The sequence below is a fragment of the Lactuca virosa genome, chromosome 2 (genome assembly GCF_052849685.1).
Source record: "Lactuca virosa cultivar CGN04683 chromosome 2, Lactuca_virosa_CGN04683_v6, whole genome shotgun sequence".
Classification (NCBI taxonomy): domain Eukaryota; kingdom Viridiplantae; phylum Streptophyta; class Magnoliopsida; order Asterales; family Asteraceae; genus Lactuca; species Lactuca virosa.
The window spans coordinates 276,832,431-276,884,602 of NC_136427.1; the positions used below are offsets into that span (position 1 = coordinate 276,832,431).

The 52,172-nt window shown below is 38.0% G+C and overlaps 2 protein-coding genes, 1 long non-coding RNA gene and 1 pseudogene across 6 annotated transcripts; all 4 read right to left on the reverse strand.

Annotated features, from left to right (window-relative positions):
- Nucleotides 1-28,029: 28,029 nt before the first annotated feature.
- Nucleotides 28,030-37,207, reverse strand: LOC145161150 (G-type lectin S-receptor-like serine/threonine-protein kinase At4g27290). 3 transcript variants are annotated; one of them, XM_079080601.1, is made up of 7 exons: nt 35,677-37,207; nt 35,389-35,546; nt 35,073-35,283; nt 34,766-35,018; nt 34,528-34,678; nt 34,398-34,436; nt 28,030-28,094 (listed from the first exon to the last, which is right to left on the reverse strand). In XM_079080601.1, exons 1-7 carry the CDS (start codon nt 37,061-37,063, stop codon nt 28,077-28,079), a joined length of 2,217 nt encoding a protein of 738 aa, XP_078936727.1. In that variant the 5' UTR covers nt 37,064-37,207; the 3' UTR covers nt 28,030-28,076. The 3 variants fall into 3 exon arrangements, with proteins under 3 accessions (XP_078936727.1, XP_078936726.1, XP_078936725.1); XM_079080600.1 differs by lacking the exon at nt 28,030-28,094 and having other exon boundaries at nt 33,825-34,436; nt 34,766-35,003; XM_079080599.1 differs by lacking the exon at nt 28,030-28,094 and having other exon boundaries at nt 33,825-34,436.
- Nucleotides 37,208-37,924: 717 nt separating this feature from the next.
- Nucleotides 37,925-38,469, reverse strand: LOC145161151 (uncharacterized). Its single transcript, XR_013738401.1, has 2 exons — nt 38,407-38,469; nt 37,925-38,338 (listed from the first exon to the last, which is right to left on the reverse strand). It is a non-coding gene; the product is annotated as an uncharacterized LOC145161151 (long non-coding RNA).
- A 4,219-nt stretch (nt 38,470-42,688) lies between these two features.
- LOC145158539 (G-type lectin S-receptor-like serine/threonine-protein kinase At4g27290 pseudogene) lies at nt 42,689-44,227 on the reverse strand (annotated as a pseudogene).
- Nucleotides 44,228-44,944: 717 nt separating this feature from the next.
- Nucleotides 44,945-49,077, reverse strand: LOC145161153 (G-type lectin S-receptor-like serine/threonine-protein kinase At4g27290). 2 transcript variants are annotated; one of them, XM_079080603.1, is made up of 7 exons: nt 47,504-48,910; nt 46,544-46,687; nt 46,275-46,429; nt 45,983-46,193; nt 45,646-45,883; nt 45,427-45,577; nt 44,945-45,358 (listed from the first exon to the last, which is right to left on the reverse strand). In XM_079080603.1, the coding sequence occupies exons 1-7, from the start codon at nt 48,786-48,788 to the stop codon at nt 45,071-45,073; spliced, it is 2,472 nt and encodes an 823-aa protein (XP_078936729.1). In that variant the 5' UTR covers nt 48,789-48,910; the 3' UTR covers nt 44,945-45,070. The 2 variants fall into 2 exon arrangements, with proteins under 2 accessions (XP_078936729.1, XP_078936730.1); XM_079080604.1 differs by lacking the exons at nt 44,945-45,358; nt 45,427-45,577 and adding an exon at nt 49,000-49,077 and having other exon boundaries at nt 45,645-45,883.
- Nucleotides 49,078-52,172: the final 3,095 nt, after the last annotated feature.

Consider the following 52,172-nt stretch of genomic DNA (forward strand, 5'->3'; position numbering starts at 1 on the left):
TCAGACTCTTAAGGACATGCTGCGAGCATGTGTTTTGGATTTCGGTGGAAGTTGGGATACGTATCTTCCGTTGGCGGAATTTTCGTACAACAATAGTTATCACGCCAACATTGATCGAACTCCTTTTGAGATGCTCTACGAGAGGAAATGAAGGACCCCGATTTCTTAGGTTGATGTCGGTCAGCGAGTCATGGGGAGTACTGATGTGGTACTTAAGACCACAGAGTTGATTCAGCAGGTTTGGAGCAGGCTCCAGACAGCTTAGAATCGGAAAAAGAGTTATGTCGACCGACACTGATCAGAACTGGAATTCCAAGTGGGGGATATGGTCCTGCTGAAGGTTTCACTTTGGAAAGGTGTCATCCGGTTCAGGAAGCGGGGGAAGCTGGGCCCCAGATATATTGGTCCCTTCAGGGTTTTGGCTCGGGTAGGTCGGGTAGCTTATCGTCTTGATCTTCCAGACGAGCTCAGTCATATTCATAGCACTTTCCATGTCTCTTAGCTGTGGAAGTGTTTAGTAGATGATTCCGCAGTTGTACCTTTGGAGGATATTCAGGTGGATGACTGCCTGAATTACATTGAGAGACCGGTGACAATTTTAGATCGGAGAACGAAAACCTTGAGGAACAAAGTTGTGGTGTTGGTTAAGGTGTAGTGTTTGCACCGCAAGGGGTCTGAGTGGAGGTGGGAGCCGGAGGAAGAGATGAGGGAGCATTATCCCGAGTTGTTCGAAGCGGCAGACTTCGAGAATGAAGTCTGATCCAAGTAGGGGAGAACTGTAACGCTCGATTTTCAAGGTATTTATTTTAATTGTTGATTGCTTAAATAATTTTTGTTGGGCTTTGGAATCTTTGGAGTTTTATCATTTTGGGCCTTGAGAGGGTGTCGTACGCTGGGCGTACCACCCTACGTACGCTGGGCGTACTGATTGAAGTTGGACGCGGATGTCGTGCACGTACGTGCTGCGTACTGAGGAGTACGCGCAACGTACGTGTCCAGATCCAAAACCCTACATTTTAGGGTTTGAGCACTATTTAAAGAACATTATGCCTTAAGGACCAGCCTCCCTCTCATCTCTAATCAGCCCCCACGAAACCCTATTGTGTGTTCTTGTGCTTGGAAGGTCCCTTGAGTGCATTTTTGGTGTTTTGATCCTTTTTCCAAAGAAGTGAAGGTTGAAGCAAGGTGGTGGTTCAAGGAGAAGTTTGTAGATCTGATTTGTTTGCTTCATTTCAAGCTCTTGCAAGGTATAAAGTCTTGAACTTGATACTTCATAGCCGAGATCTATTTTAGTTAAGTTTTTGGACCCTTTTGGTCCCATTATTGAGATCTTATGAGTCCATGCTGTTTCTAAAACTTTGATTTTCCACTATTGGTATTATTTGGGTCCTAGAATCATAAAGTTGCTATATTTGAGGCCATAGATCATCCATGCATGAGTATTGGTCACTTTTATGGAAGTAGATTGTCATATTTCGAATTTGGGTTCTTTTGGGGGCATGCAAGCCACCAAGTTGTCGACTTTATGGATTAAGAGATTAGAAGTGACCCAGATTTGTGATTGGGACCTCTGGACTTAAGTGAATAAGAGCTTAGTGGAAGAAGGGCTTAATGAGTAAGTACGCTCGATGTACGAGCTCGTACGCACAACGTACAAGCCATGCAGCGTGTACGCTCAGCGTACAGCTGAGTACGCCCCGCGTACTCAGGCAGTGGGCTTGACGTCGTTTTGGGCCAATTGTTGGACTTAGTAGCCGTGGGCCTTAATGGGCCATCTGAAAGCAAGTTTTGGGCCTAAGGGATGCTTGGACTTTAGGGTAAGGCCCATTGGAGGGTTTGGGCCCAATTTGGAAAATTGGGCCATAAGTGGACCTTGAGTGGTTAGTTGGGCTTGGGCCTTTTTAAATTGTGGATTTGGACCCTAGTCTTGGATCAATTTAGGTTGGGGGTAAAATGGTCACTTTACCCCAAGTATGGAATATTGGATTTTGTTTTGGAATCCAAATATTGATTGTGTGTTATTTTCGTACTGATAGCTCGGGGAGTCGTCAGGGCAGCATTTTGGAATTTCTTTCTGTGAGATAAGCATTTGAGGTGAGTTTCCTCACTGGGTGTATCGGGTCTAAGGCACCAAGGTCGACCCTTGATTGGTTATGTTAGTATACTTGTTGTCTGCGTGATACTTGTATGTATTTGGATTTATATGTTATTAGGTAGGGCCCATTATGCGAGTGTGGGCGGGGCCAGTATCTCATGTGGGCGGGTTCCGTTATGCAAGGGTGAGCGAGGCCCGTATCTCATATGGGCGGGGCCCATTATATTCTATGTATGGTATGCGGTAGATTGGGGAACTCACTAAGATTTGTGCTTATAGTTTTCAGTTTATGTTTCAGGTACTTCCAGTTGCAAAGGGAAGAGTCCGGGCTGACTGCATCGCACACACCATAGGGATTTTGTTATGGGACAAACTCTGATTTTCATGATGTTTGACATTGTTGTTTTATGGGTTGTATGAACTACGTATTAGAATAGCGTTTTTACTTGGTTTAAAATTAATATTTTTGGGTCATGATTTTTGGATGTTACATTTACCTTGGATTTTCAGGACGTTACAAAAAGGCAACCATACCCAACCATATCGGGTCCAAAGTCTGCGACTATCAGTAGAAAATCTGTCAATCTCACCTCTGATCCTCTCTTGCTTCCATATCTCCCTCTTGACTCCCTCAGCCCTATCCTCCCTGATCAGATCCAGAAGTGGGGAGTCGATGGTCATCCTCAAACAGTGCTCTCGGGCAGGAGTACTATCCGCCTTGCGGCTGAAAGCGTCGGCGACCACATTGTCCTTCCTTGGATGATAGAGAATCTCACAATCATAATCCCTGACCACGTCAAGCCATCTGTGTTGCCTCATGTTCATATTCGGCTGATCCATAAGATATCTCAAACTCTTATGATCCGTGTAGATGGTACAACGGACCCTATAGAGATAATGCCGCCAAATCTTGAGGGCAAAAACCACTGTCCCCAACTCCAAATCATGATTCAGATGCCTAACCTCATGAGGCTTCAACTGCTTGGATGCATAAGCAATGACTCTACCTCTCTACAAGATAACTACCCCTAAACTTGTAATCGACACATCAAAAAATACCACAAAATCCTCAACACACTTAGGGATGGTCAATACTTAGGCCTCCCATAACTCCTTAGAGTCTCAAATGCAGTTTGTTGCTCAGGCCCCCAATGGAAATCCAAACCGTTCTTCGTCAGGCGGGTCAGAGGAACAACAATCTTGGAGAAATCCTGAATGAATCTCCAATAGTAACCAACCAACCCCAGAAAACTCCTAATATAAGACGGAGACTTCAGGACCTCCCACTGTATCGTTGCCTCGATCTTGGCCAGATTAAACAGAAACCCGTTCTGATTGACGAGGTGTCCCAAAAACTGGACCTCTCGTAACCAGAACTCACACTTGGAGAACTTGGCATAAAGCCTCTCTTGTCTCAGCACCCAAGTAACTCTCTAAGATGTTCCTCATGCTGTTTCATGGCCTTGGAGTAGACCAGAATGTCATCAATGAAAAAAAAATGACTGACCGATCGAGCATTAGTCTATACACCCGGTTCATCAAATCCATGAACATTTCCGGTGCGTTAGTGAGCGCAAACGGAATCACCATGAACTCAAAATGACCATAACGATCCTGTAACGCTGTCTTCTCCACGTCCTCCTCGTAAACTCTCGTCTAGTGGTAACCCGATCTCAAATCAATCTTGGAGAATCAAGATGCACCCTGCAACTGGTCGAAGAGATCATCAATCCTAGGGAGTGGGTAACGATTCTTCACCGTCAATTTGTTCAAATCCCGATACTCAATGAACATACGATGAGACTCATCATTCTTCTTCATAAAAAGAATCGGTGCTCCCCAGGGTGAACTTCTCGGTCTGATAAATGCTTTCCCAACAGCTCCTGAAGATGAGATGACAAATCCTGCATCTCTGATGGTGCAAGGCGATACGTCACATTAGCAATCGGGGCCACACCAAGGATCAGATCGATCCTGAACTCCACATGCCTCATGGGAGGCACACCAAGTAAATCCTCCGAAAATACATCTGGAAACTCTCTGACCACTGGAACATCTGAAACCGAAACTCTCCCTTCATCCTGAGTGTCAACCACATAAGTGAGATAACCCAAATATCCATACTGAAGATACTGTAGAGCCCTAGAAGCTGAACAAAAGGCCGAACCAACCCTGGTACCCTCCCCATAAATAATCAGTTCCCCCTACTTGGGGTTCGAACTACCACTCATTATCTCTCACAGTCGACCATGGCTCCTAATATGCTCAACCAGTCCATCTTTACAATCACACACACATCCCCCATAGGGATGGGAATCAAATCGACCGGATAACACACCCCAAATATCACCAAGGTACAATCCTAAAAAACTCTCAATGCAGAAACCTCGTGTTCATTGGCGATGGAAACTCGCAACGGACACTCCAACTCCCCAAGAGTCATATCAAAACCCCTACTGAAGGATTGAGACAAAAAGGATCGACTCGCACCTGAGTCAAAAAGCACGAGAGCCGGCAATGAATTCACTACGAAGGTACCTAGCAGAAATACAATCATAAGCATACAATAAAATAACTTGGAAGAATTAATAAATGAGAACATACCAATAATGAAGTCAGGCGCCACCCTGGCCTCCTCTGATATGAGCTGAAAATCACAACCTCTGGCCTTCAGGGCCTCACCTCTCCCCTGGCATCCATACATAATCCTCAAAGTAGTCGAGGTTGGTGCCTGCACGAGCCTAGCAGCAAGAAAAGGACACTAGGACTTTACATGGCCTACCTGATCACAATGATAACAAATCCTAGTACTCAATAGAGAAGCCTGTTGAAGATAATCCCTCGCAAAATGCCCCTCCTTGCCATATTTGGGGCACCCAACAGCTGATCGACATGCGCCTTCCCGCACTTGCCACAAGTGCGGCCCCTCTCACCTCCAAATTGTAAATCAGCGGGCTTGAACCACTTCATTTTCGGTTGTGACTGAGCTGGGGTCTACCTCTTCTCTCTCATTTGGGTCTCAATCTCAATCTCTCTCCTCTGAGCAAAATATTACAGCTCGGAGAGAGAACTATATTGTTGGGTCGATACAAACTCACAGATCTCTGCTTGAGCATGCTCAAGTAACGGGACATTTGGACCTGTTCCGAAGCGGCATACTCAGGGCAGAAAAGGGCTCTCTCTATAAACATCTTGGTGATCTCTTTCACCGACTCTGTCATCTGCCTCAGTGACAGATACTCCTGGGTTAATCTCTACCTCTCCACCAGCGGCACATACTCATTACGGAACATCTCTGAAAATTGATCCCACGTCACTTCCGCTTTCTACGAAGGAGAATAATGTGACAACCGTAAATTTCTGGTCAAGTCAAAGTCAAATAAAGTCAACAAGTCGAACCGGTCAACTCAATTAACCTTTCGTATATTAGGGTTTACATTATGCTTACTATTGTACAACTCGCTATCTTAATATAAAGTATCGCTTAGAGTTTTCAATGATCAGAAAATCTAAAATTCTAAAAGGAGTAAGTGATGTAATAACTCAATAAGACACCTTTAAGTACCCTTCGGGGGCGTATAACACTCATAACAAGGCTTAACGAAGCCTACGGTCCTTGCACTACGAAGAAAAACACTAATAAAGCCCCCTGCAAAATCTCTCTAAATCTCTCCCACTCTATCTCTCTCTCTCTCCCAAATCTCTCCTAAATATCTCCCTCTATCTCAAATCTCTCCCAAATCTATCTCATATCTCTCTCAAACTTTTATAAACATCCGTACCAACCCAATCCTTTCCGTTGTTAAAAACAACTCAAAACCAAAGGAGAAAAACCAAAAGGACCCTCTTGGTCCGGAACCCTTTCTAAGAACCGGACAATTTCGCATCTTCGGACCTCCCTCAGCTCCGGAACTCCTTCACTCCGGAATGTAGCTCTGGAACACTCTGCTTCGGACCATCTCGCAGGAAGACTTCGCCCGGACAGCCTCGCATCTCGGAAGCCACGAATCCACTTCGGAAGCTGTAGATCCACTCCGGAAACTCAGAGATGACTTCGGAATCCCCACTTTTGGCTCCGGAATTGGCATATTGACTCCGAAACCCTCGTATGACAACCTCTAGTCATTATTCCTCCCTACCTAGTCAACTATTTGTCCTCTCACACTCCCCTCCAGCAAGAGATCTTGATCAAAAGTTGGAAAAACCCTCATCTCTCCTTCCACTTTACTCACTCTCTCACCAAAAAGCAAACACCTCTCTCTCACTTTCTTTCTCTAATAACTCGAGACTCCAAGGCTGATATTGAGCTTTTCACTCACATTTAGTATGTATTATCATCCTACATTTGAACATTCTTCACACCTTCACTCAAATTATGAATCTCTTGTTGGATTAATGTCTAAGTCCATAACTATAATTGGTAAGACTTGACCCGACCCGGCATGGTCCATTTGGGTTGCATGGCATCATGCATTTGGATAGACTATAATGAGAGAAATAACACTTAAGGTTAGTTAATATATTATAAGTTCTAATATATTAATAAGGTTATTTAATTAGTATTGATCAAGAATTAATTTGGAATTAATTAAGTGATCAAAAGGAGACTAATTAAATATATGGGTTGATTGTGTAAATCATTCATTCTTATATATGTGGGCTTGTGATCCAAGATTCCTTATGTTGGACTAAGTCGATGGGGTGACCCATGGATACTCCATGGAGGTTAAAATCCATGGAGCATAAGGAATGGGTAAAGTTATGAGTTACATGGTGTAACCCTAATAACCACCATATAAAAGAATCCCATGGCTCAAGAAATCGTGCACTAATGTGTGAGTGTGAGGGCTAGACGATTTTAAGGAGTGTTCAAGTTTCTCTCAAGTTATTCCAAGTGTATTTGGTGTTGTGTGAACCATTTGAGGTGTCACACTTGGGGCACTAGGCACTCAAGCTTCATGAAGACATTCTACATCAAAGAGGTATGTATTCTATCTTGTTATATTTATTATTTTGTATGTTAGATTAGGATAATACCTTGGATGTTCATAATTGTATGTATAATAGAGAAAACATAGATCCAAGGTATTTAGGGTTGCATGTACACTTAGGAGTGTTAGAATGCTCATAACCCAACAGTGGTATCAGAGCCTAGGCTTGTTTTCTTGTTATACTTGCAAAAGTAGCTGAAAAATCGAGTTGGATGCATATATTCGATTGTTTTGGCTGGAATTGGACTAGGAACATTACCCTAAGATGTTTTTGGACTTATAAACTTGTTTTTGATGTGATAATGTTCATGCTAATCTAATTTCTAAGATAATTGTCATAATTTCAAGATTTGTATTAGTTTGTATGTTCATGCTAATTTCTTGAAGATTGATGATTTGAATTATCTTGTTCTTATGAGGTTCTTAGATTAATAGAAAAGTTGTGTGAAATAGTTGTTTTCAATCCATTTTAATCTAAGAGTTGATTCCAAAGTGTGTTTTTGTAACTTGTCCTCAAGTTATATGAAAAGTCACATTTAAGAATAATAAAACTCATAAAAGTTGGCAAAGGTTACAAAATGAAGAGTCTAGTTCTAATTAAATGGTTTTATGACTCCATAACTTGTCCTCAAGTTATGGAGGTTCAAGAGTCTCTTCATTAAATTAAAAAAAAAAGTGTAACCTTAATTAGTTCCATAAGTTACAATAAAAAAAAGTTATTTTTTTTATTAATTAGTTTAAAGTCTTCCATAACTTGTCCTCAAGATATGGAACTTGAAGAGTTTTTTTTTAATTAAAACTACTTTAAACTCATAAGTTATGGAATTAATTAGTTTTGAATAGTTTCAAAACTTGCCCTCAAGTTTTGGAATTTGAAAAGTTTTCACTTATGAATACTTTAATTCCAAGTTAGCCCTTAGAATTTTAAAAGTTAAAATTCAACCCTTATACTTTATAATATTATAAGTTAATAATATTTATATATATGTATAAGAGTAAAGTCAGTCTTACCGTTAGTAGGCCTCATTCACGAAGCCGGTCTATAAGGGGGGGTATAAGGTTACTGCCTATAAAATGGCAGTTTAATGGGTGTCCACTCTCACCCACCGCTTCCTTGACTGGTGGAGGGTCGTTAGCCGAACGGGTAGGACAAGGACTATAATTCTCCTTTCATTAAAAGTATTAATGATAAATACTAAGTAACTAAACTCTTATTAATACCCAATCTTAGTTACTTAGGAAAATGTGAATTTGGTGCTAACCCATGAAATTACACTTTGCACTTTGCTTAAGTCGTTAGTGGAGCGTGTGTGGTTAACCGGCACACTAACCTGGACTTAACAAGGTAGGCAAAGGGTAACTTAATATTTATCATAGTATCGGTGGAGCGTGTGTGGTTAACCGGCACACTGATTAAGGGGTAAATATTAAGGGTACCAAGTATATTTGCATGGTTATTCACACCTTGTTTTGTGATCCTCGGCATCCCAGTCACAAAACCTGAAGGGCACACTCGAGATTGAAACATGCCTTTGAACAGTTCAATGAATCTCAAAGATCTAGGACTTTCAAATCCAATTAAAACCTAATAAATTATTTTGTTTTTCATGGTGGAAATTGGTGAATCATCATTCACCTACCTTCAAATATTTTATAGCTTGGATTACGGCATCCCTCTTCTAAGTTATAAAATAGTTTGTTGGGTCCTAGCCTTAATATTTCATATTGGGTGTCATATTAAGGACTTTAAATCAACTATCTTGAATATCTCCCAAAAAGATGTTTGGTCTAGACATTTATGATCTTCCCAAATCTCTTGAAACAAGCTTTCCTAAATGAAGATGATGTCCCATGGATATCATACTTCTTTCACCTCCTCCAATTATGCTCCCTAACCCATAAGTTCCTAAAAAGTTTAAGGTCACTCAAGCCCTATTGGCAAGGCAAGGTCTAGGTGTGATCACATCTTGGAGATGTAGTCACATATTGACAAGCCGGGAGAGTTGGGTGTCAAAGTCTTGAGAAAGTTGGTGGCTCAACTACTTTCTAAGTCACATAGTGAGTTCTTTTGGGAATCCTATGAAACAGACTAAGACAAGACCCTTAATGATCTTATCTATTTGCTAAGATCAACTTCCTAAAACGCTATGGACATTGACAATGATGACATTGGATATCCAGTAAAGCTCTCTCTTCCCAATGGAAAGGGGTCGGCCATAGTCAACTTGGTTGACCCAATGGTAAAGAGAGAGGCGAAGTCTGAGATAGTCCCATTATCAAGGGTCCATAGGTAACTATTGCCAAAGGAAGGGGCATTGGTTACGAAGCTGCCAAATTTACCTAAGGATGTTAAAGTCAATAAGTTTGGCTCTACTTCAGGTAAAGTCCATTGTCTAACTCCATTAAGTACATGTTGATTCTGATCGCGAAGATGGATTTCAATCGCATGGTTCGGTGATCAGAATTTTGGGCTATTACTTAAGAGTGTTGGGTTTTATACAAACAATCCTATGTGTGCATGCAACCCTAATTGGATCTATGTTTTCACTATTAGACATACAACTTTATGAACACAAAAAGAAACCTGGCATGCTACTATTATTTTCGAAATCCATATAGAATAATAGAATACATACCTTTTGTTGTTATATAGTAATAACAACTAGTTCCTTGAATCACCTTAGCTCTTGGAAGCAAGTACCACAAGTGTAGTACCTCTAATGGCTCACAAACACACTAGGTGAAATGATAAATATGGGAGAGAGGAGAGAAGGGTATCTTGCCCTAAAATTCGTCCCTTTTAGGGTTTCCCAAGGCTTGGACGAATTCTAGTGCCTTAGGGTGCTATTTATACTTGAGGCTAGCCAGGGTTTCAAGGTGGAAACCCTAATCCCTTAGCTTAGGGCCTAAGCAAGTCCATGGACTCCTTTCCTTAAGCCCTTGGACGAAAACTCCTAGATCCTTCTAGGATTTTCATTCAAGCCTTAATAAAGGTGATCCAATAGCCCAAAGTCTCAACTATCAAATAATTACAAAACAGCCCCTGTACTTTTAATTAATTCCTTTAATCCCAAAATTAATTCCTGATTAATTTCTGATTAAATACTAATTAATAATATGATTCCAAATTAATATATTATTCATATAATATAATAAATAAATCATATTTATGCCCTAATCAACCTCTCTCCTCAATTGTCATCCTGTCTAGTCACCCGTGTGAAGGCAACCCAAAAGGACCATGCTCACAATCGGGTCAAGTACATACCAAAATAGTTATGGACTTAGACACTAATCCAACAGTCTCCCACTTGGATAAGTCTAATAACTATTCTGCGTATGACTTCAGAACCTGATCAGCAATCGTAGCTTCCAAAAGCCGCTGTCAACTCTGATCTTATCAGATACGCGTGTCCTTTAGATAAGGGATCATATATTCCTCCATTCTAGAAGATATCGTATAGACATGAGACATGGATTGAAATCATTCTCTCAGTCTATGTGTCGTTTCACGATTTCCGATTTATGACGACTGACTAATTGAACAAATCAAATCAGTCCTGGCCCGGCCGAGCACTTTCTTTTGTCATCACTAAATCATCGAGGGGCCCACAGATATCGCTTTTATCCCACCTTGGGTAAAAGGAATGGATAAACTTTGACTCAAATGCTTGCTTGCACCTACTAATCGAATCACACACAACAATAAGTTTTATAACACCAAGTTACTGGTGTGTTTACTTATCATCAATGTGCAACCGACTAGCAAATAACAACTCACACGTCTCGGTTTCAAGAATATACAATGTTATCGTCTCACCAATCACTCGTGATAAAACCATGAAGTGATTCAAGTGAGCGTGGGTTTAATCCAATACTTTAATCTTATCAAAGCACTCATGAACTCTGCAGCAAACTTGTGCTATGTCTAAACACTTTAGACAATCTACAGACAGATTCATGACAGTCTTCCTTCATACCTACTTCCAACGTATGGCCGACTGTGGAGCTTCGAATAACTTAGTTATTCTGGAAGTCAAAACATGAAAAATGAAACGCAATAAGAATATTAATCCTATATGGTCCCAAAACTTTTTGAGCGTAAATAAAAACACTTTTAAACACCATATTGATTACTCATTATTCATTGCTTACTGTTTCAGAAAATCAACTTATTACTCGAATTATAACCACAATTGTCCCATGCTCCAAGCATGCACACTTTGGTTACCTATGGTCCATACTCTGTGAAATACAACAATTGAAAAACTTTTCCAATGAAACTCATTTCACAATCCCCAATTTTATTATTAGTATAAGAATACCAAATTCTTGCCACTTTTAGAATATGTCAGATTCTAACACTTTATGCAATGATTCTTTCGTAATGTCATAGCACAAAAGTCACCAAGACCCGGCTAATGAAATTACTAAGTTCTCTATCAGAAATTGTTACAAAACAATTTTATAGATGTGATGTCTCTCACTCAAAGTACATTCCTTTGAACATCCTTTTGCATAAAAGTTTCTAATCTACATAGAGTCTTAATATCCAACTCCCATTAATGGAAACATTTCCATATTTGCTATATGACAACTTATTCTTAATAGAATCTTATCTATTCATAATAATGTCAATATAGTCCATCCAGTACTATACTTCCAACTACTCACAAGCGACAAATCCTCAGTGAACCTCAGACCGTCCTTTGATGGTTGTTTAATTATTTTAGTCAAAACCGATTCTAGTCCTTTTTCCCTCTTAATGCCCTAGGCATTTGGAAAATTTAGAATGGTGAAATATTATAACATATGCAATCGGTCCCATACCCGAAGCGTATTAGACACGATGCATAATGTCTCACATAAGGATGTGATACTTTATCATCCTTCTGCCATAATATTTTATGTGCCCTGTTTCCACAATTCGAACTATGAAGAGGGATGCCGTAATCATAATCGAATTTTGAGAATGCACTATGTATCCTTGACTAAATTTATTAACATTTCTCAATCTAAGCTTTAGAATTTTGAAATGAAGTATAATATTCTCTCCCTTAATTATAGCAAAACAAATTTTTTTTAACCCTTGCAACTTTGAAAAAATGAATCTTTGTTTTCTATAATTAATATTGCTAACTTGCAATACTTACTATAATAATCATGCTCCCACTAACATGACGATTATTTTCTTACCAGCATAACACTTATGCTCCCACTAGCTTTGACATGTATTCAGAAAACAATTGAACTTCTAGAAAACAATGCTTATTGAATTCCTTAAGTTCATATTTCTAATACCTAATGCTTTCATAAGAATTTATCTAAGATTTTTAAGCTCATACACCTTTGCCTTAGATAGCTCACATGTGTGTCTAAACAATTCAAAATTTATGTTACTAAGTCCCAAATGTTCAGATCAATTGCCAAATCTCACAATTCGAACTATGAAAAGGGATGCCGTAATCATAATCGAATTTGTGAATACAATTTTCACAATTGCTATCTTCTTAAAATCTCTCTTAGTGAAAGCATTTCCTCACAATCATTTTCATAAAGGAGGAAAACCTTATGACACTTAGATTTTATGATGTATGTGTTCCTATCCATGTGAATTTGTCAAAACGAAAGTTTGCGACAAATCCAAAAACATATGGACTGAACTTGTTCAATCTTGATTTCTTGCCTCATGGTAACATGAATGCCCACCATGTCTTCCAAGCAACTCACCCTTTCATATCAATGTACTTTCCATTGATCAAGGTGCTTTGTCTTTATGCATTCAAATGAGAACTCATAGAACTCACACGCATAATTAACTCAATTGGAATGGCACAGAAAAAGAGTATGTCATCCACGATAGGCTTTAAACCTCAAGTCGTGTGCTAGTGATGATCAACTAGGTTTACTCTTGATTTGTTCTTGAAACTTTTCAAGACCATTAAGACTCCCACTGACTCCTTGACATATAAGATTCTCTTGTCAAGAAACATTTCTTGACAAACAAATATTCAAGAGTTAGTGTAGCCTTTTGTCAAGTTTAACACTTCACACAATTGGTCCTGGTTGGTCTTTGTCTTATCCAAGACATCACAACTTACCAATTTCAAATGTGCAAGAATAAGAAAACTTTTCCAAATTCCACATTTGTCGAGTGTTATAAACCTACTTAAGACTTGTCACTCATGTCAAAATCTTGACTCTAAGACTTGATATTGGAACGAAGTATGATTGACTTCTTGATTTAACCATTTCTACAATTCTCGATTCCTCTTTTTAGACATGCAATTGCACTAAGACTCACTTAGAGGATCAATTGAGATATGGTTCTTAATCATTAAGACTTATCATAAAACACAATAAAAGGTACTCTCCCTTCTTCTTAGAATAGAGAAACTTTTATCTTTCTGCCTACTTGATTCTTCTTATTCGTTCTGCTATTGATTGAAACTCTTTCAATCAACTCAGAATTATACTTAATCTTATAAGTATAATCATATTTACTAACCTTTAGTAAATCATGACGAATATCTTTATCACTCTTGTGGTGGACTTGATCAACGCACAACCTAGTGTACTCGATCTCCTGGTCCTTCTCTTGACACTTTGCCAAAGAATTAGTCTAATTTCCAAAATATGAAGTTTCTCATTCATCACGCAACCAAGTTGTATGATTTCAAGTTTTTGTCCAATTGAAACTTGGGCGATGAGAATCTTCCTTTATTTGGCAAATCCTCGACATTTCACAAATAACATAATCAAGAATCACATCCAATTCAACATTGCTAAAATTAGAAATACATAAACATCCATTTTCACATATGCCATTGCAAGGATAAATAAATAGGACGAAATCAAAATTCATTTTATTGCGGAAAAACTTGTCCTTACAATGCAATTCAAATGAAAACTATGTTATTTCAATTTCTAAGCAATCTATTCTAACTCTAAAGTAGTAGCTCAAAAATCCGATCTTCAAGCAATGCGATCGAAATCCATTTATTCACGATCAGATTCAGCTTACTTCTTCCTTTAAGCTTCCTCTCTTTTCTTCGATCCTACAAAACATCAAAATGTAATCTTATCACATCATGTATTGAAAATCAAAGAATAGGAACTTATAGAGTTAGTTATTGGATTTTACCTGAAGTAGAGCCATACGTCTTGACTCTCCCATCTCTTAGATCTCTCAGGTAAACAGGGCAGCTTCGTCTCCAATGCCCCTTCTCTTGGCAGTAGAAGCAGATGGACTCTTTTGGAATGGCACAAGGAACTATCTCAGAATTTACCTTTTCTGGATTTCCAATGTCACTATTTTCAATGTCCATTGAAGTTTGGGAGTTTGATTTGCCAGACAAATTTGCTCGATTAGCACGCCAAATCATTTCTGATTCAGCAGCTATAAGCAAATAGGTCAAATCAATGAGGGTCACATCATGGTCCATCATATAGTACTCTCTAACGAACTCACTATATGATTCAGGAAGTGACTGAAGAACCCAGTCAACAGCCAACATTTCTGAGATATCGACACCCATCATCCTTAACCTATCAATGTGTGACTTCATCTCTAAGATGTGTGCACACACAGGTTTCCCATCTTCGTGTTTACTTGCCAATAGGGCTTGAGTGAGCTTGAACTTTTCAAGCCTTTGAACTTGTGGGTTAGGGAGAATAATTGGAGGAGGTGGAGGAAGTGAAGCATGACTCTCATTTCCTTGATCGTATCGTGGAACGTCATCTTCATTTGGAAAGCTTGTTCCAAGGGACTTGGGAAGACCATTGTAAGATTTAGACATCTACAAAACGGGAGAAAATTCAAGTTAGTTGATAAGAATCCTTGATGTAACACCCAAATGAAACATCAAGGCTAGGATCCAACACAACATTCTACAACCTAGAAGAGGGATGCCGTAATCTAGTTGCATAATATTTGAAGGTAGGTAAATGACGATTTACCAATTCCCACCATGAAAAACGAAAAAATAAATTTAAGTTTTAAATGAATTGAAACTCCTAGATCTTTTGAGATTCATTGAACTTTTCAATGGCATGTTTAATCTCGATTATGCCCTTCTATTTGTGATTGGGATGCCGAGGATCACAAACAAGGTGTGAATAACCATACGAATCACGTGGTGCACCCAATTGCTACTATCACCTAATCAATGTGTCGGTTAGCCACACACGCTCCATTGATCTATGATAAACATCGAGCCACCCTTCGCCACCAATGTCATTCCCAAATTAGTGTGCCGGTTAGCCACACACGCTCCACTAACGTTTGACAAGGGTACGAAGTGTAATTCCATGGATTAGCATACAAATTCACATTTTGCCCTAAAGTAACTAGAATTTGGGAATTTGTAAAAGCATGTAGTTACTTTGTACTTCATTATACTTATAATGGAAGGTTTCGTCCTATCCTACCCGTTCGGCTAACGACCCTCGACTAGTCAAGAGTGCGGTGGGTAAGAGTGGATACCCATTCAATCGCCATTTTATAGGCAACTTCCTTAAACACCCCTTATAGACCAGCTTCGTGAATGAGGCCTACTAACGGTAAGACTGACTGTTTACTTATACATATATAATATTAGACTTTTAATGTCATATATATATAGTATAGGGTGTATTTTACACTTTTAAAATACTAGGTGGTTTTATTAACTTTACAAAACCATAATGGTGTAATTTGAACCTTTTCAAAATACGAGGGTTTTAGAATTTAACATTTCAAAATTAAACTTTTAATCAACTTTTAAATTCCAAAACTTGAGGGCAAGTTTTGAAACTTTTCAAAACAATTAGGTTTTAATCTCACTTTAAAATTTTCGAAATTTAAGACTATTTAAATTAAAATTTTAAATATTAAAACTCTTGATTTAATAATTATCTGGAATTAGACTATTAATTTAATTATTAAATCATAAGGGATTATCTAAATCATGAGGATAATTACCATTTATACATTTAAGATATCCTAATCCCTTAATTATCTCTCTAGATTTTGAAAATATGGTTAGGATAATAAAAAAACCTATTATTACCATATATAACAATTAGAGGATAATTACAAGATATGGGATAATCCAAATCCCTAAAATTTAGGATCTTATCTTGGGGAGGAGGCTAATTTCGAAAATCAAGGGATTAAAACAAACCCTAGATTTCGAAATTTAAGGGTTTAAGGAAAGGATTTGAAGATCTTATTCAAACTCTTGCAAATTAAGGTTTGCAAACCCTAATCTTGAAAATCCTAGCCTCCTAGGGTTTATTGGCAATAAACCCTAATATGTCAAGTTCATACAATTGTATAATACTAATTGAAAACAAGTTAACCAAAGGCTCTGATACCACTGTTGGGTTTTATACAAACAATCCTATGTGTGCATGCAACCCTAATTGGATCTATGTTTTCACTATTAGACATACAACTTTATGAACACAAAAAGAAACCTGGCATGCTACTATTATTTTCGAAATCCATATAGAATAATAGAATACATACCTTTTGTTGTTATATAGTAATAACAACTAGTTCCTTGAATCACCTTAGCTCTTGGAAGCAAGTACCACAAGTGTAGTACCTCTAATGGCTCACAAACACACTAGGTGAAAGGATAAATATGGGAGAGAGGAGAGAAGGGTATCTTGCCCTAAAATTCGTCCCTTTTAGGGTTTCCCAAGGCTTGGACGAATTCTAGTGCCTTAGGGTGCTATTTATACTTGAGGCTAGCCAGGGTTTCAAGGTGGAAACCCTAATCCCTTAGCTTAGGGCCTAAGCAAGTCCATGGACTCCTTTCCTTAAGCCCTTGGACGAAAACTCCTAGATCCTTCTAGGATTTTTATTCAAGCCTTAATAAAGCTGATCCAATAGCCCAAAGTCTCAACTATCAAATAATTACAAAACAGCCCCTGTACTTTTAATTAATTCCTTTAATCCCAAAATTAATTCATGATTAATTTCTGATTAAATACTAATTAATAATATGATTCCAAATTAATATATTATTCATATAATATAATAAATAAATCATATTTATGCCCTAATCAACCTCTCTCCTCAATTGTCATCCTGTCTAGTCACCCGTGTGAAGGCAACCCAAAAGGACCATGCTCACAATCGGGTCAAGTACATACCAAAATAGTTATGGACTTAGACACTAATCCAACAAAGAGTTATGATATTTATATTGCTTAGGAATAGATAAGAACAAGGTTTTCATATGGATTGTAAGGATAAGTTTTTCCGCAAAGTTTTAAAATAAAAGAAAAAAGTTTTGATTTTATTTATTTTAAGTATCCTTACAATGGCATTTGTGAAAAGTTGTTGCTTATAAGATTCCATTGATAGCAATATTGGAAAAATGGATTTGATTCTTTCGGTTGTGGTAGTGTCTAATATTACCAAATAAGGAAAGATTCTCATCACCCAAGGTTCAATTGGACCGAAACTTGGAATCATGCAAGTTGTATAGTATGATGAATGAGAACTTTCAGCTTGGAAAATTAAGACTAATTCCTTATGTGAACAAGGAAAGGACTAAGGGATCGAGTACACACTCTTGTGCACTGGTCAAGTCCACCACAAAAGATCAAGAAGACTATTCGTCATGATTTACTTAAGTTCAGTAAATATGGTTATACTTATAGGTTTAAGTATAAGTCTGTAGCATTGGAGAAGTTTCAATGTGAGACAGAACGAATAAGAAGAATCAAAGTATGGCAAAAAGATAAAAGTTTCTCAAATCTGAGAAGATGGGAGAGTACTTTAGTATCATGTTTATGATCATCTTAATGATTAAGATACCATATCACAATTGGTCCTTTAAAGTCATCTTAGTGCATTATTATGACTAAGAAGAGGAGTCATGAATTGTTGAAATGGTTAAATCAAAAAGATGAGTCATACTTCGTTCCAAAACAATTCTTAGAGTCATACTCCAAGATTGTAACTTGAGTGACATATCTTAAAGAGGGTTTGTTAACACTAGTCAAATGTAAGAGTAAAAGGTTATCTACTCTTGTACATTTGAAATTGGTAAGTTGTGATGTTTTGGATAAAACAGAGACCAACTTAGGCCAATTGTGTAAAGTGTTAGTCTTGATAAAGAATCCGCACTATCTCTTGAATATTTGACAAGGGAGTCTTATATGTCAAGAGGACAGTGGGAGTCTTAAAGCTCTTGAAAGTTTCAAGACTTAATCAAGAATAAAACCTAAAGTCCTTCACTAGCACACGACTTGAGGTTTATAACCTATCGTGTTGAAATTTTTGTGCCTATTCAAGTTGGCTTTGCATAGGAGTTCTGAGAGTTCTCAATTGGTTGCACAACTACTTGGAAACAATGGCAGACACCTGAGCTGCCAAATGGCAAGATATTAAGATTGCACAAGTTTAATCAATATGAGTTTGGATTTGTCACTAACCTTGTCTTGTGATTATGGTTTTGACAAATTCACATGGATAAGAACACATACACTATTAAATCTAAGTGTCATAAGGTTTCTCTCCGATTCATGAAAATGATGGTGAGGAAACACTTTCACTAAGTAGATTTTAGCTAGATAGCAATTGTGATATTTGCATTCTCAAAGTCGTTAGTGGAGCGTGTGTGGTTTACCGGCACACTAACATGGACTTGTGAGAAGTGGCAAAGGTCTAAACAATTGAGACTATGATTACGGCATCCCTTTTCATAGTTCTAAAATTGTTTAGACACACATGTGAGCTATCTAAGAGAGGTGTATGATTTTGATAAAGTTTTATCAAAACAATCTAGTATCAGAAATCTGAACTTTGGTAAGAAAGTCAGCTGATTTCTGAGTACATGTCAAAGCTAGTGGGAGCATAAGTGTTATGCTAATAATCATCATGTTAGTGGGAGCATGATAATTATGACAAAGGTTGCAAGTTAGCAATGTTAATTATAGAAAACAAAAGTTTCAATTCGTGAGGTTGCAGGGGTTGAAAAAGTTGTTTTGCTATAATTAAGGGAGAGGAAATTATACTTCATTTCAATTCTAAAAGCTTAGATTGAGATTTTAATCGTATTTGATCAAGGATATATATATGAATTTCATGTTGGAATGGCTCAACATAAAGAAATTCTATATATGGGTCCATTATTTGCGTTCTAAAATTCGATTATGATTACGACATCCCTTTTCATAATCTGAATTTTGAGAACTTGGCAAATTGAAATGGAAATATTATAGCAAAAGACTGGTTTAGTCTTTATGTGAGACATCATGAATCGTGTCCCATATGCTTCGGATATAGGATCGATTACATGTGTTATATTCATCCTTTCTAAAATTTTCCAAATGCCTGGGGCATTATGAAGGGAAAAGGTCTAGAATTGGATATGACTAAAATGATTAAGCAATTGTCGAGGACAATCTAAGGTTTACCAAAGATTGGTTGCTCAAGGACAGTTGGAAGTATAATGTTAATTATGGAAGGACCATATTGACATAATCTGTAAGGAGGCAACTCTTGTTCAGAAGTGATAGTCAAAATGGAATATGGAAAATTTTTCCAAGTTAGAAATTAGTCAATCTGTGTAAGATTAGGAAACTTAATGAAAGAAGGATGTTTCCAAGGAGCTGATCTCCTTTGGAATGCTCTGTAATGATTGTTGTCAAGTCTTTCTGACTTCGTGCATAATCATTAAGAGGATCAATGCATATAAGTTTAGAATCTAACAGATTTCAGTAAATGGCATGAATTTGGAATTCTTGCATTTGCAGTAAGGATTTGGGACTGTGAAAAGAGGATCATTGGAGTGATGTTCAATTGATCTATTTTACAAAGTAAAGATCATAGACAAACATAGTATGCATACTTGGTGTATGGCATGACTAGTGTTTAAAAAACATAGTGTACATGCTTGGAGCATGGGACAACTATTGTTTTAAATTCAAGTATAAAGTTGATAAAACCGAAACAATGAATAATGAGTAATCAGTATGGTGATAAATAAAAGTGTTTATCTATATTCATAGGGTTTGATACCATATTTGATTCATTTATTCTTGTGTTTCACTTTGCATGTTTTGACTTCCAGAATAACTAAGTCGCTCTTCCTGAATGATTAAGTTATTCAAACCATCCACAGTCGGTCATATGTTGGAAGTAGATATGAATCAAGACTGTCATGGGTTGGTTTGTAGAGGTCCAAGTTGGTGGACAAAGTGGTGCTACAACACTCATGAGTGCTCATAAGTTCTGAGTATTGGATTCAACCCGCGCTCATTTGAATCACTTCATGGATTTTATCACGAGTGATCATGAGACGATAATATATTATATTCTTCAAACCTAGAGATATGAGTTGTTACTATGAGTTGGTTATACATTGATTGCACGAAAACGCATTGGTAACTCGATGTTATAAAACGTGCCTTTGTGTATGATTCAACAAGTAGTAGAACAAGCCATATGAGTCGAAGTTTATCCATTCCTTTTACCTTCGGGATAAAAGCGATATCTGTGGGCCCCTCGATGATTTAAAGATGATACATGTGAGTGCTTGGCCAAGCCAGGACTGATTTGATTTGTTCAATCAGTCAGTCATCATGAATCGGAAATCGGGAAACAACAAATGGACAGAGAGAATGATTGATAATCCATGTCTCAGTCCATATGATATCTAGAATGGAGGAATATATGATCCCTTATCTAATGGACAAGTCATTGACAAAGGTCAGAGTTCATCGACATGGTCAGAGTTCGACAGAAGCTTTTGAGAGCTACAATTGCTGATCGGTTCCTGAAGTCATACGCAATAATAGTTTTAGACTTATCCAAGTGGGAGACTGTTGGATTAATGTCTAAGTCCATAACTATAATTGGTAAGACTTGACCCGACCTGGCATGGTCCATTTGGGTTGCATGGCATCATGCATTTGGATAGACTATAATGAGAGAAATAACACTTAAGGATAGTTAATATATTATAAGTTCTAATATATTAATAAGGTTATTTAATTAGTATTGATCAAGAATTAATTTGGAATTAATTAAGTGATCAAAAGGAGACTAATTAAATATATGGGTTGATTGTGTAAATCATTCATTCTTATATATGTGGGCTTGTGATCCAAGATTCCTTATGTTGGACTAAGTCCATGGGGTGACCCATGGATACTCCATGGAGGTTAAAATCCATGGAGCATAAGGAATGGGTAAAGTTATGAGTTACATGGTGTAACCCTAATAGCCACCATATAAAAGAATCCCATGGCTCAAGAAATCGTGCACTAATGTGTGAGTGTGAGGGCTAGACGATTTTAAGGAGTGTTCAAGTTTCTCTCAAGTTATTCCAAGTGTATTTGGTGTTGTGTGAACCATTTGAGGTGTCACACTTGGGGCACTAGGCACTCAAGCTTCATGAAGACATTCTACATCAAAGAGGTATGTATTCTATCTTGTTATATTTATTATTTTGTATGCTAGATTAGGATAATACCTTGGATGTTCATAATTGTATGTATAATAGAGAAAACATAGATCCAAGGTATTTAGGGTTGCATGTACACTTAGGAGTGTTAGAATGCTCATAACCCAACATCTCTCATAACAAATGTCGCCATATTTGTTCTTAGATCTTCAACTCTCTAAGCTCTTACCAAGTGTTCTTGGCTTGGAAACCCCTTTTCTTCAGCATTCATCTAAGGAAATCACTCAAGGTGAGTTCATACCCCTACATTTTCATGTTTTCTACTAGTTTTAAGGGGGGGGGGGGTAATACAAGTTAATACACCAAAAACTTAACTAAACTCAAACAACAACTATCATCTGAAAAGTTGAGTCCTATTCATGGACTGTTTTGACCATCTTAAGCTTAATATCTTTCAAAACTGTTTAATATGCAAGTATTTCAGGTTTATACCTTTCTAATGACTACTTGCACATCTCCATACGATTTATCTACAATTTATGGCGATTTTTATAAAACTGTCTATCAATTCAGAAACGAATTCGGACCAGTCTGTGAATATGAGCATTTTCACACAAGTTAGATACTTCTAAAATCATAATAAAAATTATGAATAAACTATACACATTTACTAAACCTTCAGAGTTTACGGATTCAGTTTTCGAGTTCGTATGATTTTTCTATGATCTTTCTAAAACAGTGCAGAAAGGTTAAAAACTAGTTAACAACTTACAACTTTCATAAAACTTTGTAACATGTTGAGCAAAGTGTTTATCCTTGATGACTTTATATTTTACATGTGTTTTCTGTTGAGTTACATTTAAATAACAGAAATTACTCACTGAATTGTAAGAGTCCTTTATCATTACAAACATACAAGATGAAACATAAGAAGTATAGTTTATGGATTGTACTTTTCAAACATACTACATAAAAAGGGGATTTATTTCCACCACACAAAAATGTTTTACATTCAAACCACACGTAAACTCGTTAACGTAAGTTGTGAGACAATTCTTCGATTGTACTCTTAGAGTACGGGTTAAAAATTCCTGTAAGTTATAACCAGAGTCTCTTATAGGGAGAGCGTGATAATTGTATATAGATCTATATTGGGATTGACACCCCACACCTTGCTGCAAGCTACAGCGGGACCTGCAGGTCTACGGGTGATAAAAGTCATAACAAATTTTAATGTCTGAAAACGTTGTAGCAGGTCATCCGGTTGTAGTATGGTTATAGCGACTCACATAGGGAGTTAACAACACTTGAAGTTTACGGGAAATTCTACTTTAAAAAGGGTTTTATCTATTTAAAACTGCATTCTTCGTTACAATTTACGAAACACACTCATACATTCGGCCTTAGGATTTAAGGCTACATAACATTTTATAATGAAAATATTGGATTTTCCTTGAGTATACATTACATTTATAAACAAAGTTTTTCCAACAGTTCATCCAAAAGCTTATGAACTCACCAGCTTAATTGTTGACACTCTTTCAAAACTACTTGTATTCTCAGGAAACCAGTGAAACAGGTAACCAACAACTTTTGAGGATGGGACGCAAGACGTCAATTAATACATTTTTGTCATCATAATGTAATTGATTTTGAAACATGTAAACTCATACTATGGTGTAACTTTCTCGATTATATTTATGATGGTTGTATTTACTATGAGCACTATTATACTCGTTGTTATGATACTATACATGAAGTCATTCCCACCCCGGACGTTTCCGTCATCCTTGGTTTGGGGGTGTGACAAATAAGCACCAGTCACCAACTTCCACTAGTCCTTCACCCCCAAACGAAGAAGGTTCAGGACGCACTTGACCTTCTGGTCCTCTAGACACGAACAAGTGAAGAAACAACGCTCCACATCGGATAACCACATCATAGCGACAATCGGGTTCTTGACCCCGTCAAACTTTGGCGACTTTGTGTTGCTGAAGTCCCGGTACTGAAAAAACCCTCTCCCCTGAACTGCAGCAGCAACAACAGTAGTGGTTGCGACAGTAGTAGCCTATAAGACAACAGCATAGCGCTCATCAAACATCTCAATCATGGTGGTTTTAAAAGACCCAAAAACCTCCGAGATCACCTCCCTGCCATGGTCACCTAAGCGTTGTTCATCTCCTGAATCTCATCATCCGTCAATCCTGGCCTCTCTGGGCCGCCCACTCCTGATCCTGAGCCTCTAGTGATCAGCATACTGAAAACAAACCGGAATACATCAGAAAAGCCACAATTCATAATATTACAACATTACAGAATTACTAAACCCTCGGGTTTCATGACTTCCTTGCTACACGTACGGGTCCCATGCTTCCAGTAGTACGAGACCATATTACCTTCTACACCTACCTATATTTGTCTCAAGGGGTCATCGCGGACCACCTGGCCACAAGGCCTAACATCTAGGATACACATACATCCTATACATATTCTCTCAAGAGTGGCTAATCCTTCCTCACGTTGGGGTGCTACAATCTGTACTCACTCATGAAACTCCCACTAACCCTGTAGCCGTTCATGCATGCTCATCATACATAACACTGGATTCGATAGACAGTCGAATACCTGATTCTACCCTAAGCCCACAACCAAACAAGGAACAAGAAATAAGGCTAAATCAAACATTCTCAGGCTATAAAATCTTAGTTATGTACAACTATGATGCATACATTAAGCAACCATAGTAATAATGTCAGTTCCATATAACATAACAATAAACTCTCCTATGCTATCAAACATCATACACCAATCAATTCTATCATGCAATTCTTAAAGATCCTTAGCCTACATACTAGCATGAACATATATCAATACACAAAACAAGTGTGGGTATCTTGGGAAATAAATTTCCTTGGCTCCGGCTGATTGTATACATCGCATCCTTCCCGTCGGTTCTCTTATGGTTAAATTTTGAAAAAACATTTTGCAGATCCTTAGTTTGAGTCTGGAATCACACCAGTGTTCATCTAATTTTCTCAAACCAGGGCTCTAATACCAACTTGTAACATCCCAAAAATCATGACAAATTTTTTTATTTTTAAAACCATCTCAAATTAAAACCATATCAAAATCCACAATTCACACAAAATATAGTTTTCAAAACTATAAGTATAAATCAAAGTATCACAAAAACATAAGTCAAATAAATATCCATGATGATGTGCACAATCATGCCTTCGGTTTGCCTTTGTCCTCTGATGTACCTGAAACCATAAAAATCAAACTGTTAGCCAAAACTTAGTGAGTTTCCCTAAAGTATCACACACAGCAACATAATATAATGCACGCAACCAAGCCTACAACACTAGGTTGGACCGCCACCGAGCCTTCAGCTACTAGCTGGACCGCTCCCGAGCCTACATCATAAGCTGGACCGCTCCCTTGGGCCTACATTATCAATTGGACCGCTCAGGTATCTTGGCCTTTAGCACAAAACAGGACCGCCATAACCCCACAACACAATAACATGTCGACGTTTACAACTATAACCAATAGCCAGCAAGTACAAGTAATCATACAGATCTACCAGTCTAACATATCACCAGTGAATACAGGTAATCATATAGATCTACCATTCTAACATATAACCATCATAACATCATCCTATATACCGGGATAGATAACCTAGTGGGTTGGCATTGGTACCTTCGACCCACAAGTATAATCAGGAAAACTCAGTTCACAATCTGAACGATAGCTAAACTGATCACTACTCCAACCACTAGCTCTACAGGTTACCTTTACAACACACAGGGACCAAGCCTCAATCTACTATTTAAAACACCCTAAATGACCTAAAGTTAAACTTGGTCAAAGTTAACGGTCAACGGTCAAATGTCAGAGTTCAACATTTAGCCGGTCGCCACATTGTGGCAGCGAAATGACAAAACAGACGACTCTTGCCCAGTCGCCACGTCGTGGCGACCTAAGGCCACGCTGTGGGCACTGGGTTCCTAACAGCTTAATGGGTTAAGTCGTTTTCTTCGACTCTACGGGATCCACAGATTAGATATGGTCCGTTTTATGGTCTAAATGGATAAAGTTTTCAACTTTATCCCTTAAGACTCTCCAAGAGATAAAGATCTCAACTCCTATGTCCAAAAAGGGAAAAACAGAACATGGCTCAATCATTAAGCACTTAATCTTGAAGGTCTCTTGTCCAACACTTCCAGAAGTGTTCCTAGCACCATTACTAACAGAAAAATTCGTGCTTTTCAGGCATGCATGTCCAATACATGTCTTGAACTCCTATTAAGTCAAAACAAAGGTTAGTGACCAAAATTCCATGCATGACACCAAAACTCATTCCTACTTCAGATCCAAAGCACCAAATACTCCAAATGGCCTGCAGATTTATAAAGTTGCAAACTTACTTGGAGATCTCACCACTCAAACCCATCAAGACATGAAGAAAAGGGACAAAATATAAAGATCTAGTAACTTAGCAGGGAAAAGGTTAGGTCTTGGACACTCACCAAGGTCCAGAAGATATGCTAGAAGATGTAGATGATGCTTGCAAGGTAAATCACCACACCAAATGCCTCCTCCTCCTTCAAAGATCACCAAAGGCACCAATATGAGTTCACAATTGTAATGGAGGCTAGGGTTAGGGTTTCTGAGCTTGAGAGGGTGATTGAGGTTCAATGATCACTAAATCCTAGTCATAATGTCCTTTAAATAGGGCCCAAAGCCCAATAATTGGGGTTTTCTCCAAAAACACCTGCCACGTCGTGGCACCTATGGCCACACTGTGGTATATCATTAAATCCACAATCAAAACAATACTGTCACGCCGTGGTGAAGCTCCACCACGACGTAGTCACCCAAAAATAGAAGTGGAGCATTTATAAATTAATTTGTACCTGGAACAGGTGTTATAGAATTGTCCTTCAATGACATGAATAGAACTTATTGGTCTTCAAGCTTCACTCAAAAATGGAGTAATAAGCTCACAAAACAGTCAAATGCTCAAAGAATGTGTGTGTGTAAGAGAGAGAGAGAGAGAGAGAGAGAGAGAGAGAGAGAGAGAGAGAGAGAGAGAGAGAGAGATTGAGAGGGGGCGGGTTAGGGTTTCTAGAAAATCGCTCAATGAGGGCATGGATGTTGAGAATGATCAAACCCTAGGGTTTAATGAACTTAAAATAACCCCAAAACCCTAATTAAAACGTTTAACCCAATGGGCCAACCGCGCCGTATCCAGATAAAGGGCGCACCGCGCCTCCAGGTAAAATCCCAGATTTTCAGTTTTTCAGATTTCAGCGAATTAAGCAGAATAAAGCCAAAATAAATTACATATCAGGAATACGGATGTTACACGCATTGACTCGGGCGGAGAACCACATATCTCCTTATTAGGAATGTGGTAACCTACCCTAACACAACACATTTTAAAGTCGTGAGGGAAGCAAACACCATAAGAACTCTACAATTAAGGAGTTACGGGAAAACGCAATAATTGGAGACCACTAAGAAGTTTTCATGTCAAGATGCCTTATAAGAGGTGTGCATACCTTCTTTAACACAACATGTTTTAAAGTCACAAGGGCAACATATCTCATGAGAACTCTTTAAATAAGGAGGCTCGTATGAGAACAATTTCAAGATGAGTGACCCCTAGGAATTTTTTGTATAGGGTGGCCCAATAGTAGTATTTTGATCAACATCTTGTACTTCACTAGTCATACATAACAGAATTGTGCTATGCTGTAACATCCCAAAATTCAAGGCCAAAAATTTCATTTTTATTAAGTTATTATATAACCAACAGTATAAAAACATCCGTGATAATATCCCATGTCAAAACCAAAGTGTCAATAATGAAAACAAGTTATTGTAAAATAATATCAGAGTGACACGGGGACTATTCCCCCTACTACCTACTATCACATAACATCATACCATGCTAACACATAAAACATATCAGGTAGTAGCAAACCTAGATAATTTTCACAAAGACAATCATCTATCAAACAACTCGTACTAGTGGGTCGACATTGTGGCCTTAGACCCACTTCTACCAGAAGGTAACTCACCTCGCACTATTTAAGTCCCGCGGATAAAACTCTAGCTGCTGGATGACAGATCCCGAACTGCCAATATCAAAATAACACCCAATTAACAATTGGGTTCTATACCATGGTCCAGAATTCCATACTTGGGGTAAAAATAACCATTTTACCCATGGCCCAAAAGATACTTAACTAAGGCCCAAGTCCAAAACCAATCAAGTCCAAAACTCCAAAATCCATAAAGGCACACAAATGGCCCACTAATGGCCCAATTTTCCAAATTAGGCCCAAACCCTTACATTGTCACACCCCCAAACCAAGGATGGCGGAAACGTCCGGGGGTGGGAATGACTTCATGTATAGTATCACAACAACGAGTATAATAGTGCTCATAGTAAATACAACCATCATAATTATAATTGAAAAAGTTACATCGTAGTATGAGTTTACATGTTTCACAATCAATTACACTATGATGACAAAATGAAATGTTTGACGATTTAATGTCCCATCCTCAAAAGCTGTTGATTTCCTGAGAATACAAGTAGTTTTGAAAGAGTGTCAACAATTAAGTTGGTGACTTCATAAGCTTTTGGATGAAATGTTGGAAAAACCTTTGTTTGTAAATGTAAATAAATACTCAAGAAAAATCCAATATTTTCCTTATACAATGTTATGTAGCCTTAAATCCCAAGACCGAGAATATGTGCGTATTTTGTACTTATAATGTGTTTGTAATTGTAATGTGTATCCAAGAAAAATCCAATGTTTTCCTTATATAAAGTCGTGTAGTCTTAAATCCCAAGACTGAGAGTATGCAGTTTTAGATAGATAAAACCCCTTTTTGTAAAGTAGCATTTTCCCGTAAACTTGAAATGTTGTTAACTCCCTATGTGAGTCGTTATAACCATACTATAACTAGAATGAACCTGCTACAACGGTTTTCAGACGTCAAGATCCTATGACTTTTGTCACCCGTAGACTTGTAGGTCCCACTGTAGCTAGCAGCAAGGTGTGGGGTGTCAATCCCAATATAGATCTATATACAATTATCACGCTCTCCCTACAAGAGATTTTGGTTATAACTTACAGGAATTTTTTTGACCCGTACTCTAAGAGTACAATTGAAGAATTGTCTCACAACTTACGTTAACGAGTTTACGTGTGGTTTGAGTGTAAAACCTTTTGTGTGGTGGAAATAAATCCCATTTTTATGTAGTATGTTTGAGAAGTACAATCCATAAACTATACTCCTTATATTTCCTCTTGTATACTTGTAATGATAAAGGACTCTTACAATTCAGTGAGTAATTTCTGTTATTTAAGTGTAACTCAACAGAAAACACATGTAAATTATAAAGTCATCAAGGATAAACACTTTGCTCAACATGTTACAAAGTGTTTTGGAAATTGTAAGCTGTTAACTAGTTTTTAACATTTCTGCACTCTTTTAGAAAAATCATAGAAAAATCATACGAAGCCGAAAACTAAATCCGTAAACTCGGAGAGTTTAGTGATTGTGTCTAGTTTATTCATAAATTTTTTTATGATTTTTAGAAGTCTCTAACTTGTGTGAAAATGCTCATATTCACAGACTGGTCCTGATTGTTTCTGAATTGCTAGACAGTTTTATAAAAATCACCATAAATTGTAGAAACATCGTATGGAGATGTGCAAGTAGTCATTAGAAAGGTATAAACCTGAACTACTTTCATATAAAACAGTTTTGAAAGATATTAAGTTTAAGATAGTCAAAACAGTCCGTGAATGGGACTCAACTTTTTTGATGAAAGCTGTGGTTTGAGCTTAGTTAAGTTTTTGATGTATTAACTTGTATCCCCCCCCCCCCCCCCTTAAAACTAGAAGAAAACATGAAAATGTAGGGGTATGAACTCACATTGAGTGATTTCCTTAGATGTATGCTGAAGAGAAAGGATTTCCAAGTCAAGAACACTTGATAGGAGCTTGGAGAGTTGAAGATCTAAGAACAATTATGGTGACATTTGTTACGAGAGATTCATAATCTGAGTGAAGGAGTGAAGAATGTTCAATGTAGGATGAGAATACTTACTGAATGAGGGTGAGAAGCTCAAAGGCAGCCTTGGAGTCTCGAGTTCTTAGAGAGGGAAATGAGAGAGAAGTGTTTGTTTCTTGGTGAGAGAGTGTGTAAAATGGAAGGAGAGATGGGGGTTTCCAACTTTTGATCAAGTTACCAGCTGGAGGAGAGGTGTGAGAGGACAAATAGTTGACTAGGTATGGATGAATAGTGACTGAGGGTTGTCCTATGTGGGTATGGGGGTTAGCTTAAGTCACACTTCATGGAAAAATCAACACTCTAACTCAATATCTCACCCACTAGATATTGTCCTTAAGTTGAGATTTCCCCCAAAATGTGATTAAAATATGAATATATATGGTCTTATATGTCAATATATAAGTTTGGGTGAAATCCCACGCGAAAATCATGAAAAACAAGCTTAAAATGCAAAAGTGGTCGAAAACCGGGAGAAGGAAGCGAACCTGCGAGGGTTCCGGAGCGAGGTCTTCCGAGACGTGCGAGGGAAGAGTACTCCGGAGTGAAGGAGTCCGAAGCTGAGGGAGATGCGAAATTGTCCGGTTCCGGACTAAGAGGGTTCCGGACCAAGAGGGTTCCGAACTCGGACCAAGAGGGTTCCGGGCCAAGAGGGTTCCGGACCAAGAGGGTTCCGCCAAGAGGGTTCCGGACCAAGAGGGTTTTCTCTTTTGGTTTTGGGTTGTTTTCGACTGAGGAATGTACATAGAGAGATTTGGGAGAGATTTCACATTCTTGGAGAGATTTGGGAGAGATTTCACATACTTGGAGAGATTTGAGAGAGATTTCACATGCTTGGAGAGATTTGGGATTTCACATACTTGGAGAGATTTGAGAGAGATTTCACATGCTTGGAGAGATTTGGGATTTCACATACTTGGAGAGATTTGGGAGAGATTTCACATGCTTGGAGAGATTTGGGAGAGATTTCACATACTTGAAGAGATTTGGGAGAGATTTCACATACTTGGAGAGATTTGGGAGAGATTTCACATACTTGGAGAGATTTGGGAGAGATTTCACATACTTGGAGAGATTTGGGAGAGATTTCACATACTTGGAGAGATTTGGGAGAGAGATAGATACAATGGAGAGATTGAGAGAGACTTTGTCGGGAGCCTTTATTAATGTTTTTCTTCGTAGTTCAAAGACCGTAGGCTTAGTTACATCCCATTTTGAGTGTTATACACCCCCGAAGGGCACGTGATAGTGTTTTATAGAGTTGTTACTTCCCTCCTTCTGATTAGGGTTTAGAATTTTGAACATTTGAAACTTTCAAGTGTTACTTTGCATTTAAGGTTTAGAGTCATACATTAGTAACCATAAAGAAATCCCTAATCATATTAGTACTAGACGAGTTGACCAGTTTGACTTGTTGACTTTCTTTGACTTTGACCAGACCAGAAAGTGATGGTTGTCACATACATGGACCTTTCCCTAAAGCCCATTTACTTTTTCTGAATCATTATACATGTCCATGGCTAGCCCAACTAAATCCATGTACTTACAAGCTCATAAGAAATCTCGAATCCGAAATGACCCACAAGGCCCAATAAGGCCCAAATCTATCTTGAACCTAACCCAAGAAGGCCCAATCTCCAAAAAGGCCTGAAATACTACATGGGCTTCCCTAACCAACTCCTGGTCCTTGGTCCAAGGCCGAAAAAGGTCAACAAGACAAAGTGAGTCAACCAGGCCGAGTATGTCCTGCGTACTCAGATGGTACGCCCAACGTACACCACTTTGGGCCAGTACGCGCAGCGTACCAGACGTACGCCCATCGTACTCCTCTAAAGTCCAACCCTCTCCAAATAAGCAGTTAATCACTTCAGCCCTTGCTCCAACTCTCCAGTCTGACTTCTATAGGTGACTTTTCAAGTAAAGTTGGCAACTTTACTAACATGCATAGCTTAATGGGACTCTAGAGCTCAAAAGAGCTTAATGGATGGTCTTAACTCATGCTTGGACTCAAACACTTCACAAAGCTTGCACCTTTATGAGAGATGGGACCTTAGAATGTCCAGATCTACAAGTTTGAGTCGCCTAAAACGACCCTAGCTCACCAAGACCAAGCAAAAGGCTAAAATGGCCAAAAACCAACCCAAAAGAGGATCTATGAAATGGAAAGTCAAGATCAGAGCTTTTTACCTCCAATGGGTTGCAAAATATGAGGACTTTCTGGATCTACAAGCTCCCTTCCATGATCAACACTTGAACACCACCTTCTCTTCTTGCACACACACACACACTAAAAGTCTTCTTTCAAGCTCCAAGCTTCATCCAAGGTCATTTAGGGTTTCATGGTCGTGAAAAGGGGTGGAGGCTGATCTAAAATGACCGAGGGAAGGATATAATGTGGCTTATATAGGGCACAAGTAGAGGAATTAGGGTTTGGTCTGAAGAGATTACGCCTCGCGTACCCCTTTGTACGCCCGGCGTACTCAATGACTACCCGCGACCAACCTCCTTCATACGTTGGGCGTACCCCAGCTTACGTTGGGCGTACCCAGCTGAACACGTGCACGCCTTCTTGCATGCATGAGGCTGATCTGCCAAGTATTTCCATTAGGGGCTAATTTTGCCAAGACCTTCAAAGTACCATAACTTCCTTATTCTAAGTCCATTTCCGACGAACTTTATTACCACAGAAAGGGGACGAGAAGCCCTACGCTCGTAGCTATACCCCAAGCTTCAAAACCTTTCGAATAAAACCCAAGACTCATAACAGACCAAATCGTCAAATTACGCTTATACCCTTGGCCTCCGAAGACACAATCAAACACTTTCAAAACCGGGTGTTACATATGCGCTTTTTCTAAAATATTTGACTTCACATATTCCATCATATCCTTCGACAATTTCTTTTCTCTTTCCAATGTCGCACAACCACGTTGAACTAGAAGAGCCTTCTTCTTCACCTTCTACAACGTGAAGTCATTCGTTCCATTGAATTTTTTCAAATTAAACTTGTTATACAACATCCCTTCAGCAACAACAGATCTAGCCACTCGAATAATCGCAACTCTAATACCACTTATTAAGTAGCAAGCAAAGAAAGCTATAAAACAGCATAGAGAATTGATGTGGTTCGCTGAATGTGACATATGTGATTATGTCCATGAGCTAAAACCGGATAATTCTTCTATTACTTGACTATTTTCAAAAGTGATTCATTGGAATCCCTAGCTACTAATACTTATAACTGTAAACCCTAGAAAATATAGAGTCGGACCCATATAGTTATCCTTTGAAATTGCAATTCATTCGGATCACCGGTTCCAAATCACATTCTAGAAAAAAGAATTTCCCAATGTTATATAATAAAATGTTTCATTGATAAATAGTGAGGTTAAACCTCATATAAATAGGGATACATAAGAGACCTAATCTAAACCCTAAAGGGCTTGGGCCTAACCCTAATCACTAACATCCCCCCGCAATTCGATCGGAAGGGACGATTAAACTAGAAAAACAAAAACGAAAACATAAAACATAACATAAATGAAGACAACGGCAACGACGGTGACAGAGCTCTAACGATGACGGCTAACAACAACCGCTCGTTGGAGAAGGAGAAGGAGAGAGAAGAAGCAACAACCAGCGACGGTTACTTTGTATAAAAAGAGAGGAGCAGCGGCGGCGACGATCATCAAGTCGGCGGTAGAGGAGTCCAAAGAAAAGCAGCTAGAAAGAAAGAGGGCTCGAGCTGTGGCGGACGGAGCCTATTCTGACTGACTCAGAAAATAGATCTTAAATAGAGGCAGGTTAAGGAGAAGGCTGAAAGCTTAGAGGCAGGAGCCATCCGACGATGAGACATAAGCAAACGAGGCAGTAGAAGAAGTCGATCTCTAGTTTGGTGCCAGCTGCTGCTTTATTATTTAGGAGGAGAAAAAAAAAAACAAACGAAGGGAATATGAAGCATAATGAAGTCACTTCCGACGATTATGAGAGAATGTCGTCGGACGTGGAGGGCGGCGGTAGCGGGTTGTGGTCAGCAGTAGGATTTTAACCTAGAGCTCTGATACAATGTTATATAATAAAATGTTTCATTGATAAATAGTGAGGTTAAACCTCATATAAATAGGGATACATAAGAGACCTAATCCATCCTAAACTTATCACCTATAGAACCTAATCCATCTTAAACTGTCAGGAACGGTCACCAGAAAAATTGAAAATTGAAATATTGTCTGTAGGAAACCTATGAGTATTTCTGATGGATATTTTTATCCATCGGTAAGAATCCGCGGTAATACCCCTATTTTGTGGTAGCTTGGTGATTGTTGGCACCATGATTGCAAATTTGTGTTGGATTGTAGGTTTTATTTCACAAAATTTTATAGATATAATGAATGAGCTTACAAGGAATTTGAAATTACTCATAAGAGACCGGATAATCATGGAGATGTCTACAGATGATCAACATCCAATGTATCTGGGTTACAGCTTCAAAATTGAAGTACTCTATGTGTTTATGGACATGTAAAGAAATGAAAATCCATGATTCTACCGGGCATCTAATGATGTAATTGTTACTTCATTAACCGAAACTGATCCTGGTTTGGATGAAGTAGAATTTGGTTCAAGCTCGGAGAAAAATGCAGGTTGTTTAGGTGGAGGCAACATACCCTCGTTACCAAACATCAGAACCACAAATGACATTGTTGGCCTATCTTCAACATGATTTTGAACACATAATAAACCAATGTGTACACACCGTAGTACTTCAGAAACGATGCATGATTTGCGTAGGGATTCACTAACCAGTTCAAGGGTCTTGTCATCTTTATAGAGTCTCCATGCCTAATGTATACCATGGCATAAAAAGGAAATTAAAAGCATAGCAAAGAACAGTTTTTAGCACCTATAGAAGGATTTATGTTCCAAAACTTACATGTCCAAGAAGATTATCACAGTGCTCGTGATGGGAGAATCCTCGATTCTTCATTCCACTAACTATTTCAAGCACCAATACTCCAAAGCTGAATACATCTGATTTTATCGAGAAGAACCCATGCACTGCATACTCAGGGGAGATATAACCGCTGCAGCAGGATTTGATAAATTAATAGAGAAAGAAAATATATTTCTTTACCGAGTCCAAGATACAAATCAGGTTTATTAATTCTTACTAAGTTCCAACCACATTCTTTGTCTTAGCTCCGGTCTCGTATCCCTTAAACCTTCTAGCAAGGCCAAAATCAGAGATCTTTGGGTTCATATCATTGTCCAACAAAATATTGCTGGCTTTCAGATCTCTATGTATAATGCGAAGTCGAGAATCTTGATGCAAATATAGAAGCCCCCGAGAGATCCCTTGGATTATATGGAAACGCAGTGGCCAATCAAGCATTAAATGTCTGGTTTCATCTGAGGAGAGAACAACTAGTCAATTAGTAGTAAGCCTGTATTTGATGGAAATTTTAAATCATGTAATACCAAATAAAAATGTGTCTAGGCTTCTGTTAGGCATGTATTCATAAATCAACATGATTTCATTTCCTTGAGCACAGTATCCGAAAAGCTTCACTAGATTTCGATGCTGAAGTCTGGCAACAAATCTAACTTCATTTTCAAACTCATCAAATCCCTGTGTAGAAGTTTCTGATAGCCGCTTCACAGCTATCTCCCGTCCATCTTCCATCACACCCTAATAAATCTTTGAGTTAGTAATAAACAATCAAGATCCTAGTTCAAATCTAATTAAGGAACAACACTCTAGTGTGCACAAGACAGCCATGTATAAGTATTTTACCTTGTAAACTGGACCAAAACCACCTTCTCCAAGCTTATTGCTGACTGAGAAGTGATTTGTATATTTTGCTATTTTAGCCAAGCTAAACGATAGTAGCTCTACATCTTTATTCTGGCTCCCGTCTGTATAATCATCAACAAGGGATTGTACCAGATTACCTGCAGAGTGATACATCAAATTAAACCAAAAGTAAGTAGATAGTTGAACCTTGTGTACGTACGCATGTATGTTTTTTTTGAGTTTTTCCAGCTGTGACATATTATAATGAGAACTGGTGGCATTAATTACCTGGTCTTGGGGAATTTTTTTTCTTATAAGCATACAGTACTGCTAATGTCAGACCAACAAGAACTACGCCAACAGAAGTCAAGAGGACCAATATGATTTTTCTTTTCTTGCTCCAGCCAGTTGACTCAGTCATGGCAATTCTTATGTAAAGATCTTGATTTTCCTCAAAGTCTCTGATATCCATCAGATTTCCAAACCATAGCAAACATCCGCTTCCGCCATTTCTAACATCCAAATTCGCATAAGCTGTACAAGAGCAATTCCTCTTGCATTCTCTTTTACATTCTGCAAGGCTCATGCTCACATTGTACCATGTTTTTCGAGAGTCTGGCAGTGTTACACCTGTAATCTTCTGAAATCCATCCCTATTCATACAGTCTAAAGGCTTTTCACGTTGACACCCACTCGACCAGTTTGCTATATTCCATTCTTCGGGGTGTAGTGGTTCAAAACCCTCAATACAACTGCATATAGGGGACTTGTTAATGTCACATATTCCATTTGGACCACATTTCCCATATTGTGCACACATATCAACAGTAATAGCCGCATATTGAATCCAAGCTTGTATGGGATCAACCCAGTTCAAACGTGCCTGGTGGCCTTGTGGACTTAGATAAGCCCTTGAACGAAATGAACTATTGATAAGTTCCCATTTGAAATATACCTCCTTCTGATTCACAACAAATTCATATGTGTAAAATGGATTAGGCATCTCTCTTGGAAAGCCACTGAAACTAAGACCATTCCATGGTCCAAACCTATATTGTATGACTGAACCCCGGCTTATAAATGTCTGTGGGTATCCATTTGTATCCATCCAATTTACATATAGACCTGGAGAAGGATCATCCAGACTCTTCCATGAACTCAATGCTATGTCTCTGCCAGAGACTAAGTCCTTCCCAAATTTCATTCCTGGTAAAATATGGTCACAGGGATGATCAAAACTTTGCCAGATGAGATTTAAGTGGTCAATGTCACTTTCATTCCTCACAACAAGATTTCCATTATCTAGAAGCTGTGCCACTGGATGAAGATTCCCGACCAATACAGATGAATTCGATGACCAGATGTCTCGGCCTTCACCATTGAGGAGCAGCAAACTTCCCTGGCTACTGACTTTGAACACACCAGATGTATTGTTAAGTGGTATTTCTCTGTTGGCAACCCAAACAACTGTCTGAGATATCTTGTAATACCATATCCCCAAGTATCGGTTCTTTGAATTTCCAGGGCTAAAAAAGCCCAGTTCAAACATTTCACCGCTTGAGATGATGGTCTCACCGTCTCTTATGTACTCATTTCCACCTATGGTGTCCATTTCAGCAGAAATTATGTGGAGCAACTGAAGAAAGATAAGGCAGCTGTAGTGATTGCCTTTCATCGGTGTTTCTGATCTGAAAGTGTTTGTCGATCGGTGGATATCATGTGTTGTTGAAACTTGAAACCAAACCTACTTGATATACCAATTTTGAATTTTCGGTGATAGGAATCGTCAACTTTTGGTGTATTTTCTCAGCACCCCAATTTTGAGTTTCCATCTTCCATACATTGTTTTCTTAATTTTTTATATATATAATATATCCGTCAACATCAGTTACGATGGAAGTCGTATCAAATTATTTGTTTTGCTTAATATCTCGGTTACCCTTGGTACACCTTTTTCAATTCAATTGCTTTCAAGTTGCAATGTTTATCATTGGCCCTACTACCTACATGGCTACATTGATAAAAATAATTTGAGCATTTACTCATTTAGGTATTCCTATTGGGGTTGGCTAAAAATAATTTGAGCATTCCTATTTCCCTTCCCGGAGAGAAGATAACTTGGTGTGAGGTCAGCATTACTTCTTTATTTGTAGTCTAAGATTTACTTTTTTTTTTCTTATTTAAATATTTAATGCCTTAATGGACAGTCGCATTATTACGAGATTATTGAATTTAGCATGTGGTAAAGATTCATATGAATGCTTGCCTAACATGCATCCTTCACATACTACTTCAAGTTTATTGACATTTAGCATCCCACAAGGCACAAATTAACAATATTATGCTTTACACATATATGTCAAGGATCCAAAGTTCATGTGTGATGTTTGGTGGTTAGTCAAATTAAATGAAAAGAGTGAATCCTCTTGGAACTTTAATGGGAAATTTTATTTAAAGTCGTGTATATCTTTCCAATCAAGTTATTACAACTAGGATTTTATGTTATGGTCACTATAAACAGTTAAACACCATGAAAGGAAAAATGCATACTCAAAATATGATACTATTGACAAAAGCATGCAACTTCATGATACATAATTACACAAAAACCATTAATGGTGGCTAAATGTACACCAATATTTGGCATATGAATACTTATTTCCTACCGAGGATCTAACAATGTTATAGTTGCTTCATCAACTTCTGAAAAGGTGTAGTGCTTAGGCGAACCTTCTTCAGCAAAGAAAGCAGGTTGTTTAGGTGGAGGTAGCGATCCATCACCACCCAACATCATAACCACAGAGGACATAGTTGGTCTATCTTGTGCATGATTTTGTACACATAATAGCCCAACATGTATTGATCTTTTCACCTCTGAGATAATGCATGACTTACGTAAAGATGGACTCATGAGGTCAAGGTACTTGCCTTCTATATACAGTCTCCATGCCTGAATGAAACCAAAAAGTTAATAAAATATTTTCAAAAGAAGATAATTAATCCATGAGATTTACTTACATGTCCAAGAAGGTTATCACTGAGATTTTCATGTGAGAATTTTCTGTTTTTCTTCCCACTCACTATCTCCAGCACCAAAACACCAAAACTAAACACATCTGATTTTACAGAGTATTAGACAAATGTTATATATATTAGGCATTAATTACATGTTTATATTCTAGAGGGATCATAGTGTAAGTATATCTATTATTAATACTTATGTAATCGTGACATTCTGAGAAGATATACAATTCACGTTTTACCAATTTAACTTGGTATCAGAGCCGCTATTCCCTAACCCTAAAATTGGCGCCACAGCAGCCCTCAAGATCATCAACCGCACTAGACAGCTACAATCATCCACATCAACCTGCACCTGTTTCTACTCTTTCTTCCTCTTTTCTCTTGTCGATCAGTACACATTGACATTAGCCAATACAATGGCGCCTCTCACAGCATTCACTACTGCAGAGAAAACAGCCCACAACTCTCATAAATTTGCCTTTACTTTGTCCCCAAACAACTATGGCTACTGGAAAACTATGTTACAGCCCTTTCTGGTTACAAACAACCTGTTCGGGTATGTTGATGGCACCATACAGTGCCCACCAGCCACCATCGTGTCCACCACCCCTACAGGAAAAGAAGGCGACACCATGACCACATCCACATCTACTACTAACCCTTGTTACAATACATGGGTCTCTAATGATGCGCATGTTCGAATGCTTATTCTGTCCACCATCTCTGAGACGTCTTTTCAGCATGTTCAAGGTAATACATCACGTGATCTTTGGCTGTCTTTAGAAAGTGCTTATGCTCCTCATACTTCTTCTCGTGAATATACTCTTAAAACCCAACTTCTGAAAATCACAATGAAAGAAGATGAGTCCTCATCTGCTTACTTAACCCGTGCACAAGAGTATTCTAATGCTCTTGCTAATATTGGCGAACCAGTTAAAGAAAAGGACCTTGTCATGCTGGTTATCTCTGGCTTAAGAGAAGAATACAATGGCTTGAAATCTACCCTTTTAGCAAGACAGTCTCCAACAGCCTTTGCTGAACTTCATGGTCTACTGTCCGACCATGACTACATGATTACAAAGACCTCCACAGTGATGCCACCAGCCCAAGCGTTCACAACCACCACTAGACAGCCCGGTTCCATGGCTGCTGGTTCGTCTCTATCACAAGATGAAGCAATCCAAGCTGTTCAAAAGCTTGCACAACAGCTGGGGTTACAGCTCCAGCCAACTAATTCAACATCAGCCCAAGCTTTTTACACAAATCGATCAGGAAACAATCGCAACAGCCGATCAACAAACAACCGTGGGCGTGGCAGCTACAACAATCGTCCACAAGGAGGAGGTAATAGAAACCAATTTAGTTGGGCATCTAATCAAAATACTGTGTATGGTACATGTAACAGGTGCGGTATTGGGCATGTTCCGTCTCAATGCCCTAATCGAGATCCCTCCACCATACGTGTGAGACAACAACAACCATCCGCTAATTTTGCAGATTATCGATCCCGGGCCTCCTCTACCTGGGTCACTGATACTGGGTCTAGTCATCATGTTGCATCCGATCTCTCGAGCTTTGATCACTCCGAGGCATACCATGGCCATGACAGCTTACATGTTGGCAACGGTAAAGGTTTACCCATTCTCCATATTGGCTCCTCTAAACTCTATTCTCCTAATAAAACTTTTCATCTCTCACAAATTCATGTTCCAGAAATCAAACAAAACCTTCTTTCTGTTCAAAAATTTTGCGATGATAATAATGTTTATTTTGAATTTCACACTTCCTTTTTTGCTGTGAAGGACGAGAATACTCACACTACCCTCCTCATGGGTCCAAGTAGTGGCGGCCTTTACTCCTTCCACCTTCCGCAGTTGCAGTCTACCTCGTCTAAAGTTGCTTTCTCCGCTACTCGTGCTTCTTCCGTCACTTGGCATCAACGACTTGGACATCCCCATCCGCAGCTGTTGAAGTCAATGATTTCTAGATATAGTTTACCTTTATCAAACAATTTTGTCAATTCACCTTGTGATTCTTGTTCTATTGGAAAATCTTCAAAACTTCATCTATCATCTTCTAATTATAAAAGTTCTCATATTTTAGATTTACTCTTTTGTGATGTTTAGGGACCAGCCCCTGTTACTTCTTTTGAAGACCATCGATATTTCTTACTATGTGTTGATCATTTTTCTAGTTTTATGTGGATTTTTCCCTTAAAATCCAAATCTGATGTCTTTAGTACTTTCCAACAGTTTCTTCTTACAGTAGAACGACAATTTCAAACCAAACTAAAATCTGTTCAAACTGATTGGGGAGGTGAATTTCGAAACCTCTCTAAGTTTTTCTCATCTCTCGGCATTACTCATCGCTTGTCTTGTCCTCACACCAGTGAACAGAATGGCGTTGTTGAGCGTCGTCACCGTCATGTGGTCGAAACCGGCCTCACTCTTCTTGCTCAATCCGGTGTTCCACAACGGTTTTGGCATTATGCTTTTGACACAGCCGTCTATCTCATAAATCGTATGCCTTCTAGAACCAACTCCAATATCTCACCTTTCGAACATGTTTTCAAACACAAACCTGATTTTTCCTTTCTTCGTGTGTTTGGTTGTCGATGTTATCCACATCTCCGTCCGTATAACAAGCATAAAATGGATTTCAGATCTCTTCCGTGCATTTTTCTTGGATATAGCACCTCCCACCATGGTTATCGGTGCTTTGACCCTCTTTCCGAACGCCTTTATATCGCTCGTCATGTTCGTTTTCATGAACAATTATTCCCTTACCAAATCAGCCCATCATCTCCACCCACATCTTCCTTTGATCCTTATACATCCTCTTATCCTAATCCTGTACCTGACATATCAACTCCTTCCAATACATCCCCTACACCTCCTACGTCACCTACACCATCTCCTTCCAATACATCCCCTCCACCTCCTATATCACCTACACCATCTCCTTTCAATACATCCCCTACACCTCCTACATCACCTACACCATCTCCCGCATCATCTTCTTCCCCTATATCTCCACATGAACCTCCTCTTCCGCCTCTCCTTTATACCTTTGCTCGACGCCCTAAAACTACCACCACCTCTCAACCAGAAAACACCACATCTCAACTAGCACATTCTACCTCCCAACCCGACAGTTCCTCCTCTCTACCTCGTCCTCGTCCCTCTAATTTGCGTCCTAATCCTAAACCCTCTCAACCATATAGTCCGGCCTCCTATCATACTACTACTGTTCCTACCGAACCAGCCACCTTTAACGTTGCTAACAAATCGCCTCAATGGCGTCAGGCCATGGCCGATGAGTATTCTGCTCTTCAGCGCAACAACACCTGGTCCTTAGTTCCTCCTCCATCGAATGCTAATGTTGTTGGTTGTAAATGGGTCTATAAGCTCAAACGTGATCCAACTGGGGCAATTACACGTTACAAAGCGCGTCTTGTTGCAAAAGGTTATCGTCAGCAACATGGTCTTGATTATCATGAGACTTTTAGTCCCGTTGTCAAAGCGACTACAATTCGGGTGGTTCTATCCTTGGCAGTCTCACACAGTTGGCCCTTACGACAACTTGATGTTCAAAATGCCTTCTTACATGGCGATCTCACATAGACAGTCTACTTGCAACAACCACCGGGTTTTGTTGATCCGGACAAACCTGATCATGTTTGTCTTCTCCACAAGTCTCTCTATGGACTTAAGCAAGCTCCCCGAGCATGGTTTCATCGGTTGTCAACTGCACTTCATGCTCTTGGTTTTCGTGGATCTAAAACGGATCCTTCGCTGTTTATATACTCCTCTAACGGTGTTCTCTTGTATATGCTTGTTTATGTTGATGACATTATTCTCACAGGAAATAGTACCGCTGATATCGACCGGGTTGTTCAGCATCTTAGTCGCATTTTTGCTCTACAAGATTTGGGGTCGTTATCTTATTTTTTGGGGGTTGAAATTATTAAGCAGGGGTCCGACATTGTTTTGTCTCAAAGAAAATACATATTCGAGCTACTTGAACGTGCGAATTTGTCTAATGCCAAATCTGTGCCATCTCCGATTACTACCACCGCCAATCTTGCCCTTGGCGACAGTCCACCATTTGAAAACCCGGTTAAATATCATCAACAAGGGATTGTACCAGATTACCTGCAGAGTGATACATCAAATTAAACCAAAAGTAAGTAGATAGTTGAACCTTGTGTACGTACGCATGTATGTTTTTTTTGAGTTTTTCCAGCTGTGACATATTATAATGAGAACTGGTGGCATTAATTACCTGGTCTTGGGGAATTTTTTTTCTTATAAGCATACAGTACTGCTAATGTCAGACCAACAAGAACTACGCCAACAGAAGTCAAGAGGACCAATATGATTTTTCTTTTCTTGCTCCAGCCAGTTGACTCAGTCATGGCAATTCTTATGTAAAGATCTTGATTTTCCTCAAAGTCTCTGATATCCATCAGATTTCCAAACCATAGCAAACATCCGCTTCCGCCATTTCTAACATCCAAATTCGCATAAGCTGTACAAGAGCAATTCCTCTTGCATTCTCTTTTACATTCTGCAAGGCTCATGCTCACATTGTACCATGTTTTTCGAGAGTCTGGCAGTGTTACACCTGTAATCTTCTGAAATCCATCCCTATTCATACAGTCTAAAGGCTTTTCACGTTGACACCCACTCGACCAGTTTGCTATATTCCATTCTTCGGGGTGTAGTGGTTCAAAACCCTCAATACAACTGCATATAGGGGACTTGTTAATGTCACATATTCCATTTGGACCACATTTCCCATATTGTGCACACATATCAACAGTAATAGCCGCATATTGAATCCAAGCTTGTATGGGATCAACCCAGTTCAAACGTGCCTGGTGGCCTTGTGGACTTAGATAAGCCCTTGAACGAAATGAACTATTGATAAGTTCCCATTTGAAATATACCTCCTTCTGATTCACAACAAATTCATATGTGTAAAATGGATTAGGCATCTCTCTTGGAAAGCCACTGAAACTAAGACCATTCCATGGTCCAAACCTATATTGTATGACTGAACCCCGGCTTATAAATGTCTGTGGGTATCCATTTGTATCCATCCAATTTACATATAGACCTGGAGAAGGATCATCCAGACTCTTCCATGAACTCAATGCTATGTCTCTGCCAGAGACTAAGTCCTTCCCAAATTTCATTCCTGGTAAAATATGGTCACAGGGATGATCAAAACTTTGCCAGATGAGATTTAAGTGGTCAATGTCACTTTCATTCCTCACAACAAGATTTCCATTATCTAGAAGCTGTGCCACTGGATGAAGATTCCCGACCAATACAGATGAATTCGATGACCAGATGTCTCGGCCTTCACCATTGAGGAGCAGCAAACTTCCCTGGCTACTGACTTTGAACACACCAGATGTATTGTTAAGTGGTATTTCTCTGTTGGCAACCCAAACAACTGTCTGAGATATCTTGTAATACCATATCCCCAAGTATCGGTTCTTTGAATTTCCAGGGCTAAAAAAGCCCAGTTCAAACATTTCACCGCTTGAGATGATGGTCTCACCGTCTCTTATGTACTCATTTCCACCTATGGTGTCCATTTCAGCAGAAATTATGTGGAGCAACTGAAGAAAGATAAGGCAGCTGTAGTGATTGCCTTTCATCGGTGTTTCTGATCTGAAAGTGTTTGTCGATCGGTGGATATCATGTGTTGTTGAAACTTGAAACCAAACCTACTTGATATACCAATTTTGAATTTTCGGTGATAGGAATCGTCAACTTTTGGTGTATTTTCTCAGCACCCCAATTTTGAGTTTCCATCTTCCATACATTGTTTTCTTAATTTTTTATATATATAATATATCCGTCAACATCAGTTACGATGGAAGTCGTATCAAATTATTTGTTTTGCTTAATATCTCGGTTACCCTTGGTACACCTTTTTCAATTCAATTGCTTTCAAGTTGCAATGTTTATCATTGGCCCTACTACCTACATGGCTACATTGATAAAAATAATTTGAGCATTTACTCATTTAGGTATTCCTATTGGGGTTGGCTAAAAATAATTTGAGCATTCCTATTTCCCTTCCCGGAGAGAAGATAACTTGGTGTGAGGTCAGCATTACTTCTTTATTTGTAGTCTAAGATTTACTTTTTTTTTTCTTATTTAAATATTTAATGCCTTAATGGACAGTCGCATTATTACGAGATTATTGAATTTAGCATGTGGTAAAGATTCATATGAATGCTTGCCTAACATGCATCCTTCACATACTACTTCAAGTTTATTGACATTTAGCATCCCACAAGGCACAAATTAACAATATTATGCTTTACACATATATGTCAAGGATCCAAAGTTCATGTGTGATGTTTGGTGGTTAGTCAAATTAAATGAAAAGAGTGAATCCTCTTGGAACTTTAATGGGAAATTTTATTTAAAGTCGTGTATATCTTTCCAATCAAGTTATTACAACTAGGATTTTATGTTATGGTCACTATAAACAGTTAAACACCATGAAAGGAAAAATGCATACTCAAAATATGATACTATTGACAAAAGCATGCAACTTCATGATACATAATTACACAAAAACCATTAATGGTGGCTAAATGTACACCAATATTTGGCATATGAATACTTATTTCCTACCGAGGATCTAACAATGTTATAGTTGCTTCATCAACTTCTGAAAAGGTGTAGTGCTTAGGCGAACCTTCTTCAGCAAAGAAAGCAGGTTGTTTAGGTGGAGGTAGCGATCCATCACCACCCAACATCATAACCACAGAGGACATAGTTGGTCTATCTTGTGCATGATTTTGTACACATAATAGCCCAACATGTATTGATCTTTTCACCTCTGAGATAATGCATGACTTACGTAAAGATGGACTCATGAGGTCAAGGTACTTGCCTTCTATATACAGTCTCCATGCCTGAATGAAACCAAAAAGTTAATAAAATATTTTCAAAAGAAGATAATTAATCCATGAGATTTACTTACATGTCCAAGAAGGTTATCACTGAGATCTTCATGTGAGAATTCTCTGTTTTTCTTCCCACTCACTATCTCCAGCACCAAAACACCAAAACTAAACACATCTGATTTTACAGAGAAACGCCCATGAAGTGCATATTCGGGTGATATGTAACCACTGTAAAACACCAAAAGAATGACAGATAAGAAAATGAACCCCATGGTGCACATTATTCAGATACTTACTATGTTCCAACCACTTTCTTCGTTTTGGCTGTAATCTGGTTTCCTTCAAACTCTCTAGCAAGGCCAAAATCTGATATTTTAGGGTTCATGTCATGATCCAACAGAATATTGGCTGCTTTGAGGTCTCTGTGTATGATTCGAAGGCGAGAATCTTGGTGGAGATAAAGCATTCCTCTAGCAATCCCACTGATGATGCAAAAACGTCGAGGCCAGTCAAGCATACAACTTTTGGTTTCATCTGCCAACACAAGATTACCGTATATATAGATTTAGATTTAGATTTAACAGACTAATTTTACTTTAAAATGAAAATAATAGAATGATGAAAGAGCTGAACCAAATAGAAGTAAGTCCAGGCTTTTGTTAGACAGGTATTCATAAATCAGGATCCTTTCATCTCCATCCATGCAGTATCCAAGAAGCTTCACAAGATTCCGATGTTGAAGTTTGGCAACACAAACAACTTCATTGTAGAATTCATCATAACCTTGTTCAGAAGTCCTAGAAAGTTGCTTCACAGCTATTTCTTGTCCTGTTTCCAACACTCCCTAAAGATTTATAGTCAGGAATATGATTAGCTTTACTTTTTCTGTTAAATGGGAAAACTATAATTTTATGCAAAAAGTTACCTTGTAAACAGGACCAAAGCCACCTTCTCCAAGCTTATTCTCAACTGAGAAGTTATTGGTAGCCTTGGTTATTATAGATAAGCTAAAAAAATTCAGCTCTAGATCTTCCTTCTCTACATCTGAATAATGTCTATCAATGGAGTGTACCCTTCGCCCTACAAAGTGATATACATGGGAACAGAAATGTGTATTTTTCTGCTTGTTTTACATTTTTCTGAAAAAAAAAATCCATCTGTTTAAAGCATGGAATTGTGAATTTTCTGCCTTACCTCGTCCTTTCATGTAAGACCTTTTCCTTTTAATCCTGAAAGCATACACTACTACAGACATGCCCATTAAGACCACCAAAATTGACAAGACTATGATGAGTATTTGGATCTTTCTATTGAAGCCAGGTTGGGAGACTGTAAGACCTTCATTTACAAAAATGAAATACATTCAACAGATTTTCTTACTAAAGTTATAACCAATCTCATTTCTATAATAAGTAGTATTCTGTATAGTTCGGATTGGCTTCTTTAGCTTTCTTGTCCCTATATGGCGTTTTCTCCTATCTAGTTCTGATATAATGTCTCCATCATATAGTCTGCCTTCACAAGCCACAAAATATATTCATTCAATCATCTTGAGAGAGGATCAAGTAGATGATCAAATATCCTTTAACAACGTGCAAATGGAGTCATCTTCTCTAAACTCACATAAGCATTATGTTCAAACTCAATTTGAATATTATGATTTACATGATGATATGTCTTTTGGGATAACATGATTAACATATCATAGCAGCCAAAGGAGTGAAAGACAAATCTAGGGGTTTTGTCTTGAAGTTTGGTGAATATATTATTAGAGAGAACAAATGTAGATACAATAGCTTGTGCAAGCACTGAATTAACTAGAAACAAATTCTACATATTGTATAGGAGATTCAATATGAATTATCCAATATGAAAAGTTATGATAGAATAGTGCAACAGAATAAGCAAAACAACAATTATATCTTTGAAACTACAAAAATGGTATACTCCAGTGGAAGCTAAATATTGAAGAGGAGTTGGATAGTGCTAAAATCAAGTTTGTCTGCACAAATATGGTCACATTCAGATTAAGTCTTTCCACACAAACTCTGAGCCTCTATATTCAAGATTTAATCATTCAACTCTACTAGAGCCAATGGCTGATGCATAAAAGTCCAAGAGTAAAAATATGATGTTGTGAAGAAATTTGTGTACCTGTTAGTAGGGATGAAGGCATTCTTATGTAAAGATCTTGACTCTCTTCACAGACCTTGAGATCCATGAGTTCACCAAACCATAGCAAGCATCCACTCCCCCCTTTTCTGATATCCAAATTTGCATAAGCTGTACAAGTGCAATTTTTCCTGCAGGCTATCTCACACTCGCCAAGTGTCATGCTCCTATTGTACCATGAATGTCGTGTGTCAGGAAATTTCATTTTAGTAACTTTCCGAAAGGCATCCCCACCCTTGCAATCTAAAGGAATTTGGAGCTTACACCCATTCGACCAGTCTGCTATGTTCCATTCTTCAGGGCTTTTTGGTTCAAAACCTTCCATACAATTACAAGGAGGATTTGTGTTGGTGTTACAACTTCCATAAGGACCACAGATTCCATAGTGACCACAACTATCAATCAGACCACTTGTATACACAAGCCAATCCTGACTTCGATTGTTCCAATGCAACATTGATATGCTTCCATCCCACTTCAAATGTATTATCTGAACAATTGAACTCTTCAGCTCGAATTTATAATATACTTCCTTCTGGTTGACAACAAAATCAAGAGAGTAAATTGGATTTGACATCTCAGTAGGCAAACCACTAAACCTGATGCCATTCCATGGTCCAAATCTTACATCTACTACTACACCTTGGCTCAATAATATTTGTGGATATCCATTTGTATCTATATAACTTACATACTGACCTGGAGAAGGATTATCAGGACCTTTCCATGATGTCAAGCTCCTGTTTATGCCTCTTACAAAGTCCATACCAAGTTTCATTCCAGCTAGCAAGGTGTCACCAGGATAATCAAAACTTTGCCATATGAAGTTTGTCTTATTAGAACTACTATTATCACCATCTTTTACAACAAAATTTCCAGTATCCAAAAGTTGTGCCACTGGATTGTTATTATATCTGACAAACGCGGAGGAATTGGATGACCAGATTACTGTATCGCCACAGCAGGAAAGCAATAGGTGTCCCTTTCTGTTGATTTTGAGGGTGCCTGTTCTATTGAGTAATGGAAACTCTCTGTTTGCAATCCATACCACTCTACCTGTTGATATCTTCTTGAACCATATTCCCAAGTATCGATTGTTTGAGTTACTGGGGCTAAAAAAGCCCAGTTCATACATTCCTCCAGTTGAAACAATGGTCTCACCATCTTTGATGCCTTGATTTGAAGATATGCTGTCTACAGAAAAAGAACCTGAGAAGAGCAAGAATAAAGAAACGATGCACAATAAACTTGTGAAAAGGCCTTCCATCAACTATTTACTAAATTATTTCTTCCTCGGGAAAATATTGTCTGGTTGGGAGCGCAGCCATAGCTGACCGCAGGCGTGGACCCCATAATTGTGATTGAGATTTTATTACAAAGGAACAAAACCTGCCAAAAAAAATAAATTTATTTGTATTAAAGAAAGCGTCTTGGAAATTTACAGATTTCACAGCTTATCGTTGTTCACGTGCTCTTACCTGTGTTGATCTGCTGATGAATGAACATATCTTATCTCATTTGAGCTGTTCAAATTTGAAAGATTCAATTTAACTTATTTAAATGAATATTTTAGATACTCTGTCCAAACCACAGCAATTAATATTGCTGCTTGCATCCGACAATATAAGGGATAATTTATGACCGCATACATATATAAACAATAAAAAGTTTGACTATTACCGATTCAGTACTAAGTATTTCCATTTAACTCAGTCACATTCAACCAATCGGATATGTAACTCCAAACCGACATTATACATCAATTACAAGTAAAAGCTGTGAGCGAAACATCAAAACAATAATCAACTTATTTGTCAACAAAAGTAGAAACATGAAACTCAAAATTCAGTCAGAGATCATGTTCATACCTTCGAATCATCGCATCAAATAATAAAAACAAAATTAAATGCACCCGCGCACTGAGGGGTGTTTGGCTTGTCTTTTTGAAAGGCAAAAGTCATTTTTGGAAAAGTTACAAAAAAGTCAGGTTTTCCTAACTTTTCCAAAAACTCAGTTTTCCTTATATACAAAATCCAAAAGTAGCTTTTAAAATGTTTTTAACAAACATCTTTTACTTTTTATCTTTTCCAAAAATGACTTTTGCCCCTCAAAAAGACAAGCCAAACACCCCCAAGACTGTTTTTTTACCTTCCCCAGAATAACTCGAAATTCAAAACCAAATTCTGAATTTGCATCCCGCGAGCATCAGTAGCAAATTCAAAATCAAGAAGTCTCAGAATTTAGACTTTTGATTTTTGTCTACTCTTTCGAAATATGTTGCGGGTTACCCGGACCCAATAGAGATAACGTGAGGGTTACCCGAACCCAATGGAGATAACGTGAGCAACCAATCTGTCCCAATTTTTTTCTATAAAAGATTAATTTATCTCTCCTTCATCTATACAATCTAATCTTTTAGATCCATTAGTAACCCAATCAAACCTATTTTTTATTAAAATTTTATATTTATAAAACTATATCAATATTGGTCCTTTTTTTATAGAGAAAATTAAATTAAGTTTTTTGATATATTTTATTTTATTTTTTATTAAAGATAAAATTTTCTTATTAACAAAAATTAGTTTTTGGTATAAAAATAATTGATTTCCCTCTAATAAAGTTGGACATGTACACATAAAGTTGTTATACAATCTCAAGCGAGCGGAGGCGTGGCCACGAACTAACTCACCAAAGATTGTCCAATTCTTATTTTTTTAATATTTTTTTTGTCACGAGCGGCTCACTAGGAACCCCCGATGGGGGTAGTATCAGTTTAGGTTATAACTTATAAGAGGGTGTCACGGATTGTGTTTGGAAAGAAAAACTGTGGTTGATGTGATTTCCTGATTTATTTAGGTAAAATCTAAAAAAAAGTTTACTAAGTTCGGTGGGTACGGATAAAATGTTAAGGCATGATATTATACCAAAAAAATGTCATAACTTTTTAATTTATGGTGTTATAACACCAAGTAAAGAAATAAACAATATGTTATAATCAAAGTTGTCAAGATCGGAATCCTACGTAGGATCGTTTTGGGGTTTACAAGATCGGGATCGTAAGATCCAGGATCGGGATCCTAAGATCCCACAAAATAAAACATAATTTTAATTTATAATTTTAAAATATGGAAAATATTTCAAACATTCAATTTTTCGTTCAAAAATAATAAAAACTTCAAAATATTAGTCATAAGTCACAACACAAAATGATAAACGGTAAATTGGTAAATGGTAAAGACATAAAGTGGTAAAAAAAATTTCATATGAAAAAATAAATAAATAAATAAATAAATCAAGGGAAGGTAAGATCGAATCGAATCTCGATTCTACGATCCTACCCCAAATACAATTTGGCTCGTTTTTCATACCTAGAATCTTAGGATCGTACGATCCTACAATCAAGATCGCGATTTTGACAATCATGGCTATAACACCTATTAATTTTCATGTCATTATTTTCTTTTTAGATTTCTTTTTTTTCGATTTGTTTTTTATTTATGTTATAATATTTATAAAAAAATATAAATCAATAAGATAAGCTATTTAATTAAATCATAAATTGAACATTACATTAAAAAACTAAAAATAAAGTTTGCACAAGAAAAAAAAATATTGAACGCAAAAAATACGATAGTCCTAATTTAAAAATATAAAAACGTTACAATAATCCTAGTCCAGATATTTATTTTCGATCTTCTCCTTCATCTTTCATAGCACTTGCACTTCTTGTGGCATTATATCTTACTCGCGAGTGCGAAGAATTGTCAAATCGTTCTCCATTTGATCTTCCTTTGCTCGACGACGAAGAAATTTCAAGTGTTGGTGTTGCACTTCGACATGGTATTGTTCCCTCGCGACTTTGAATAAATCGAAATCATTCGCACCACTTTGCTTTTGCGAATAAAATCTCATTAAACTTGGTGCACCTATGACTATGAATGATTAGAGTCCACTTGCTACTAAGCATATCGAAATTGCGATATGGTTGTTTCTTCAAAATAATGTGAAATTTTCTGAGCACGACTTCCAAAAAATCAATTTCTTTATATCATTTTCTACAGCTGGATTTTCTGAAGTTCCATAACACGCGACCGTCAATGTATACTCCTCCTCCGATGTCCACCATAGTGGAGCTTCTTCTTCACTTTCCGCAATTGTTTTCCCTTTCCCTCTACCTTTCTGACTACCTCCCGCTTGCGTTTCGGGAACTGTATCTTGCGTTGGTTGTGTAGTTATTTGTGACATGGAAGCAAAGGTATTGAAAAGATTTTGTTGAAGGTTTAGGTTTTGTTGCATGTATAGGGATGTAGGAAATTGCATTAAGGTGAGGTGAGATTGAAAAAGTTTCCTGAAAATGATATTTGTGGTGAGTTTTGAGAGTCGAAGAGGTTTATATAGCACTCGTATTGCGTGAACCCCATCGGAGCGGATGTGTTTGTGTTTGGTGGAAGGGTGTTCGGGTTTTGCTTCATATTTGGTTGAAAAAAAAAATATGATTGATTTTTGTGTAAATAGAATGAGAGAATGGTGTGGTAATTTTTTTTTGTGTATATATGTGTATTTATATGGTAAATAAGTAAAAAAGTACTTTTTTTATTTTCCTTTTTTTATCATTCCCAACGGTCATTTGACCGTTTCTTTCAAAAATATA

What these genes read in the sequence shown, in the direction of transcription:
- LOC145161150 (XM_079080599.1), bottom strand. Translation starts at nt 37,063, where the DNA reads ATGAAAGGCAATCACTACAGCTGCCTTATCTTTCTTCAGTTGCTCCAC. An exon ending in GTTTTGGTCCAGTTTACAAG is followed by an intron (nt 35,284 to 35,388) that starts GTAAAATACTTA and finishes AAGATTTATTAG; the next exon opens with GGTGTGATGGAAGATGGACG. An exon ending in GTGATAATCTTCTTGGACAT is followed by an intron (nt 34,437 to 34,527) that starts GTAAGTTTTGGA and finishes GGTATACATTAG; the next exon opens with GCATGGAGACTCTATAAAGA.
- LOC145161153 (XM_079080603.1), bottom strand. Translation starts at nt 48,788, where the DNA reads ATGGAAGGCCTTTTCACAAGTTTATTGTGCATCGTTTCTTTATTCTTG. An exon ending in GCCTTCATCCCTACTAACAG is followed by an intron (nt 46,688 to 47,503) that starts GTACACAAATTT and finishes TTGTAAATGAAG; the next exon opens with GTCTTACAGTCTCCCAACCT. An exon ending in AAGAAAGTGGTTGGAACATA is followed by an intron (nt 45,578 to 45,645) that starts GTAAGTATCTGA and finishes GGTGTTTTACAG; the next exon opens with TGGTTACATATCACCCGAAT.